Source organism: Pan troglodytes, chromosome 2, assembly GCF_028858775.2.
Source record: "Pan troglodytes isolate AG18354 chromosome 2, NHGRI_mPanTro3-v2.0_pri, whole genome shotgun sequence".
Taxonomy (NCBI): Eukaryota; Metazoa; Chordata; class Mammalia; order Primates; family Hominidae; genus Pan; species Pan troglodytes.
Genome location: NC_086015.1, coordinates 151,883,479 through 151,955,567, shown reverse-complemented (window position 1 = coordinate 151,955,567; position 72,089 = coordinate 151,883,479). Strand labels below are relative to the sequence as shown.

The 72,089-nt window shown below is 37.8% G+C and overlaps 1 protein-coding gene and 1 pseudogene across 4 annotated transcripts; one reads left to right on the top strand and one right to left on the bottom strand.

Annotated features, from left to right (window-relative positions):
• Positions 1-14,809: 14,809 nt before the first annotated feature.
• Positions 14,810-59,650, bottom strand: AGTR1 (angiotensin II receptor type 1). Of its 4 annotated transcripts, XM_009446608.4 has the most exons (5): positions 59,403-59,650; positions 49,514-49,597; positions 27,247-27,304; positions 26,975-27,146; positions 14,810-16,828 (listed from the first exon to the last, which is right to left on the bottom strand). In XM_009446608.4, exons 4-5 carry the CDS (start codon positions 26,976-26,978, stop codon positions 15,702-15,704), a joined length of 1,131 nt encoding a protein of 376 aa, XP_009444883.1. In that variant the 5' UTR covers positions 26,979-27,146; positions 27,247-27,304; positions 49,514-49,597; positions 59,403-59,650; the 3' UTR covers positions 14,810-15,701. The 4 variants fall into 4 exon arrangements, with proteins under 4 accessions (XP_009444883.1, XP_054536259.1, XP_009444885.1 ...); XM_054680284.2 differs by having other exon boundaries at positions 26,975-27,304; NM_001071793.2 differs by lacking the exons at positions 26,975-27,146; positions 27,247-27,304 and having other exon boundaries at positions 14,814-16,828; positions 59,403-59,628.
• A 1,678-nt stretch (positions 59,651-61,328) lies between these two features.
• On the top strand, positions 61,329-61,556 carry LOC100610139 (large ribosomal subunit protein eL38-like; annotated as a pseudogene).
• Positions 61,557-72,089: the final 10,533 nt, after the last annotated feature.

Here is a 72,089-nt window from a genome sequence, read left to right as displayed (position 1 = left end):
GCAAGGACAGAGCTAAAGATGCTTTGGAGATGTTTGATGACTCAGAGTGATCTTACAGAAACCCTAGCACCAGTGTTGAAATAGGCATAGTAGCTTGGTTTGTGGTTTGGAAGTGCTTTCTTGTTTGAACACTTTTAGTGTTTTGAATTTCTGTTATTGTTCTCAAGCAGTCTAAATGATATTTCAAAAATAATCACCATACCAAAATAATAAAAGTCATGTTTTGAGCAAAATCTCCCCAAGTTTTATTCTGGTATAACTCTCACATATAGGAAATACTTCTGAGGTGAGAGCACGTGGTTTACATGCCTAGGAGTGGGAGATTTGAGTTTAAACTCTGGCTGAACTCTGACCTCATGTACTGGATCCTTACTACTTTAAGTGTGGCCCACGGGTCAGCAACAAGAGAATCTCCTGGCAGCTTGTAAGAAATACACACTCTTAGGCTCTGTCCTAGACCTACTAACGGAATCAGCAGCCTCACAAGATTCCCAGGTGAAGTGTATTGAATGCTTTTAGAGTTTGGGAAGCACTGCGGCAGAAGCAGACTGGATTCCTCGCTGCCACAGGCCCTTTGCTTTGCTCAGTGTCTCTCTAGCTGGAAGGTGTAACCCCTGGGGGCAAGTAGGCATTGTCACTGTGAAGAATTAAATAGGACAAGCTGCTATTGAGCTGGGATGGCTTATTACAGCGGCTTCTGCATGAACCTTTAAGCCTCTCCTTCCTAATTACTTGCAAATCTACCTTCCCCTTTTCCCCTTTTTCAGATCCCCTGGGTGGGGGTGATTTGTCATTTCTTTTAATTGCCTTTTTCTATTCTCAGGGCTGGCCTAAGGTGTGATTTTAAGAGCCCTAGAAATATCTTCTGCTCCAAAGTTCTCTCCTCTCTGTCTGATATTTAAGAGTTGGGATTCTATTTCTAAAGGTCTGTTGCTCTTAAAGCGTTGTCCTGTGTTAAAGCAGAAAACCTTCCTCTATGCCTGGGTTCACCTACTGGGGACTTGGTGTCTTATTGGACTTATTTTACTTCATCTGTAAAATAAGGGGGTTGGAGAAGACCTTACCCAGGACTTTTCTTTTCCTAAAATTTATAACATATGAAGGTTTATTTGAGCATTTTGACATAACTGAAATCTGACTTGATAAGAGACGGGGGGAAGATTTATGAAATTAAGTTTTATGGTAAGTAAGAGACGGGGGGGAAGATTTATGAAATTAAGTTTTGTGGTAAGTAAGAGATTAGCCAAGAGTTACCTCTTTGGTTAGTGAAGAGATGTGGGGAAAGAGGCCACAGGAAGGAAGGCCAGGAGCCCAATGCAGAGGCAGGCAGTAGGCTGACACCAACAGCAACTGTCATGACTTTCCCATTGTGTCCAGAATGCACTCTCATCATTATCATTTTTTAACTTGCCCTTTCCTTCTTGGTAACAAATGTGTTTTGGAGAGCTCGTTTGTTATTTTTTGGTTGCCCAGCAGCTGAACATGGAATTGGTGCTGCAAACAAGCCAGCAGGTTTTGGGGAAAATTCTGGGGCTGTCACCATAAACCCATCCTCAGGTCTCTCGGTCCAGCAGTGTCAGTGAGGGCAGGGGATGAGGGAAGAACTCAGTGTTGAGTGCCAACAGTCTGGGTGGCACTTGAGTCAACCATTGATGGCAGGAGTGTCTTCACCAGGCTGTTTAGTCAGGGAGGGTTTAAGCTACATACCTTTTCTTCCTTCCTTAGTGTTGGTACTCACCTACATCAGGTAAGCAGGAGACAGAAGAGGTACAAAACAAGGGGAGATGTGAGTGGGCTGAATGTTGGCAGAAATCCAGAATAGTGTAGTATCCATGAAGGCTAGGGAGGAGAGAGTTTTAAGAGAGCCAGTTGTGTCAATACAGAAGACAGATAGATGGATCTTCCTTTTGTTCAGGTTTGTACATAGAAAGTTAAAATGAATGATCTGAGTATGTATTTAGGTCAGGATAACTTCATGACAAGTTTGGTCATGAAACAATACTGATTGTGTGCTTATGTTTTCATGACTTGACAATTTTTCACAATAGGAAAAAAGAATTGCTTGGGGCCTCAAAAATATTTGGATTATGATTATTTGAAGCCCCCTGTCTCTTTTTTCAATCTATAGGAAACAGGAAAATCACTCCAGCACTTTAAATTTCAAGTGTTTTCTATGAAAGGTGAATTCTTTTATAGGCAAGTCTTGTGTTCTTTTTCTTGTGGGCTATGTAGGTTTTCAGGATTTGGGAAAAAAATCTGGGGAAAGCCAACTCATTTTTTCACCTTGCTTAAGAAGAAATTTGGAGATTCTTCCAGCATCCAGAATGGAGAGGAGGAACAGAAAGGAGGGGAAGAGTATGATGCTAGGGAAACGAGAGAGGGCTCCACGCTCCAGGATGCGGCACACCTTCCTCCCCTTTTGAGGAGATTGAATGAAACACAAAAGTACTTGATGTGAGTGGGTTTCTTAGGCACAGTGAAGAAAGAGCTGTGTTTTGCCCCAGGGCAATGTGGTGTAGAATGGAAGCAGTTTGTGCTAAAGGAGGAGCCCATGGGGGAGCAGGAGAAGAAAGGAGAAAGGCAAAAAGAGGAGGTGGCGGAGGAGCTAAGGGCTCCTCCAGGCTGTGGGGTGGACACCACAGGGCTCTGCCCAGATCCTTTTTTCAGTGCTGAGACACTCATCTCTCAGGGGCTGGGAGGATTTGTGGCCCACAGCTGAGAGCCCTGTTTCCTTATCAGGACAGTTGTCCTCTGCTGGAGAGAGCTATCTTGGTGGAATGCGTTCCTGAGGGCAGACCACATCCACAGACTGGTCAATGTGGGGGTAGAAAGATCAGCTCTATTATAAAGGTATAGTGGTTACACCCCAACCTGGTGTAACTGTGCACGGCCATTCCGCCCCAGAACTCCCTGCGGGATTGTCTGAGACCTGCGTTGAGATCATCTCCTCGCAGCCCAACGTCATCCTCTTCCCAGTCTCGTTTCCTTTATTCTCCCCCAGATGTTGATCCTGGGAGCATCAAGGGGAACTCCATCTGTGAAACCTGGAGGTCCCCTCAGGATTTGCAGAGATCTAGGGGAAAAGACCCAGACTTTTTTTTTTTTTTTTTTTTGAGACGGAGTCTCACTCTGTCGCCCAGGCTGGAGTGCAGTGGTGCGATCTCGGCTCACTGCAAGCTCCGCCTCCTGGGTTCACGCCATTCTCCTGCCTCAGCCTCCCCAGTAGCTGGGACTACAGGCGCCTGCCACCACGCCCGGCTAATTTTTTTGTATTTCTTTAGTAGATACGGGGTTTCACCGTGTTAGCCAGGATGGTCTCGATATCCTGACCTCATGATCCACCCGCCTCGGCCTCCCAAAGTGCTGGGATTACAGGCGTGAGCCACTGCGCCCGGCCAGACCTTTATGGATTTTAGGGTTGATGAGGTGGAGTCACAGCAGTTTTACCTGGATCTAATGAGAGTGGCAGAAGACTCCAGGTGTTAGTTATTTACATAATTCTAACCTGGTGTTTTTCTCCAGGCAACCTTTGGAATGAGCCCCAAATGCGTGTAGGCAGTGTATCCTATACTTACTCCTGAATTTGCTTAGAGCAATATTTCAGAATCCTTCCCAATATAGTCACCAGATCATGGTGCTGGGTTCAGGTAAAAAAAAAAAAAAAAAAAAAAAAAAAAAAAAATTACAGATCTCTTTTCTTGAAGTAGAACACCTTGGGTTTATATCTTGAATAAGAAAATAACAAGGACTTTTTGGAAAAAGGATTCAGAGAATAATTTCAAATTTAATTTGGAGTCATAACTTTTCTGGAAGGCATTGAATACGGAGAGGGAAAATAAGGGGGAGCAATACTGGGTTCTCTCATCTAAAGAGCGGGTTCTGGGCTCTCATCAGAGAAAAATATACTTTTTGATGCAAGTTTTTGATATTCTTAAGTAAAAAAAAATCTAGATAAGCACAGGGTGTGGATTGCATCCTTTACATTATTGCTTCTAACAACATCTGGATATGGCTGTTACTATTAGAAGTTATAAAAATAACATATACGTTAAATATGAATTCTGAATTTCTCTTCAAAGAATTAATATGTCAGTATGTTCAATTCTTTGCCTTCTACTTTTAAACTTAACTTCCTCGTAAAGTAACCTTTTTCTATTACCTACTCCACCCTGATTCATTCCGATTACCTACTCCACCCTGACTCATTCCAGTCACCTGCTCCACCCAGACTCATTCCAATCACCTGCTCCACCCTGACTCATTATTCTCCACCCTGCATAACCATTTTTTTCCTGCCAAAGCACTCACCCCATCACTCTCTTTAAATTAGCTAATCGGAATTAGTTTAGCCTGTGCAGTCTAACCCTAGCCAACAGGGGAACAACACAGCAGCAGGGGCCATGTGCATCAGGGATAAGAATCCCTTTTCCTCCCTTGTCCAGATGTGCGCTCACCATTGCTCCATCTGTAAGGGCTCACCCTTCTATAGAAGTAACTTGCCTTGCTGAGAATTAAAAAGAAAATTTTATATTCAAGTGCTATTTCTTTGGTGGCACCGAAATTTTATATATAACATATAGTTCAAAGGAACAAAAGTTAATTTTTAATATCTGTAAAATTAGTCACCTACCCCCAGTAGTTTTAAAAAATGCGTGGTTATATGAATAACATTGACAATTTTTACGCCTGTATGTGTAAATAGAGAAAGTGGTTATTTAGAATGTGTAATTACATGTATTAAGCACATAATGATTTACATTTTACAATGAAGATATTGTTTTAAATTTTACCAAAAACTGTGGATATGAAAACATAAAAACTAAGTCCAGTGATGTGTTAATTGAATTTGATAAGAAAAAAGTTGAGAAGGTTGTTGGACTTAAAAACATCCATTGGATGAGCCCCATGAGCATGCCTTCAGGGTGAATGCTCACACAGGGCACAGGGGCCCTGCCACACGTGAACCATTGGGTAGTCCCTGTCAAATAGAAACAGCAGGAGGTGATGCATCAGATAGGCAGGAAAACATGGGGTTTGATGGAACAAGGATTCTGAATAAATCAAAATATGAAGACACTTCATTCCTTGAGGAATTTTTTGCTTCCCACCATTAGCACTGGGTACTACTATTTGAGAACCATTGGATTGATAGTGACGAGGTGAAGAATTCATTATCTGCATAGTGTGGCCTGGAATTTCTCTAAGAAAATATCCTGAAAGTCTGTTTGTGGGAGAAGATGAAACTTTGCAGGAAAGAAAGGATGTCTGACATTCAGAAGGGAGTAGTTAATGAGACGAATGGCTAGGGTGCTAGGGGTGAGGAAATACAAAGTGGATTTACTTCTTCAAGGGAGTTGGTGATAAAAAAGGAAAGGATGCAGAGAAGGAAGGGAATGATCTGTGAGATGGAGTGAAGTCTGGGACTGCATGGAGTCCAGAGGAGAAATGTTCCAAGGGACAAAGGACTTTTTGAATCAAAGGTAATCCCTAATGACATAGCATGTTAGTGTGCTGTTGAGTGTGTGTGTGTGTGTGTGTGTAATTGGAGCTGTTTCACATGGAATATGGCATCTTACAGCCATGGAATAATATGGCATCTTACAGTGTGGAGTAGTGAGATCATAATCTCTAAACTGAACTGGAAAAGCAGATGGCAAAAACTAAAGGAGACCACGAACACATAAGCTCCTCAGGCTTCTGTGGAAATTTCTGGAGATCTTGCACTGTTTCAGGGAGTCTAAGCCTATCTTATCTAAGGTTTCAGTGGACCCAGAGGTCCCCATTGACATCATAAGGACATTGCTGTGCCTGTCAAGTACACCATTGGGTGACTCTTATCTCACAGTGCTGGATACCCTTACATCACCAAGCTTCATTGAATTGGTGTCATGCTCTTGGGTTTTAAGAAGAACATTCCGAGAACAACCAACTAAGAATCAGGCTGAAATAAAAAATGATGCTTAAAAACGATCCCTCTGTGACTCTATGTCTCTATCCACAGTCCAACGTGAGAAATTTCCTTAGGAATTCAGTGTCGAAAAGACTGCTCCATATGGGGACCTGTTCTGCACTTGTTTTGATAAAAAGAACTGGAGTTTTAGTGATGCCTTTTCAACCTGGCTGCAAGAAGTTCTGAACCCAGTATTCTTATCTGTCACAACACCTTTTTGTCTGTACAGTCAATGGTTTTGCTTCTTCCTTTTTGTGATTCATCTGTCTGGTTTCTTTCATATTACCCTGTTTTAATGTGCTTTTCATTGAAAGCCACTCAAATCCCCTATGGAAATATTTAGAGTAAAAATAAAATACACCTTTGATTTTGTTCAATAAAAATTTTCATCAGACTCATATCAAATGCTAAGATACTGTAGAGTGTCCTGGTGGAGCAGCCAGCAGCACCACATGCTTACATGTTTTATTTCTGCACTTAGTGTCTTCTCTGAGGATTAGTTTCCACACCTTCATTTTGTCTCCCATGGAAGTGGGTTATAACCCTTTAGGTTTATCCCATGCTACCAGCTGCCTTTGTTCCTAACGTTAATGAGTGAATAAAGTTTTTTTTTTTTTTGCAGAAGCTTAATAGACTTGTCTACTTAGCCCCAGAAATGACACTGCCTGCCCCCCCAATTTTTTTAACACAATTTCCCCATGAATTAGGTCATTTGGATGAAGTTCACATGTAATGCAATCTGAGAAAGTGAGTGTGAGCACAGGAAAAAGAGAGAGGGAGAGACACTTTAGAGGTTATAAGAACTGGGAGACTGGCACTTCATTATTTAGCACAATTTACTGCAGCATTCACATGGTGCTCTTCCCTTCCTCATCTACCCCAGGGACCTCAGCCTTGGCACAATTGATATTTTGTACCAGATAGTTCTCTGTTGTGTGGGACTGTTCTGTGCATTGTAGGATGTTTGGCAGCATCCCTGGCCTCTACCCACTAAGTGCCAGTAGCACTCTCCTCTTTCAAGTTGCGACAACCAAAAGTGATTCCAGACCTGGCCAAATGTCCCCTGGAGATTTGGCCAATCACACTTGGTTGGTTTTCTGTTTTTGGGTTTTTTTTTTGTTTTTTTTTGAGACTGAGTCTTGGTCTGTCGCCCAGGCTGGAGTGCAGTGGCACAGTCTTGGCTAACTGCAACCTCCATCTAACAGGTTCAAGTGATTCTCCTGCCTCAGCCTCATGAGTAGCTGGGATTACAGGCGTGAGCCACCACTCCTGGCCCACACTTGGTTGGAAAACACTGATCTATGTCTATGCCCAGCTTTCCTATCATGATAGGCTACATAGCTACTTTCTGATTCATCTTGGCTGCTGGAACTTCCATTATGTTATGATCATTTCCTCAGCCTTTAGCCTAATTGCTTTTTTTTTTTTTTTTTTTAATGTTTTGGGTGTAATTGCTCCTTTCTACTTGTTCTGCAGCCAGAAGCAAAAGGTGAAGCAGTAAGCATATTTTATCTTTTCTGTTGCAACTCTCTCCTTACCTCTCAAGGTCTTAAATAGCATCCATTTTGAGGTAGTTTTCAGTGATGCTGCTACAACTGTCCTTAGGACTCATGGTATGATCATAACATCTTTATTCTCTGGGTCTCTGTGCACAGTTGAAATAAGTCATACTTTTAATTATTCCAGGTCTATTCTTCACCAAAATCTATTGCCAAACCTGAACTGCACACCTTAAAAGGAAATTTTTCTCAGAATATAATGTAGTTTCTTTAAAACATATATATTTTAAATAACATCACTCTGTTAGGCTGTAAGAAGTTAAAACTTTGATATGAAAATAAATTTAGGAATTTCCTTTCCCTTCCCATTTAGTAAGTGCTATCTAAATTCCTGGCTGCAGAAAGGACCAGAGCATTTAACTAATTACTATGACAGTTAACAGTTGTAGCCTGTTTATTTGCTATACCCAATATAAGCTCATCCAAAATCACATTACAATAAATGTAAAATCCAGTGTTATGCTTTTTAAGGTCAATTAGTGCTTTCCATTAGTGAGCCCAATTTTCAAGGACAAAGACTATTAAAATTCTATCTTGAAATCCAGTGAGATCGGTTTCAGACAAAGTAAAATATTACTGTATTGATTTTGAATAAATAGGCATGGATAATATATTGGAAAGTACCTACATGACTCATATTTTGTAATGCCATTTTTGGGGGGTCAGGGGAGAGGTGAGGAGCAGAGGAAAGCAACATAGCTTAGCAAATAAGAGCACAGATTCTGGAGTCAGAATGCCTGATTTCAAATGTCAACACCAACATTTACCAGTCATGTTACATTGGACTGATTATGTAAAATCTGTAAGTGTTTTTTTTTTTGTCTCATAGGATAATAACAGAAATAGCATGACTGGGTGTTGTGAGGATTAAATAATATAATGCATATAAGCAGAGAATTCTATGCCTGTCCTATAATCAGAACTCAATAAATGATAACTATAATAATTTTGCAGAAGATTAAATTCTCGTGGATAATTTTGACAGAAAACCCATCCCCAACTGCTTAAGATAGGGAGGTCTGGAGGACAGTGCAAATTTCTAGCACAAAAAGTCAACTCTCCAATGATGTCATAAGGACTTGATTCATTTCCATTCTTTGTCCAGTCTTTCACTATGTTGGCTCCATGCTTATGGTATAAGTACACACTGTGACAACTTCTGGAAACACCACCTCTCCTTTGGAGTGACAAATGGCTACAACAACTCCTCACATCCACTATAGAGTGGGAAAGAACAAGCTTTTTGTCTGATAGCTCCTGACAAAACCAGGAAATTCACCATAATTGTGTTCATTTAGGTTATGTGCCCAACTCATTGCAGCCAGAGGAATGTGATGGATTGATTTGCTGAAGTCTTCTCACATCCATGGTCCAAATCATATAGTTGGCAATAATGAGAGTTGAGCCCCTATACAAATTCTGCAGCAAGAGTGGGCATGCAAATTGTAATAGGGGACTATTTCTTGAAGAAGGTGGAAAAGATAGGGAGACTCAAGAAATAGCTATAAAGGTGATATCGTCAGTGGAAAGGTATTTTTTTTTTCCTCCTACCATCCACTTACTACAAGAATTACTGAGAATAATGATTGCTTATTTGAAGAATTGCCTATATAGCCTCTACTTAGTTTTGTGTGCATTGGGTACTGCTTAGAAACTTCTCTGTAACAGCAATGGCCAGAAGAAAGCCACCAGTCAGGACGAATCCGCATCTGTGGGTTCTTGTGTCACATGGCGCTGGCTGATTCTCAGCAGATCTGCTGTGGCATCTGCAGACATGATGCTCTCCTCTCTGTGGTGAGCTCTAGGAGGGCTTATCTCTGTTGAGTAACACCAGCTGCTTTCTATCTGCCATTTTGGAGAATTGAAGCTTATTTTTGGAAAATTATCATTTAGCAACTGTACATGTCCATATGGCACAGCAGAACTTCATCAAGCTTGGGAAAAAGTTCCATGAGATAAATCCCAACTCACTGGGAGGTTGAGCCAGGATCCCTATTTCTCATCTTGTTCAATTTTTCTAAAGAATCTTTATAGGACGTGGAATGAATCAAGAACTGAGCTCAGGGGCATATTTGGCTCATCATCATTTGGATACTTGAAGCAAAATAATCATAATAGCAAACTGGCTTTTAATAGTTTTAAAATTAACATCATTTTTTCATCAAATTTACATCTCTTGTGCATATAGATAAATATTTTCCTATTACACTGCTTGAAGGGTAAATCTCATGGTCTTTAAACTCTTAAAGGATTATTATACAAAGCTTCCTAGTATAGGAATGATTTAGAATTAAATATTACTAAAGCTAACTTCTCTTATTCTCAGCTTCTGGAAAAAAAAAAAAACAGTCTGATTTCTAATTCTGGCTCTTCCTGATTGTTGAAATGCATCTTTTCAACTTCAGTTTTATAATTTCTCACGTAAGTTGTGTTAGCTTGGTAAATGAAGGCCTTTTCCATTGGATTTGGGCAGGTTTGGATGCTGTGCTCACTGGCTCTATGATACCCAGAGAACTCCCAGGTCACTGTCAGGTAAAGAGAGCCCAGGCAACATGCAAGCCATGCATTTGGGCCCTCAAGTGGTGAGGAGTACTAATTTCCTCTCTCTGCTTATGATTTCATGGTCTAAATCATATTTTTTATAATTGCTCATGCAACAGAAGTGTATTTTACCCCTGTGCCATCTCAGGGAGAGACTTCAGTTTACAATAATTTGCAATAGTAGATAGTGTAGTAGCCTCAGCCCCCTCTCACTATTGGTACGTCTATATCTCCACACCTCTTCCCCCTTAACACACACTATTGAATGTCCTGGCTGTTACCATCTCATAAGGAGACATATGGAAGTGGGGTAGCACTTGTGACCCCTTATTAAGATAGGGACCAATAAGTTTTGGGATGTAGACGGTATCACTCCTGCTGGGTGGCCAATGGATGATGTGCTGGACACTACAAAAGGGAAATTCTTATTGATCATAAGCGGGAAGAAACACTTGCAGATCTTAGCTATAGATCACTGTATTCTGGTCCCTTGATTAGAGAGGAGTGGGCAGGGATATAGCTGGACATAAGACGCAGGTAGAATCAAGGACTCAAGCACCTTCAGGGCTCTCTTGCCTTTTCTGTTTACTTCACTCTGCTGCAGACTAGCTTCTTCCACGTGGTGAGAGACGTGGCTGGTGTTGAGCTTACATCTCAGAAATGCCAACACTGGGGCCAGCTCTTCATCAGCGCCTGTTTGAAAAATCCTCATGAAAAACTGTGATTGGTCCACTTCAAGCCTGGACCAATTAACTATGGCCTGGGGATGGAGTTAGGTAGGAAAATGGTTCATTCTGAGGTGGTGCTGTCCCTGAGTGGGGCAGAACCATTCCTGCGATGAGGGGAGAATGGACACTGTTCAGATGGTTCCATGAGTGTTCACTACACAAGTAGAGAAGACTGGATATAGTTACAGATGTCATTTGTTAACTGACTCAGTCAAGATTTTGAATTTGGAAAATTTGACTCTCTGATTAGCTCCAATATACAGTCATACAGCCTGAACTATATAAAATCCATACGGTTAAGGGCTTGCCCCATACCATTCTGTCTACTGTTTATGACTTGCTTCCCACCCTAATATTTGGGTTCCCTCTTCCTCTGGTTGGTCTGGGTCCAGTGGATCCAACATGGTCCTGGGGCCCTGACTGTATGTATCTCTCCTGTGAGGTCTGAACCCTGGCCTTGGGGGCAGTGTGTGACTGCTTCCAGCCTCCTGTCCACTCAGTCTCTCTGTATCTCTCTTACTCTTGATTTACTTTCTTTACCCTCAGATATCTCACTCTTCATACCAAGTATCCGAAATTCCTTGAAACTTGTTTTCTTCATTCACACTTTTGTGACCTGCTTCAATCTATTTTCTCTTCTTGGGCTTCCTAGATTGGCACATATTGTTGGGAAAAAATGCGCCAGTATACAGAGTTATGAAACTGAAAAACCTGTGGTATCAAAACTCTGAGAGCCTTTCTGTGATTTGCAATCAAGCTGCTTCTCACTTGGCTCTCCTTCACACTGCTCACAGCAGCTGAGCAACAAGTTTATCCTACATGCTAAGCTGCTATATGTTACACAGCACTTGTTACCCAGCACAGAGTAGGGAAACAATACAACACTTATTAAATCCATGAATGAGTGAATTATTAACTAAATAGAAGCCTTCACGCTGGGCGCGGTGGCTCACGCCTATAATCCCAGCACTTTGGGAGGCCGAGGCAGATGGATCACCTGAGGTCAGGAGTTCGAGACCAGCCTGGCCAATATGATGAAACCCTCTCTACTAAAAATACAAAAAGTTAGCTGGGTGTGGTGGCAGGCACCTGTAATCCCAGCTACATGGGAGGCTGAAGCAGGAGAATTGCTTGAACCCAGGAGGTGGAGGTTGCAGTGAGCCTAGATCATGCCATTGCACTCCAGCCTGGGCAACAAGAGTGAAACTCCATCTCAAAAATAAAATAAAATAAAATAAAATAAATAAATAAATAAATAAAATAAAATATAAAATATAAAAGCCTTCTTTCACCAAGCCAACTCACCGTACTTGAAAAATGATGTAACTGATGTCCAAAAAGATGAATTTCCACAATGAGAAAGAGCCAGCATTAGAAATCTGACTAGCCTTTTTTCCCCAAAAGCTTAGAATGAGGTAAATTTTAATATTGTGTATATTGAAATTTACACCTCAGAAATGGGTGTAAATGGGTGTATATTGAAATATATATTTCAATATAAATGTAGCTTTTGCATTCTGTTGGGCACCTAGATCTCTATGGTAAATATTCTTTTCTGTATGTATTTTTTAAATGTACCAAAAATAAGGAGTCTACCTAACCTGTAAATATTTTCATGAAGAATACATAATGGCATCCTATCCTAACATTTTGGTAAGTAGGGTCTCAACTCCAAGATTATGTTGATCTCACTGAAAAAGAAAGAATAATCATCAAGGTTAGTAACATCTATTTCACAAGTGAGATGGGGTAAAATCCCAATATAATTTGATGAATGGAACATGTTATTAATACCATTAATAAATACATGATATAGGGGATATCTAAATACAATTATCTATCAGAAATCTTGCCAACTATAACCTATGAAATAGTTCAGCAAGTTTAAAATGCTTACAATCACTTGGATTAAAATGACTATTGAGCAGGGCATGGTGGCTCACACCTGTCATCCCAGCATTTTGGGAGGCTGAGGCGGGCAGATCACCTGAAGTCAGGAGTTTAAGACCAGCCTGGCCAACCTAGTGAAAACCCATCTCTACTAAAAATACAAAAATTAGCCAGGCGTGGTGGTGCGTGCCTGTAATCCCAGTTACTTGGGAGGCTGAGGCAGGAAAATCGCTTGAACCTGGGAGGCGGAGGTTGCAGTGGACTGAGATCACACTACTGCACTCCAGCCTGGGCAACAGAACGAGACTCTGTCTCAAAAAACAAAACAAAACAAAACAAAACAAAACAGAACAGAACAAAACAACAACAAAAACAAACACATACAAAATATCCTCAACTATTGAAAAAAAAAAAAAAAAAACAGTTATAAAGCTGACCTGGAGGCCTGGAGGGATTTTCTATAGGACGTTTATGCTATCACTTGGGATAAGGTAAAATTTATTTTTTTGAGGTGATCCTTTGTGAAAATAGTAGAAGACCTTTGGGGTGAGTGGCTGGCATTACATTAATGAAATTAAAAATAATATAAAAATAATATAAATAAGGCATATGGAACCATATTTATTCACAAAAACTTTATATTTGGGAATGTGAAGGTAATATAGTCTGCTTTGTGGAAATTCTGCCCAATGGCCAAGGCCTCTCTCTGAGATGACACCCCCTTGCCCACAGCAACCATCAATTATTTTATGCATAACTCCAACCCTTTGGCCACAGTTTATTGGACCAGAATGAGCACTTCAGTCTGCCCTGTATGAACTTCAGAAGCACTGAAATCCTTTAAATAGAAGAATGAAGCAACTGTCCGATGGGAGCAGAAATGTTAAAGTACAATTTTCAGGCACAGTTGCATCCTGGCCCTTGCATGTGGCAGCTGGATCCTTACGGTAAATCTTTCTTTTCTGCTTAAATTTAGGCTGGGTGTGGTGGCTCATGCCTGTAATTCCAGCATTTTAGGAGGCCAAGGTGGGAAGAATACTTGAGGCCAGGAGTTTTGAGACCAGCTTAGGGAGTATAGTGAGACCTCCATCTCTGTAAAAAAGTAAAAAATAGTAGCCAAGAGTGGTGGAGCAGGCCTGTAGTCCCAGCTATTCAGGAGGCTGAGGTGGGAAGATTGCCTGAATCTAGCAGTGGGAGGTTGCAGTGAGCTGAGATCACACCACTGCACTCCAGCCTGGGGGACAGAGTGAGACCCTGTCTGAAAAAAAAAAAATTAAGTAAATACCCCATTCTGAGGTTATGGTGATATATATTCATACCTAGTTGGTGATATTGTAAATTGTTATGTTTTCTGGGAAATATTTGATAACAGGTAGTTAGACTATTAAAAAATGTTCATACGTGTATTTCAGTTGCACCACTTCTAGGAGTATGGGAAATTTCTCAGATTCACATACTTGAATGCTCATCTCAGTGTAATTTATAATACTAAAAAAATCAGAAAAAGCTCAATTTTCCAATTTGGTGACTAGTTAACTATATCAGGGTATGTCCATATTTTGTAGTATTATACAAATATTAAAATGTTTTAGAAAAATATTTAATTGGGTAGGAAACTACTATGCTATGACATTAAGTGAAAGATCTGTATACAAAGTACTATACACATCATGACTTCAGTATCAGGATTGACACATATATGTGTGTATAATGAATGAGAAAAGTAGAAAATAAAGTTCCCAAATGTTAAAATAATGATTTTTGACCAGGGAAGCTAAACACAACTTTTATTTTTATGTTATTCTATATCTTCTAACTTTCCTACGATAATGTATACAATTAGAAAAATTCTGTTATTAAATTACTTGTAAAATAATGTATTATTCTAGCATTATAGCAAGAGTTAATTTTTTTCTTTATTATGTGAAAAACTGAAAAATTCAAAATGATGTATTTATTCCACGTCATGCAGTAGAACAAAATGCTTTTTCTTTATCTTTTCAATGTCAGGATAAAAAATCTATAACCAATAGTATTAAACTATCAGTTGTATCAAAATTTAAATAAAAATATATTCATACTCATTCAAGGTAGTCTTATTTTAAAATAAATTAGCATCTATTTTAAGTAATGAAGATAAATACATTGCAATAAAATTATTTTATTTTAAAGTAAATATAACTTTGCCAGATTTTAATCAATTAACAGCAGTTTAGAGATATAGATATACATATACATATATGTGTAGAATATATACTTTTTTAAAACAGGAAGGCATACTTTATGATATATAATCTTTTTACCACAAACTATATACACTTCTCAGATATTAAATCAAACTAATATACTAGGAAGACACTACTACTTGGGACCAGCGCAGCACTTTTACAAGTAGTTTAACTTTTATATGTGACTTTAGTAACACCATTATACAAATAAGCCATCTTACGGGCATTGTTTTGGCAGTGTAAACCTATAAGACACAGGTTGAATTTCACAAAAAGATCTGCAACTTGACGACTCCTGCTTAGCAAATCTTTGTACAAAATGTGCAGTACCACGTGCAAGTGTGGCACAGTTGCTAATAGCTAAAAACAGGCACAAAAACTTTACTGCCCTTTGGAAACTGGACAGAACAATCTTGAACTCTCATCTCCTGTTGCTCCTCTAACAATTTAATATATTCTAAATACCTTTATGTGGAAATAAAAAATAACAGGACAAAAGCAGGCTAGGGAGATTGCATTTCTGTCAGTAAAATTTCTCAAATCAACACATTCATCGGGTTTCTGACATTGTTCTTCGAGCAGCCGTCATCTGTCTAATGCAAAATGTGGCTTTGCTTTGTCTTGTTGCAAAGGGAAGGAAAAGCTTTTGTTCAGAGCTTTAGAAAAGTCAGTTCAGTCCACATAATGCATTTTCTCCTTCAATTCTGAAAAGTAGCTAATGCTCATTTGGTAGTGAAGTGCTGCAGAGGAATGTTCTCTTGCTCCTTCTTTCACAAAATTACTTTATGGACAGGTTTCGAACATGTCACTCAACCTCAAAACACGGTGCAGGCTTCTTGGTGGATGAGCTTACATTATCTGAGGGGCGGTAGGAAAGCGTGCTCATTTTTGTTGAAAGGTTTGAGTGGGATTTGGCTTTTGGGGGAATATATTTTAGAAGCTGGAGAAAATATTTTTTAAATTTTTTCCCCAGAAAGCCATAAAAAAGAGGATTCAGGCAATTGTTAAAATAAGCTATACAAATGGTGATAGGCATGGCCGTGTCCACAATATCTGCAATTCTACAGTCACGTATGATGCCTAGTTGAATCAATACATCCAGAAAAGTGAATATTTGGTGGGGAATCCAGGAAAAGAAAAAGAAAAGCACAATTGCCATAATTATCTTAAAAATATCATCATTTCTTGGTTTGTTCTTCTGAATTTCATAAGCCTTCTTTAGGGCCTTCCAAATAAGAGTATAACTTGTAAGAATGATCAGAAAAGGAAACAGGAAACCCAGTATATTTTTGGTCAGGCCCAGCCCTATCGGGAGGGTTGAATTTTGGGACTCATAATGGAAAGCACAAACTGTAATATTGGTGTTCTCAATGAAAAATACATTTCGATGGATTATAGCTGGCAAACTGGCCAAGCCTGCCAGCAGCCAAATGATGATGCAGGTGACTTTCGCTACAAGCATTGTGCGTCGAAGGCGGGACTTCATTGGGTGAACAATAGCCAGGTATCGATCAATGCTGAGACACGTGAGTAGAAACACACTAGCGTACAGGTTGAAACTGACGCTGGCTGAAGCAATCTTACATAGGTAATTGCCAAAGGGCCAGCGGTATTCCATAGCTGTGTAGACAGCCCATAGTGGCAAAGTCAGTAAAAAGCATAAGTCAGCCAGTGCTAAATTCAAAAGAAAAACACTGGCCACAGTCTTCAGCTTCATATAAAAGTAAATGACTATCACCACCAAGCTGTTTCCAAATATTCCCACCACAAAGATGATACTGTATAAAGTAGGAATCATGACAAATATGTAATTATGCCTTCCAGCTTTGGGACAATCATCTTGGATTCTTTTAATACCATCTTCAGTAGAAGAGTTGAGAATCATTTTGATCACCTGGGCCGAATTTGTTGCAAACACTATATCAAATACACCTGGGGAAAATAAAAATAAAATGGTAAAGAAAAAATTCTTATTGTAAACAAACTAACAAACATTCATTTCTCAGTCATAAACGTAGTAACTCAACTTTAGTCTTAGGAAAAAATACTGGATCATATTTCTTAAGGAAACACTGTGAACTGATAAAGCCTAAGAAAGCACACTTAAATTTTAGAACATAATTGCTTTTGTAGAAAATGGTATCATCCAGAGAAGTGAAATTGGGATTCTATGTGAATAAACCTATCTAGGTCCTTTTCCTTTTTTTCTATAAGTAAATCTTGGTTTCCAAATTGATTAAAAACATAACCTAAATCTTAGAAAATACTACTGAATTAAATTAGTTTTTCAGAAAGACTTGAAAGTTTTTCCTGAGGTAAGCAGGACCAATTCATTTATCATTAACCTCAGAAGTGTGACACATTCATATTCTTTAAACCATTTCTTTCCTCTCACAATCTTTACTTAGGTATAAAGATTATAAGTATTCTCCCTTAAGTGGTCAGAATAGCTGCCTTTAGGTGACTGACAAATTGGTCACTGTGGCAATTGATTTAAGAGGCGTAGGAGGTAGGGCTCGACTTTGAGGAATAGGATTTTTTCCATGGTTTTCCAGGCCTCTGCAGTCAGTAACTACTTATTCTTTAACTTCCAATTCAGTCTAGCAAAAGTGCATGAATCTTCTAACCTTCATACCTGCCGGCCATTTCTGAAGTTAACTCTGTGGTTAACCATTTGTGTAACAAAGATGTCAAATGAATAGGTTTGGCTAGGATTATCAAGAAAGCATGTCTTTACTGAGGGCTTGAGAAAGCAGCAGGTTTTTTAGAATTCTGGGGAGAATCAGATGCTCAGGAATGGGCTGCACAAAGCCATGCAAATATTTGCTCTGATTTTCTACATAATCAACAGTCAAGCTATTCATTTATGTGATTTAGAAAATCAACACATTCTGCCCTGGATAACAGTCCATCAGGAAGTCCCAGGAAGGAGGCTGAAGGTTCAGTGAGAGTGACATCACAGAATGTGGTACAGCCACACTCTGAGGTGAAGGTCAGCATTGGGCACAGGCCAGGACAGCTAGGTGGGCAGTGGTGCTGGGCACACAGATCCTATTGCTCTACCAGGAGCAGGTCCCCAGATGAATATGGCTGAGCATTCTCTTGCAATGGCATGCCCTGGGGAAAAAGAGGATCAGAAATAAGACACCACTGCCATGCCAAGCATGGTTGTGCTTGGCATTCAGGAGAGCTGAACACATGTTCTTAGAGTAGTGTTCACTTTGGTGCAAAGGGATGCTGTACAAGGGATACAACTCCAGTAGTCAGCTTTTAAGACATAACACATGTGAAGGAGTTCTTAAGTGGTCTCTTTGCCTTCCCTGAGTAAGTAAAGTTGTTCTCCCTATGTAAGTTTTTGGTTGCATGTCCTCATTATTGTTCCTTTTTGCATCCAGCTTATATAATGTACATCCATTTCTTCTTTGACTCACCAGGACATTAGTATCCACAAACAGGTGTTATCTACCCTAAATGTGACATCTTTGGTGAAGCCTTCCCAACTTTTTTGAGCACTTTGACATTTTGGATGTAGGTTTGACACTTTTTTTTTTTTTTCTGAGACAGAGTGTCACTGTATTGCCCAGGCTGGAGTGCAGTGGTGCGATCTTGGCTCACTGCGATCTCTACCTCCCAGGTTCAAGTGATTCTCATGCCTCAGCTTCCCTAGTAGCTGGGACTACCAGTGTGTACCATCATGCCCAGCTAATTTTTTTATTTTTAGTAGAGATGGGGTTTTGCCATGTTGGCCAGGCTGCTCTTGAACTCCTGACTTCGGGTGATCCACCCGCCTTGGCCTCCCAAAATGCTGGAATTACAGGTGTGAGCCACCGCACCCGGCCTTGAAACTTTATTGTAATCATCTGTTGACATATCTGTCTTCTCCACTGGTCTGTCAGTTGCTTGTGGGGAGAGCCTGTTTAAAGTTTACTAGTGTTTACTTGTTTCCTTGTTTACTGGTGTAGGGCCTGGTATGTTCCAGGAGGCAGATGATAAATGTCGCGTGAATGAGTGACTGAATGGACAAATGAATGGGTGAGCAGCATAGAACTTACAGCCATGAATATAGTGTATCGAGACTAATTTCTGTGAAATCACATGTTGCTCCTTGCAGAGTTTCACAGAGAATACTCAGTGTCAACTTGGGCCTCACCTTGGACAAAAAAACAGAAACAAAAACAAAACAAAATAAACAGGTAGAAAATTCCTTGGTGCTTTTAGAAACTTGTGGTTTAGAAAACAGAAGATGAAAAGAAGAAATAATGTAACAGAAACTAGGGCTAGGCTTTTAGGGAGGTATGACTAGTTCTTCCTCACCCAGAGGATTTCCCTATACCTTGTAGATTTTCCAGTTCATCTTACTATTTTTTCTGAACTTATGCCAACTTAGAAGTATAAATTCATTTATATAAACACATATTCTTTATTAAAAATTAATTAGTCATTAAAGGGTTAGGGCTAGCAGTCATTTGTGCCTTAATGTGGATTAATTTACCTATTTACTATCCTTTTAACCATCTAGTAGAGATCAGCTGGATTTTGCTTAGAAAAAGAATTAGTAATGTAAAGGTTAAGGAACCTCGAAGGTTGAAAAGGGCCTGGGTGAACTCCATAACTGAAAATGAGGGCAGAGGTAAATATTTGGTTCAGCTTGGGAATAAGGGCAGTAAAAAATAGAAGGGAGTACACTTTACGCTCTAGAATCCCTTGGGTGCCCTGAGCTATGAGAACAGGGAGGAAATTTTCTTCTCCTTCTCTCTCCTCTTGACTCGACTTTGACAGCACACAACTCATGTGGGTTCCATTAATCCTATGTTTGGAGTGAGTAGAATTTTATTAACTAGTCTCAAACTATAACTAGCATTCATAATACAATTTCTGTGGGAAAAAGTCTGCCTTTGTGAGGATCAATTTATAAGCATAGTTTTGTACTCCAACTCCTTCACAAGCTATCAGCCTTTTTTTCAGTTACCATTGATTCATATTGACTGGTATTTAATATATAAAAGGTAGCTTTGAACAGCTAGGGGATCATCCCTGGAAACTTCGGTGAGGTATTATTACCTTAATGAGAATTCGCTTGAAAGAATCTGGACATAGCATGGAATATGCCAATTAGAAGAACATTTTACATAAATGTATAATGACCAGAACTCCCTGCCCAATAAGGAAACAAATTTTTTCCTACTCGAGGGTGGAGGAAAAAGGGAGAAGAATTTTAGGTGATAGAAACAGTGGAAGGAAGCACAAGGAAGTAGCAATGCAAATAGCACATTCAGTGGGTATTCACCAACTCATCACATATTCACTGAACACCTACCATGTGTGGGTGTCCAGGATGCAAGGGGAATAAAGTCACAGTTCTCCTCCTCTACACAGTTTAAGTCTAGCCAGGGGGACAGGAGCCTTAAAGGCAGTATTATCTTTAGTGTGTTGAATGTTACATCATATCAGAGGCATGTGGAATACTCTGTGTTTATCACTGACCCAGATTGGTGGGGAGTGTGGGGTTTGGGGGAAGGTTGGTGAGAGGGCAGTGTGGGTGGGGAGAGGGATCAGGAGATGGCACCTGGAAACCAGCCAGGTGGAGTAGAGATGGTGTCATCACTTGAACTTTGCCCTCCTTACTAATGCCTGCAGCATCATCTATGGGAAACAGCTCTCATAAATTAACAGATATTGCACAACGCTGTTGGGGGTGTGGGATCTGGATGTGCACTGGGCATTTCTAGATGGGAGGGTGATATAGGCCATTTCCCAGTCTGCACTTCTGCTACTGATAAGCTTCCCTAGAGAAATTTGTTTCTAAGGAAAGAAATAAAGATGGGACTTTTGTTATTGGCAGTTACTTTAGATTGATGATAAATGAGTGGGAAACAGTAGGGCTCTTTTTTCTTTGAAGCTGAATGGATGCTGGTTTGGTGAGAAGCCGAAGGAGAGAGAGATGTGATTGACTAGAAAAGCCAGATTTGTGAGATCTAGAAAGCAGCTATGTTTCAGTCACATCCTGCTTCTTTTCCCAGAAGAGTTATAGGTAGATAGAACCCTGATTAAAAACATAGGAGGATCCACCTCTTCCTACTTTTCCTATTTTTGGTCTTACTATTCCTTTTATCCAAGCTCTGTGGCTTATATGAATTCCATAGCACCATTTCCCCTTAGAGAAAGGAAGATGAATTTGGGGTTGAAAGACTTGAAATGGAATCCTCCTTTGCCACGTACAAATCTGTGTGGCTCTGGGTAAGTCATCCAATTTCTCTGAACATGACCCTCAGTTTTTTTTCATCTGTAGGAAACATGAACAGTGATATTTATTGCACATGATCTTTGTAGGAATAAAGTGAGATAATGTGAAAGCACTTGGTATATCTTTCCAATAGTGCTTAATGAATATGTTTTACTTGAATCTTTACTATTATTTTTTGAATGCAAGGCAAACATTGACTCAGAACAGCCATGGGTTAAGAAAGCGTGAGAGTAAAGAAAAATGTTTATCATAGGTAAGTTCCTTCCATTGCCATTAAAAGTCTAAAAATTCCAGGCTGTTGTTCTTTCGAAGTATGAGTAAAAAATAATCTTAAGCAGCTGAATAAATTTGCCATGAGTGAGGTGGGAACCTAAGTCTGTGGCAAACATAGGTGTTGGCTCATTGTGGCCAAACCACGTTTATTTTACAATTGCTTTTGTAAGAGTTACCTTATGTCCTTTGACAGCTTTCCTGGTTCTTAAAGCATAAGAAGGAAGATTTTCTTTCCTTTTTTTATTCTAAGAATGCTTTCCCAAGACTTTTGATTAGAATATTAATACCTTCTTAAGCTTTTAGGCAAGCCAAAACCAATCTAATTAAATTGTTCATTACAAGCTCTTTTTAAAACTAGTTTGCAATCTAAAGAAAAAAAAATTCCCCATAGTTTCCTATGATAATAAAGAGAGAACTAAAAGACCAAGTAATTATATTTTGGAATAATCTTCTATCAAAGTATCTCTCTCAAGCATCAAAAAGAGTAGGAAAATGTTTGTAAGCCATTTGCTTATAGTGCTGGACAGCTCAATAAACTGTTGTCTTTATTGTTCCTATTTTATAAGTCAGACTTAGAAAGGAACTGTTTCTGCTCCTATGTTGCTTCCCCCACCTCTCTCTGCCAAGTAAGGCCACAGGAAATAACTGTTAGCTATTCACTTGTGAAATCATTGACTCATAGAAATTGGCACTAATATTTTTAAGGCTTTTTACTCGTTTCTTTTTCAGATCTACTTGTTCTTATTTCTTAGCCCTCTGTTCCTATTTTACGAAGTCTACTTCTCTTTTATTTTCCTTAACATTTTGAATATCTGTCTGTTAAGAGCCCCTACCCAATTGCTTTACTATTTATAGTTCCTCAGGTATAAATTATATTTATTGCACCTGTGGACACTGTTTCTTGATAATGGACTTCTGCTTAGGTTTTGTAATCTTTGACTGTGTTCATTTTTGGTGGGAATTAACTTGCTTGGGAAGACTGAGTGCCTGGATGATGGTAGCCTATGAAACTTCAGCTTGGGGGTACAGCACTCCCTTGATCTGGAAAAGTTTTTAATGCTCATTTCTGAGCTTAGTTTTCAACCTTATATATATATTTGCAGATACTATATATTTGCAGTATTTAGTAGATTAGTAACTATACCACTCTCAAACTCTGTCTGGTCTTCAGAAGTTTTCTAGTCTTTCATCATGAATAGGTAGTGATTTTTCAGTCCCTGGCTTTAATCAGGAAACATAGCTTAAATTGCCTTCAGTACATGTACCTAGTGGTCCTGACTTTCACACTGCCAAAGTCACTGGAACTTTATCTCAGCTGTGTATCTAGTGTTAGTCCTGATCTGGCCCAATGTGGTCTTAACTTTTATTCAGAGCTGTGATCTGGCATTCTGTATTTAAGGCAGGAAGGGCAGTTTCCACGCCTGCTTCATCCATTTCATCTCTACTGAGGTTGCCCTACATGTTATTTGAAGGTGATAATTTCCAAATAAGTTGCTTAAACCTAAGAGCTTTGGATTATAGTCATGGCTTTTGATGAAGCGTTTGAGCCTTTACAGGTTGTATTTGCCTCTATACCGGGAATCCTGGCAGCCACGAAGAGGGAAGCATGGCAGACCACCTGGCACCATGGGGCAAGAGACAAGTATTGCTTTTAAGTCAGATACATGGGAGAATGCCACGCTCTTGGTTGGTAATCCTAGACTAACTTCATGTTAAATGATTTCTTTGGAGATGATTTTGTTCACCCCTGCTATTTCTGAGTGAATAGTTCTCTCAATGCAAAACATTTTATTAAAATTATTAATGTCATTCTAATTAAGTACTTAAGATCCAATCTCCTCAAACTTAATAAATGGCTCTCTGATATATGTACATGGTAAACAGTGGCTTCTGGCCATCTTCCCAAGTCAATATCATCCACTGTCATCTGACCTCACAAGAAATAAAAACAAGGCAAGCTGCTTTATTAATTCTGCATGTACCAATTGTGACTAACTGTGGTGACAGTGGTTAAATGTTCCATCATTTCCAACTAGCCCTCCCCTTGTTTCATCCAAAATAACTAAGAACCCAAAGAACCCAGTTTTATGAAAGGAAATTCAGAAACTTTATAATTTATATTAAAATTTATATTTAGGATATGAATTACAATGAAAGTAAAATGTTAATCCCACATTTTAGCTTCTTGGGAATTGTTTAAGACTGCTGTCTAATAATGAAACTCTAAACTACAATTAAACTTCTCTCAACTCTAAAAGTTCCTACTTACTATAAATTAAACAACTCAGTTGTGATGAATGTCCCAATCCCTCCCACCCACATCACTATCCAAAATTCTTAGCTGTTTTTGTAGTTTTTATTTTATTCCAAAAAGTAGAGAAACAGGTGCCAATGAAACGTATATGATCAAGTCTAATTCACATGCTTTAAACATCTTCCTTCAACATGTTAGTGTTAGTATTAAATACTCTTATGTTAAATATGAAAGGCCATGAATGACTTTCCAGGGTGTCTGGAGAGAGGAGACTCCAGAGACTAGGAGAAAAGGAAAATAAAACCTAACTTGGAAGAAGGCCTGTAAGTAAATGAACCCCTGTCCTCTTACACTTCTAAATTCTTCAAACTTATAGACTCATAGAATTTTCTCACAAGAATTATCGCCACATTTCAATGGATTAGTATCTCAGCCATCATGGGGAGGAAACATCATTTTTAATAATATGGCTCTTGGAGACTACTCACAAGCTTTTCTTTTCAACAGAGAAAAGGGCAGCGCCAATGTGGGCTTAGTCAATAACAATTGCTTCATCCAATTTGTGAACAAAACTACAGATTTTGTATATGAAGCCACCTCACTTTTATTTCTTTGAAACTTTAATTCAGCAGCAGCAACTGTTTATCTCATTTCAAATTCCATTTTAAGGGGTGTGAGGAAAGTTATTGGGCAGGAAAAGAGGTACTAATTAATTTGTACCCTTAAGAAATTATGATAATATTAGAGAATTTATATGCATTATGAGTATTATGTTAGAGTTATTGGCCACATGGCAATTCATTTTAGATTAAAGCTTTTAACATTATACAAGCCACATAACCATAAATTTTAAATGAAGCTAGAATATTCGATATACTGTACATGTTTTTCCAAATTGCTCAATGTTCTGATTGCAGAAGAAATATTCTTTAACGATAGCCTGCAAATTGGTGGAAAATGTGGGAGCAGACTGAGGTTCTAATTTTAGCTTTCCCACTCACTAGCTGGGTGACCTTGAAGCAGTCATTTAGCTTCCCTGGACCCCTGTATCCTCAGGGAGTTGGTTATACTCTTAAAAAAATTTTCCGAAGCATGAACTTTTATAATCCTTCCATTGAACAGGTATGCATCATTTGACGAGAAGGGCAAAATTGCTTGACAAGTAGAATAATAACAATTTCAAGAATTGTAACAAGGCAGTTGATTAATGCTATCACATATTGTTAAATCAGCTATCTAAATATTTTTAATCCCACACTAATTTAATAATATTCTATATTAAACACAAGAACTCTTTGTATTGAAACAACAAAGTGAAAAAAATTTACTGTTTACTCAAGATGAATAAAGAAACTCAACATAAGATTATCATAGTCACAGCTTTTTTTCTTTCTTTTAAAAAATTAACTATTACTCAAAGAAATATTTCCCAGGCACATTTGGATAGCTGGTTGTGGTTCTAGACTAACGAGGTCAATGTTATGAGTTTGAGCCCTATCTGGAATAGTTTGTTTCATTCCATTTATGGCCAAAGGCTGTAAGCCTGTCAGACATCCCTTATGTTATTTATTGACACTACCAGGTCAAAGAGTACAGTTTGGAACATGGTTGAAAATCAAAATTAAAAGCTTGCCATGAAGTTAGAGAGTCAAGATTACATGGTCCTGTGAAGAGGGGGGCGCAATGTGATACTGTTAAAATAACATAGAAAATCAACCCTATTCTCAGATTCTTTGTAAGAAAATACAACTTTTTAAAGTTTAGCAATTAGTTAATGTGGTCTGATTGCCCAGATAAAAACACAGAGGTGGGGGCAGAGTATTATAAGAGAACTTCAAGAGAAGGTTTCAACATTCTGAAGAGTTAAAGGGCCTCTGTTCTAAGAAAACTAAAGCTATAAGGGTCATATTTATTTGATTTTATCACATAGTTTCCTTTTCTTCCATCACAGTTTTGTATGCATTATAGTTCTTTACTTTTTATTTATTGATTGATTAACATAAAAATGCTGTAAAAATTGAGGAATAGCAGAACAGCCTGGAAGAGAAAGCACTGGACTGCTGTCCTGGCAGAGTCTGCTCTGCCAGTAACCGGCAACACAATCTTACATGGGCAATTTAATCTTTCACTTTGGTTTCCTTTAAATATTACAAGATATTTAGAATGAGAATACCAACACCTGTTCTCACCTCTATTTCATGGACTGCTAAAAATAAAAACTAAGTTCTTTGGAAGACATAAAAGCATTTTTAAAAATATAATTGTTCTATAATACAAGGGTAAGTAAAATGAATTAAATAAAGCTCAGACTTTCAAAATATTACTAAATTTTTTTATTCGGAAGTTCAGCAGAAATATTTTTCATTATTATAATAATGCTTTTAGTTTGAAGAATTATAACAAGGCACTTGATTAACCCTGAAAGAAAAGTAAAATAGTAGATATTGGATTGCTTCTACATTTACTACTTGTGGCAGCAAATGTTTGGGTACAAACTGACCCCTCAGGGCAAATCTGAACAACGTATATATTTTCTTTGGTCCTCAGAGTATTTACAGCTTTTGGGACTTGAATTTTCTGTAGTTCACTAATACACCCCTCTATTTTCTGGTTATTTAGTTCAGTGCTGTCCAAAAGAAATAGAAAGTGAGACACATATATAATTGTAATTTTTCTATTAAAAACATTTGACATGTAAAAAGGAACAGGTAAAATTAATTTTGATAAAATATTTAATCCAATATATCCAAACTATTGTCATTTCAACATGTAATCCATATAAAATTATTAAGATATTTTACATTTTTTGTACCATGTCTTCAAAACCCAGGGTATAATGTATGCTTCCAGGACACCTCAGTTACACTAGCCACATTTCAAGTGCTCATCACACTGGGGCTGGCTGCTGTACTGGAAGCACAGTGTAGGTGCTTTTACTCACAGACGTCCCCTAGTTGGCCCCTCTAGCAATGGTTCTGAAAGTGTGGTCCCTGAAACAACAGCATCAGCATCACCCAGAAATTTGTTAGAGATGCAAATCTCTGGCCGCACCACAGACCTACTGAATCAGAAACTCTGTGGGTGGGGTTCGGCAAGCTGTTTTTAATGAGCCCTCCAGGTAATTCTGATACACACTAATATTTGAAAAGCACTGCCCTGTAGGCAACTTAATTTGCAACTCTGGCTTAAATGCTGATAATCCTGATTAACAGGCAAAACCAATCCAACAAACAACAAAAGTACCCTCAGCTAAAATGTTTTCATTTAACATTTATGAAGCATCGAAAACTGAATATGAGAAACTTACTCATTAAACTGCAGATTTCTATTACACATTCAGGACTGGCGTAAAGTGTGCCCAGCAGGATGTCATCTAGTAAAATCCCCTTTGCAGCTGCTCACAGATATCTGAAATTCCTATAATTCAGGTAGGGTGGAATACCCACCTTCATACCTTCTCAGGAAGAACTAAGATCTACCTGAGAAGAAACACAATGGCTCAGGTGAGAACCAGAGTTAAGACAGTGGGAAGAGCATAGTGATGGGAGCCAAAAGTTCTGAATTAAGCACATGATTTACCTCCTCTGAGCTGTGGAGCCTTTGGACTGTCACTTGACTTGTGATTCATTTTCTTCATCTGGAAAATGATGATAATAATAATAATGTTCACGATGAGGATGATGAAGTAGCAAGCATGTGTCCAGTTTGGTGCAAAACATTGTTGGAAACACCGAATGAGATCATGGATCTGGAGGTGCTATGAGACCCTAGAGCTTTGGAACTTTTGTTGGTGTTATTAAGTTCACACTGTGGTGTAAATGGCTAATTTAATTTTTTTTTCCCTGCGAGCAAATTTGGGTAAGAGAAATTGGGAAACTGCACGTGGTGCTAGAAGTGGAAGAAACTAAAGTACCAGCAAGGGGTGGAAAGACTCAGAGAGGGGAGGCTGAAAGGCACTGCTGAGAGGCTGCTTGGACCAGACTGTTTCGCCAGCTCTGAGAATTCCTTTTGAGTATTACATAATTTTTAAACATAAATTACAGTGATATTACATCACTGTAATAAAAACATTTAGACCATTCTATCTACTATTATCTACCACTCCGTTTCTTTTCTATGTTAGGCTACTTGTGTTTTCTAATTAAATGTCCTGTGATAAGAGACACCGATGCCAGGCCAATAAAAGGTAAACAACACTTTGCCAACTGAAAAATAAGATGAGCTACTGGTGACTGCTGCTTCCTGTGAAAACTTCATTAGCAATAAATGAGTTACCAGATGTCACACATCAGATTGGAAATTAAAATATATTCCCAGTAGTTGTGTGCTGTCTGAGCAGAAGTTAAAAACGAACTCTTTCCAAGAGAATTGCAAAAAATAATGCACCAGTTTTTGCCTTCTGGTTGTTTGTTCCTCCTCTAAATGTAAAATAAAATGCACCTTCTGGGTTGTGAAGTGGAAATATAGCATTTCTGCATAGAAGGCTATGTAGGGAAGTGGCACATTACTCAAATAGCAGTAACTCCTTAAGGACAGGAGAATGTTTTTAACATCCTGTGCCACACCAAGACCATCATCTCCTCTTGTTTTTAACTTTGCCATCGCAAGTTCTCCTCTGCTCACCTTCACGTTCAGCACGTGACTTCTGCTTTTATTACCAGCAACAAAACTGTTCAAGTCAGAAACTGTCAACTTTGACTCCACTTGTCCTGAACTATAATAACCGTGTTAGTGCTTTTCTTTCTTCAGGAGATATTAAAACTCTCCTCTGGTTCTTCCAGCTAGCTAAGCTGAGGCTCTTCTTGTTCTCAAAGTTACAAGTCTCCAATCCAAAAGCAATTGTGGTTAGGGAAGGAACCCCGCAGTAGGAAATAGAAGAATACAATTTCATTTGAGCCAGCAGAAATTTCAAATAAGCCAATGTGATAGAAATATCTAACACTCTCTAGTTTTTATAAACAAATAATTTTGGCTGAACTTCTTCAGCCCAGTTGCTTTGCAGTTTCAACTGGTTCCAGCTGAAGATCACGGTCACTTGAAATCATTTATTTTTTTTCTCCTCAGTTAACTTTGGTTCTTATCTCCTGCCAGATAGGTGAAGCTTATAAATCAAATTCAGAGGGTAAAAGTGAATTATCATTCTCAATCCACCTCTCGGAGAAATATTTACATGGAACTTCTCTATACACAGAAATTCCCTGAAGCACCTAACAGTTTATTTCTGGATCATTAACTACTCATCAGATGCTGGGTATGTGGAAACTGCTGGCCTTTGGCTTTCACAAGGAAGATGGAGCATTTTTGAGATGATTTCTATAAATGGGGAAAATGTCAATTCAATCTTTTCAGCTTCATAACTTTAGCACAAAATGACATACAAGTGTTTAAGTTCATTTAATGTACCATTATTTTATACTTCTTTTTGTTTCTGCTGATTAGCAGAAAGGACTTATAATAGTGGCTTAATATTAGCAATAGTAACACTGATCACTTATTATTCATTGGATGCTTACTATGTGCCAAGTGTTGCATTAATTGCTTTCATTTCTACAAGAGACCTATGAGGGAAGGCATCATTATTCCCATTGCTCAGGTTAAGAAACAGGAATAGAGAGCAGGTCCTTACGTTTTTGACATTCTGTAAGTAATGTTTCAAGGCTCTATTATTATTATTTTTACTTTTTGGCATGGTCATCTCTTTATACTCCAGTCTAGTGCCTCTCAATTAGACTGATTTTGTACTCCAGGGATATTTGGCAATGTCTGGAGACATTTTTGATTTTCCCAATGTGGGAGAGGGAGGTGTGGGGGGTATTACTAGCATCTAGCAGGCAGACAAGTGATACTGCTAACCATTTTACAATGTGTGGGACAGTCTCCCACACCAAAAAATTATCTAATCCAAAATGTCAATAGAGTTGCTACTGAAAAACCCTGCTCTGCTTCCTACTTTTTGTTTTAACCTTTGATAATTTATATCTCTCACCTTTTATGAAATAAATTAACTGTATACTGAATTTTATTGGAGGCTTTTATTTCATGCATTATATCTTCCGGGGAAAACTACAGATCCCTCACAAAAGATAAAATCCTATTGGGTGACCAAAGTCTAAAGCTGTGTTGGGTGCTTAGTAGGAGCTCTCAAACAGGGAGTTTACTAAATATCTGCTGTGTTAGATCACTCTAGAAATTACCTTCTGTAAGCATTTTTCATAACTTCAGGATTCTGCACAGATAAGGCTGAAGAGGGAATTTGAGCTCAGATTCATCATTAGGGTTTCAAGAGATTGATGGCTGTTGTCGTGGCCCCAAGGTCTGCACTGAAGGGAGGAAGCCACCTAGTCCGGAAGTCAAACCCTGCCCTCTTGTGGTATCACTGCCATAGACACTTCGGGGAATCTGACAGGATCAGAGGGCATCGATCTGTATCCTTCCGGTCTGAACTGACTGCAATATTTAAGTGTAAATTCAGCTTGCATTCACATTAGGCCTTTTCTTCTTTGTGGAACAGTACATTAAATATAACATGTAATCAAGGCTTTCATTAGAAACCAAGTGGAGAGAAGAGAGAAAGAGAGAGGACAAAGATACCATACTTAGTTACAAATGTTACTTTCTGGAAGTTTGACAATTACAGAGTTTCACTTACTTAGCTTGATTCTCTGTTACTTGCCTTCTCTACAAAACTGCTTTTCTGACTAATAAAGGCATGGAGTAGTTTTTGTAGGCAAGGAGAAACAATTCTGGGAAAAAGCTTTGTAAGGAGCAATATTAATAGACATCTATGCCCCAAATTTGATTCCTGTGGTATTTTCCCTACAAATTTCTTATAGGCTAGTTCAAGGAGAAAAGCATCATAAAGTTTGAAAGACCAGCTAAATCAGTGGAAATTATACTCTCCCCTTTCCCATTAAGAACTCTATTCTCTTACTATGAAAACACCACTGTTCTTTCTTATCTCAGAGTGCAGCCTTTTCTGTATACTGATGCCAAATGGGTAACATTTTAGTGAGACATTTGAAGTTGCGATATGCAACTCGGTGGGGGACAAACAAGGTCATTTAAAAGGTCTCTTCATTGAGAACATCAGAGCTTTCAAAAGAGGCACACAGCCTTTCCCGCATAATTGGGGGTAAATGAAGAAAAAGCCCATAAAGTACAAAAATTAAAAAAACAGACGGAAACACTCAGAATTAAGAGTGAAAAGATATCATGAATGCTGATGCTGAATCTTAACACACAAAACCAAAGGCAATGAGTAAAAGAGCAATTTAACTTAAGAAGGTGATGAACATAAATCAGTTGACTGCAGGCCAGGCATGTTGGCTCACGCCTGTAATCCCAGCACTTTGGGAGGCCAAGGTGGGCGGATCACAAGGTCAGGAGCTCGAGACCAGCCTGGCCAGCATGGTGAAACCCCGTCTCTACTAAAAATACAAAAATTAGCCAGGCATGGTGGCATGCACCTGTAATCCCATCTACTCGGGAGGCTGATGTAGGAGAATCGCTTGAACCCAGGAGGTGGAAGTTGCAGTGAGCTGAGATCATGCCATTGCACTCCAGCCTGGGCAACAGAGCGAGACTCCGTCTAAAAAAAAAAAATCAGTTGACTGCAGGATTTAGCAAGGGAAAAAAGAAACTTAGAACTAGAATTGGGGGATTCTTCTTCGCTTCTCTAGAAATTGAGATCTTGGACAAATCATTAAACCTTCATTGAACTTTGATCTGACAAATGGAAATGATATTAATATTATGAAGCCTCTACCTTGCCCTTGGAAGAGTGTTTTAAGATTATGTGTACAAAATAACTTTTTCAAAAGACAGTATATTATACCCATTCAGTATGAATACACTAGATACAATAAAAAACAAGTTTACTAAATAGCTGAAGTGCGAAGCTAATTTATAGACCAAGAGGTATATATTCAGCACCTAGAATCTTAAAAAGGAACATTAATTTAATTAATGTTAGCAGAGTCTATTATCTGGCTGGACTCATAGGAAACACCACCTTTGCAGTCTCACAGGTCAGGGAGAACCTGTCTCCGGCCGGGTGTGGTGGCTCATGCATGTAATCCCAGCACTTTGGGAGGCTGAGGCGGGTGGATCATTTGAGGTCAAGAGTTTGAGACCAGCCTGGCCAACATGGTGAAACCCCGTCTCTAATAAAAATTAGCTGGGCATGGTGGCGGATGCCTGTAATCCCAGCTACTTGGGAGTCTGAGGCAGGAGAATCGCTTGAACCCGGGAGGAGGTGAAGGTTGCAGTGAGCCAAGATCGCGCCACTGCACTCCAGCCTGGGCAGCAGAATGAGACTTATACATATACTAAGTAAATTGCGACATAAAATTTTACTTTACAGATGTAATTTGTTGCATTATTATATATGGCCAATAAATTGATTATAATGAAGTTAGAAGCCCTAATAATACAATAATATATAATGATATAATTTGTTATTAATCCCATAAAGCAATTTAAAGAATTACTTTTGGGGAAGAAGTGAAAGAATAAACACATAAAGTACAAATGACTTTAAGTTAACTTTATGTTGGAGGAAGAAAATATATCACACTATAGACCTTTGGTTGGTGAATCAAACCTCAACTAATTAAATGACAGAAACTTCCTTCAAAATGCAGGATTCAGAGAAAAATTTTGTTGCCTACAGCTCCCCTAGTATTCATATAAGTCTCTTCTGTGAATTATCTAACTTAACATGTGGTAATTGTTGTTTTTTTAATAGAATTTCATGAGTTCACTTTCTAATAATTATACAACACTGTATTGTTTCTGGCAATAACATTTTTGGTATTACTTTATTACTATATAAAATAATGGAAAAACAAATTAGGCTAAATATTTTTTGTACTCAGAATAGAGCAGGCAGATTTGTGAAGTTCATTAGGACTTTGTGAGAATAACATAATATGCTAATAATTTTGGATATTTTGATATGAAAAAGATTCTAATTCAGAGAAAATATATTTTTGGAATCAGTCTATTCCAGTAGCTATAGTTGTGTAAATAAGTCAATGATCAGCTTAGAGTCATTCCCTAGATAAATTACATGGTTTCTTTATATCTTATCAGAAACTAGTATGTTCTCTTTACATAAAAAGTCATTCTGCAACTTATGGACTTTTGATTTAGGTTTGGAGGGTAGCTTTATCTCCTGTGAGTCAGGAAGTCACAAAAATGTCTGCTACAGAAAGAAATTCATGGGTCAAATTTATTGATTTTCTTCTTCAGAGAAATACAAGAATATACATGTATACCCTTTGTCCGGTAAACATACACAATTACTATATTATCAAAGATGTTTTGGTTGTCAGGTTATCCAAGTAAAGTCTATTTTAACCTAAAATGTGGTTGAACTACTATTCTCTACAGTCTTTTGTTTTCCTTGTAAGTCAGAGATTCATAAGAGAGTCCTTGTAAGTCAGAGATTCATAAGAGAGTCCTTGTAAGTCAGAGATTCATAGCATTCTATTGTTGTTATGGTCCCTAGACATTATGCATTCCAGGGTTCACATATTCAAATACATATATAGGCTGGGAGAAATAGGTGAAGTGGACATGGTGGTGAATGGAGGGCCCTCCCCCTTTCTTGGAGGGGGGCCACGGGGTCACTTCTCAGCTATAGTCAACTGTGCCAATTGTAATGAGGTGGGGGAAAACAGCTAACTTTAAAATATAAACTTAAAATTTCAAATTTCATGTGAAAGATCCTATTTTAAAATGTTTTCAACTAATATATATATATATATATTAAAACCCAACACTGTAGAACCTAACAGAACTCTTCTAGATTAGATTTAGTTAAAAAGGCTGCCAATTTGAAACTTAGGATCCAGGCCAACCATCTCATTTTAGAACTGAGACGAGACTCCAAGCCCCAGAAAGATGTTGCAGACCCTCATTCCAATGTTTTAACTAGACTGAAGACTCGAAGTATGTCTCTGTTTGTTAGACATTCCCCCTTCCATTCTACATTCAGCGATTCATGGCTGAATAGTTGGAGGTTACAGCAAAACACAGAGATGTGACGGGATGAGGCAACTGTCTACCCTTGATCTCACACAGCCAGCTTGCATAGTCTGCACTTCGTGAGATGTGCCTGACTCAGTCTGAGGAAGCTTTCAGAATGGCAGCCTGAACTTCACCCCTACCCCTCATTGTTCTTGCTAGCAACTTATTTTTCCCTTTTCGTTTTTCTATCCTGTAAAGCATACTGTTACATCTCTTAGAGCTGTTGCTGCTCTGAAGTGCTCCAAAGTGATGTCTCTATGTGAGTGAATACAGCACAGAATCCATGATTTGGGTATTCTTATTACTATTTTGACATTTACTAGACAAATATTATCTTGTGTTCAAAAGGTCATCAGTAGAGAAAGGGACTGAAGCTATTTCATAGAGCCACACTCAGTGGCCCTGGCTAGATGACTGGTGAGGAGTTTACATTTTAAAATATTTTAAATAAATACTGAAAATATTTATTTTTGAATAGTTCTTGTCAAGTGTTTCTGAAGTGAACTTTGCTACAAGTATGAAATTATCTGTACATTTATGTTTTAAGGCTACATTTGTACTTTTGATACTAATGTATTTCCTAAATACATTCACTGCAGATTTGGGAATACACACACATAAAAAAAGTGCAGGAAGAGAACACATTGCTACACTGACTGAGGGAGTTACACAGGATTAATCCTGGATGAATATGGAGTATTTCTGATTAATAGTAACACTTGGCTAACACATTCATTGTTTGAGATTCTATCCCTAATAAAACTTCCTGGACAAGCAAGTTGATTTTTCAGATTTATTGAAAGATAGTTTAATTCTCATGAGCATATTTCAAACTCTGTACAAGGACAACATGGACATGTATACTTTGGTTAATTGCTTGGTTGGCTGGAAGAACATAGTTCATGATTTCATACACAGCTCCTTGGATGTGAAGCGTTGGGAGATGCAAAAATGCTGACTTCCATATTAATTGTATTTCATGTGAAGAGATAATATTTCATGATTTTTAACTAGAGTTTTGGGGTAAGTCAGAAAACAGAGACGGAAAATGGTGGTCTGATGATGCAAACTCTTGTAACTGACTCAGAAGGTGCCATGTTGATGACTGCAGATGGCTTCATGGCTACCTCATGAAGAGGCTCAGTCTAGAGTGGAGTATCAGTGCATGAAGGGAGTGGAATCTGTTCCAGGCCAGCAGGGACCAGAGTGAGATGAGAAAGGGGCTACAGAGTGGCACCCTCCCGCCTCTTCTTAGAATGAAGGACTTTTTCTGAGAGTTCAGCATTAAGAAAGGATTAAGCATGAAGTATTCAGCTGCTGGGAGGAAACTCAGCGTCCAGGGAAGAATGTTGTGGGGATGTGAAACAAATGTAGTCTTAGCATCTGAAGTCTCAGTTTAAGTTTTCATCTCAGACATTGTAGTTTTCATCTCTAGAAGTTCAATTTCAGTCTTTTTTATATCTCCCATGTCTTTATTTAATATGTTCAAACTTCCATCAAGCATTTTGAACATATGAAATAGTCATAATAACCATTTAATGTAATAGTGTAATAATCCTATCATCTGTGTCATTACTGACTGGGTCTGTTTCTATTCATTTTTTTCTTTTTATGGGTTGTACTTTCCAGCTTCTTTGCATGCCTGGTGATTTTATAATGGATGCTAAACATTGTGAATTTTACTTTGTTGGATATTGGATGCTTTTGTATTCCTACAAAAATTCTCCAGTTGTTTTCTGAAAAGCAGTTGAGTTACTTGCAAATAATTTAATTCTTTTGAGTCTGACTTTTATGGTTTCTTAGGTGGTACCAGAGCAGCAATTAGTCTAGGGCTAAATTTTTCCCATTCCTGAGGCAAGAACCTACTGAGTATGCTACCTGATGCTCCATGAATTATGAGACTTTCCACTGTGGCTGGTGGAAATAGCAACTATTTTCTAGCTCTTGATAACCTCTGGGGCTTGTTCTCTCTAACACGTTTGGGTGATTATTTACCCACATGCACTGAAGCACAAGGGGTACCATTTGCTGATCTCTGGGTTCTCTGTGCAGCTCTCAACTCTCTGGTACTCTGAACTCTAGCCTCCTTGGCCTCTCTGGACTCCCAGCTCTGTGTCCTTAACTCAGAGAGGACCCTGAGTTCTGCCTGGGTGTACCATCCCTGTATCATGCCTGCAAACTCCCTCCAGGCAGTGGGCTGGGACAATCCCAGGTCATTTGTTTCCTATCCTCCAGGGATCACTGCCCTTTGTTATCTGATGTCCACTCTCTTGAAAACCACTGTTTCATATGTACGTCCAGTTTTAAAAATTGTTTTAGGTGGGGAGGTAAATCTAGTCCCTGTTATTCCATCTTGGCTGGAAGCAGAAGTCTCTGGGTTTGAGTTTTGCTCCTACATCTTACATGCTACTTGATTTTGGAAGAACTACTCAGCTTCATCCTCCTCTTTGCCCATTTATGAAGTGGGGATAATACTGCAATGATTAATCGATGGAGTCATATAGGGGAAAACATGTTATAGTCTACATGATTAGGCAAAGGAACACTCATACACTGAGAGTGGGCTTTTACCAAAAGGACTGGAGCTGAATGAACATTTTCTCTCCTGAGCAAGATCACCTGAGCTATTTTTTCTTGACCACACAGGGATAACTACCTTCTTTGTTGCCCTCTAGCCAATTAATGACCTTGCCCTTTTACCTTTCTGAACCTGCTGGTGAAGACCTTATAGGACAAACAGACAACTCACATCATCCCAGAACCCATGGGGCAAAAAACAAGCTTATCTGAAATGTTTTGCCAAAGCTATACCTACACAGGATTATAGCACCACCAACAAATTCTGTGTGATTTGTAGTAATAAAAATCTCATTTGTTATTATTTACACCTTAATTTAAAATAATCATTTTCACTAAACTGTGAAGTAGAATGAATAAAACTATTAATTGAGAACATCTGCCCACAATTATAAATATATGGAATTCACTTAGTTATAATCAGCACATTAACATTTGAAAAGAAAATGATTTTTTAATGCAAAGATATCTTTCTTCTGACATATTAAAATTCCAACATACTAAAGTAGTAACATGAGTAAAAAAAAATAAAATCCTATGGCTTTTTTATTGCATGTTTATTTAGGCCAAACCAGTATGAGGCAGCTAGATTAATTACTTTTATACTGTTAAGTACTGTACATAGTTAATTATTTCATCTAAGTTGTGTCTGAGCCAAACCTGTGAATTACTATTCATGCAGGGCAATGATGATAATTTATGTACTCCCTCTATGCTACAGCTTGTTAATATATTATTTTTGATTTGAAACTAGATGTTAAAAGTTTGCAAGAGGCTTTTAGACTACCCCATGACATAAGTTCTAAAATTATGGATTTGAAAAATAAGGTCGACAACATGCTATGATAGGAAGTTATTTAGATGATGGAATTTTAATAGATTTGGTATGAAAAAATACATCCTTCCATGTTTTCCTCTGATCTGTTGATACTTATGCTTTGAGCCTCTGTGTTTGTGTGTGTGTGTGTGTGTGTGTGTGTGTGTGTGTATTTCTGCTTGATTTTATGATGTGGTTGTTTTTTGGGTCCTTAGCTTCCTACACATCTACCACATGCACAAAACCTGTTTTCACCCACTCTCCCAATATGGCTAATCAGATATTTAATTGTAGCTACAAGTGCCCAATAGCTTCAAGCGGTTAGAGAGATGCTCACAACTACCATGAACTTTTCAAGATAAAGAAAGAGATGACACTGAATCTATTTTTAAAATGTGAGATCAACTTCTCAAAACTTCAATAACAGATTCCCAGAGATACTTGTACATAGTGAAGTGAAAGAGAACTTTAAATGTTTTACAGATCCAAATATTAAAAATTTAACAGATGTTATTAAAGTAAAAGAGCAAACAAAGAAGAAATGAGTAAAAACAAAATATGTAACTAAAAAATAAAGAGAGCTGTCATGGAACCGGCTTGCTGCTCCGGGTGGCCCTGGATGGGATGGGCAGCGTTAGCATCAACTGGGAGTTTACGAACAAGACAGCCTCAGGCCCCACCCCAGACCGAGACAGAATCTGCATTTTAAGCAGATTCCCCAGGTGACTTGGGTGTTCATTAGAGTTTGAGAAGCACTAGTCTAGAGGCACATGGAGTTTCCCTCTCATGTAGACTAAAGAGCCATCCAATCGCTGAGCTCACTGAAGTGTGGCTCCCCATGGACAGAACCTGTGAACAGCACAGGCAAGTTGAGGTGGCTGCAGATTCTGTTTTCATGGGGAGCCTCTGGAGTACAAAGGAAGCAAAGCCCCAGTGAGGCAAAACTGTGTACAAAAATATATGTTTCATATAATACAGAGATCTAGCAGCTCTGTTCACAAGATCTTTTAGAGAAAAATAATACAGATCCAGACTTCTTGCTGTGACTTTGGCCAGAGAGTTTTTGCTTATTTAGAGGAATTGAGGAACATCTAAAAGGATGAGAAGTGTGCCACCTTCCCTTGAAGCCCATTCTGGCTTTTTTTTTTTCCTATGAAATATGTGAATTTTATCATCTGAATAATTTTAACTAACTTTTCCCCTTAAAATGCAGGCACTTTCTGCACAATTTCCTTTTCTTGCAGAGGCTTTCAAACTGTTCAACCACTAGAGGTCTGTATTACCTATTTTAAAAAACCATTACTAGCTGGCTGAGACTTCCAGCTTTCAACTTCAATACCTAATTGCATGTTTTAAGATTTAAAATCTCAAGACATAACACCAGGGAATAAAAAAAATCACAACACTTTAAGAAATGAAGGAGAAAACCGAATAGGAGCCCCTCCATTTGGAACAAGACTGAGTCTCCCCTGTTATTTCTAGTAGACAGCTGAGCACACCTTCATAATCTTAAACACGGAAATCAATGGCCAATCACAAATCACGAGAACAAAATTTATTTTCTTCAAAATGCCTATGCAAAATAGTTTTTATCTCAATATCTTTAAAACCCATGTTTTAACTTCAAATTTTAAAGCATTTATTTTCCTATTGGAACAAAAGAAAAATTAAAGTGGTTGAATTCCCATTTGGTTTATTTAAAACACCAATTTTACTACTTTTATGAGGGCTTTAAAATAAAATTTCATTTAATTAGGTCATACTGTATAGGTTTAACAACTAATGTCCTTTCAGTCTTAGAAGGCTCTGTTGCAATTTTATAAACTAATGCATGAGACTGAGCTTGCCTGGTTAAAGTTATAATAGAGGTGACACTTGCTGGTGGCCTATACTGCAAGTTGGATACCCCAGGTTTTCACTGCGTTCCATGTTCACCTGGAGATTTTCACTAGAGTAGTCCATTTGGGTCTACCCTCTGCCAGTAGAAGCCCAGGCTCTGAGCCTTCCAGAAACCTGAACATGAGGCATCCCATTTACAGAGCCATCCTGATTAGACATGATGAAACCTTTCCCTAGCATATGCAGCAGGCCTCCTAAAGAACTCCACACTCATGTATTCACATATTTAAGTAGAATGGTTGAAAATATTACAGACATAAAAGCTGTAATTTACTGAGTATTGCATAGAGGTTTGGGATTCTGATGCTAGATTTTCATAGATTCTAATTATGCCTGCATTTCAGTAAGTGGCTACATTTGTTGCCAGGCAAGGTGTAATACTAGGAAGCTCACTTCTTTTAAAAGGCATTATTGCATAATGTTCCTGCCCTGTAAGCCCTCTAAAAGCATAAGGACGTCTAGTGTGGCTTCCCTCTCAGTCTGTCACTTTATTAAAACACAACAATTTCCAAGTGTTATTTGGCAGATCAGCTGGGTTCATTTCAAAGGCTAATATTTAACAGAGGGGAAAATAACTCATCCCAATCCTTTTAAAAATTGTTTTCTATGTATTTGCAGGCAAATTGCCTAGTGTTTTATATAGATCTCAAAGCTAGGATTCAATAATAATTTTAGTAATGTCTTACACTGCTTGTCTACATAATCAAAATGATCAGTTCTACAGCAGAAGGAAACTAATTCACGGCACAATAATTTGTACTACAGACCACTGTATTTAAAGTAGTTAAGTTTTTCTTCATTTCCTGTTACATTTCTGCCGATGGCTGGTGGCATATGAATTAACAATTTTCCTCACTGAAATGTGACATTAAAATATCTGCTTTATTCTATCCTGAACATTCCTCTCAGAGCTCCTGACTCTTCTACTATAATTCAAAATGGTGTTAGCTTATACTTGTACCCAGTATCAGTATAAACCTATAATTAAATACTAGCACAGTGCTCATTTATATTTTTTTAAAATGCTGCAATTGTAGCAGTTAATTAAACAGTAACAGTAAGATCTTAGACTCTGGTGAATTTGGTGGGTTATTTCTGGGAGAAAAATGGTTGGAACCAAGGTGTCGGAATTACTCCCAAATTTGAGTTGCTGGCCCTGGCATTGGTTAGCCATTTGGGAAATTTAGGCTCAGATTCTGTAAAGAAAATGGAGCCAATAAGATAATTTAGCCTATTTTTTTTTGTTGGATTAAATAAGAAAATACAGTGCCTGACACAGTGCATGACACAGTGCCTGACACCAGTAAGTGTCCAATTAATAGATGTTCACTATTATTTTGTCTGATCCTTTCTGTCTTCCTTTATAAAATGGCAACAATACAAAGGCAATAATTCCAGTTATGTCTAAGTGTTGTGAGCAATAGATAAGAAAAACCACGTGTGTGAAACAGTACTGGGCACCAGTTGCTCCCCCAACAGTTTCCCCAAAGTTTTTGCCCTTAAAACTAGATCACTTGGGAGAGTCTCAAAGATGATTCATTGTTGGACTTGAGATTTATTTTTATTTTTATTTTTTGAATAAGGAGACTGTGCCATTGAGATTAATTCATCTCTCTCTTTTATTTTTTCTGATCTGAATGACGGCTTAACTCTGTGACTCTACCAGACAAAATAACTGCATTGAAACAAGAGTCCACCAGGGACAGAAACCATTTTCAGAGCAGTTAAAAAACTAAGGTTAAGAAACTATTCAAATTCAGAGAACTCAAAGAAAAAACCATAATCTTGCTTAAAATGCAACTTTGATTATTCCACTCCTTGTGACTTAGAGATGTTTGTTTTCTCTAAAATGCTGTATAATATCTCTTTTCAGGAGAGAAATCAGTGGCAGAAGGATTTGAAGAAAGTTGTGATGAACTCGCTTTTTTTTAAAATTAGGAATGAAAACTTCTTGTTTAAGGTTATGTATTGCATATTCTCAAAATGTTCTAGTTCCTTACATGGCTGGTTTTATGGGATGTTAGTAATATAAAAGGTGCTGGGAAATAAATTCCTGTATAGTTATAAATAAATAACTGTATTTGCACTAGTTATAAATAAATAACTGTATTTGTACTATTAACCAGCCTTAGGACCTGAAATTTAACCAGGCTTAGGACCTGAAATTCTACTAGATCTTGTTCTCTTTGGATTATATTTCAGTTTAAAGAGCCACACATCTCTGTCAACTCAACACAACCCGATTTCTAGGAGCCTCCTTTTTAGTTCTGTGAGACCAGGGCTTCTATGAGACAAGTATGGTTCCGTTGTGGGATAGGGGAGACTAGGAAAGGGAGTATAGCTGAGGAGCTCTGCCCAGGAGGACAAGGGCACTGGTGGAGTGCTCTGAAAAGGGCCTTGCGGAGGACCACTTTACCCCTTCCCTAATGTTGCTTAGACCTGTGGATCTCTGAACACAATTCAGTTTAATTTGCTAAAAAGGCATTTCCATAGGATACGGTTTGGGGGTAAGTGCCACTGTTGCATAGCATTTAAGTATGCAGCTGTGATCTGGGTTAACAAAATTCTGGATTTCCATCAGGGTACTAGTTGTTTGAAAGTTATCCAAGTCACAAACTCTCTAACGGTCAGAGAAATATGAAGATTAAATTAAATTAATTAATATAGTCACAGGTTCTCACTAAATGATAACAATTTTTAGCACAAAGCACACGTATATACGAATACAAGGGTGAACTAACTTTCTTATGGTCCAATTTTTCTGATATTAAAATACTTTCTAATGATAGCATTTAATTACCAATTTACTTAGATTTAGAACAATTTGAAATATGCTTGCTAAAATCTTATTTGAGTAGAACAGTGACAATAAGCAAGAATAATGGCATTTATTTTTATCAGAGATTGCATTATTTTCAAAGCCCTTTAGGCCACAGCATCGAGCTACTATTGTTTTTCTCAGATAAAGGAAGCTGCATTTTTTTCTCATTCTACTCATGATTATTTCTTATTTCTTACTCTGGGGGATGTCTCTAATGGAGGCTGGTGAGGCAGCTACCCGTTTGGGGGAGACATGACATCACAGATGCTTGTCTTTTCCTTGGCTCCCATCTGTTGGAAATAGTAACTAAGTCCTCTGCCTAAGCTGGTAGGAGAGGAGCTGTAGAAAATCAAATTAACAGGAGAGAAACTATTAGTCTTCATTTTCTTGTTTTCAACCTGCGAACACAGATTGTTAAATATGCCTATTCCCTAATCCTCATTAGGAAATCTTAAAGAATGGCAGGACATGAAAAAAGCATGGGGATTATGAGAAAATGCTACCATTGAAAAATAACACAAAGTGAGGATAGTTTTCTCTCATTCAGATTATCTGTACATTTTTAGAGTTAGCCTATTTGAAATTTTCCATTAAATAATTTTATTCCTACTTATATGTGGATGGATGATACACACACAATCCCAAATATATAATTTTATTTAGAATTTTCTTATTAGACTTGAAGATAAAATAATTTAAATGGAATAACTAGTACATGACATTTTGCACTCAGTGGTATCCCTAGGACTTGTTTGAATACATTGCTGTATTTATCTAAAAGGGCAAAGCTTTCATTAAAAATAATCTAGTGGCAATGTTGCACAGCCCTAATTCTCTACTACATGAAAAGTTATATTTTCAGGCCCAGAGACACAGGATTACAGGTCAGTGATAGGCAATGCATATTTGAAGTATACCAAAAGCACCAAATAAGGTAGTTGAGTATCCAGAAGGAACTGACATAAAATGCAGGGGTCTAATTACTAGAGTCATTGCCACAGAACCAGTCATCGATGACTAAATGATGCACCTGGTTTCTTGGGAAAATCTGCAGTTTGGGGAACATTTCACTACACTTCAGAGCATTTTAAGTCTTTAAATCATTTAGCTTTTAAAATCCCACCCATTTCTCCTGTTCTGGCATCCATTCTAAATATGTCTCTAGTTCCTGTCAGTTCATACTCTTCAATACTTGATTCCACTTTTGTTATCCACTCTTCTCTGTGGTTTCTGAAGACCCTGGCATACTCGCTGTGCCTTGACTATGCCAGCACATTGCTGCCTCAAGGAATTTGCATTTGCTCTACCCTCTGCCTGGAGCGATCTTCTCCCAGATGTCCACATAGCTTCCTCCTTCTTCCTAAGGAGACCTTCCCTAAACACCCTTTTTAACCTGAAGCCTCCCTTCCACTTTATTTCCATTTTCCATGCCATCCAACGTATTATAAATTTTACTTGATTGTTCTCATCTTTATGCACTGGAATGTAAGTTTTATGAGGCCAAGCATTTTTGTCTACCTTGCTCACGACTTTGTGCTCAATGCTGAGAATAGTGTCTGGCATGTAGGTGTCCAAAAACACTGATTGACTGAAACACAATAGAATCTGCTGCAAACTGTAGCCCTAAGTAGGAATACCTAGTGCTTAATATCCTCTTTCAGTAGTATTCCTATCATCATGACATTTCTTTGATATTCTTATTCTAGAGGCAAAGGGAAGAAACTTTAAGTTACCTCGTAACTGTTCAATAACTAACTTCTAGGTCATGATAGTTGCAAACTGAAGTGCCATTGGGATTTGGGCAGTTAAATAACTGTGTGAAACACCCAGTATAAGGCATTAAAGAGTGCTAGAATCTGTGACAAATAAGAAAGTTTATATATTGCCCTATGTAAAACCATTCAGATTTGAAAGAGAAATTTAAAACATAGCCCTGTCTGAACAAAACCTGTCTACCTGTGGTTTCAAAGCCCTTTTTGGCTGCCAGTTGTGGCCAATAGGGCCACAAGGACATTTTCTAAGTCATACTGGGTTTTTTTCTACCTCTTTTCAAATATATTCTCAGGCTTGGGTATGTGACTGACTCCACATCAGGACAGGAATACTCAATTGATCAAATCTAATTACATTTGCTTCCCAACTAAATTGTGTATCACCTTCCCCTCTTGTGAGAGGAATGGTTCCTCTTGGGTCCTCGGCATCTGATTATTGCAAACCTAATTGATTTGCGACATTTCATTAATAAAGTTAACTAAAACTAATTATACATATTGAGTAAAAGTTTCCTGTGAAATGAATTTTTCTATTTAGCTTAAGGGTTCTTAATCGTTAGACTGAATTGTTGAGGAAGATTGCAGAATTACTTTCTCTTGGGAGACATACATATATATATATATATATCCCCCCCTTCCAACCAATATGGATTGATGGATGGTGATACCATAGAAACCAAAACAGAAAAAAAATGATTAAATATGAAAGTTAAAGATACTGAAGCATTGTCCTAAGAAAATAAAACTGCAAAATAGGTCACACAGATCTCTTTAAGATGTTAAATTAGGCCTGTTGTATTTGTCACATTATCTTAAGGGGTTTGAAATTCAAATTTTCACATGTATCCACATTTATTGTTTTATTCATAGTGTAGATTTTTCCTTCACTTCATTGGTGAATATTGTATTTCTCAGTCTTTCAGAGAGTATGTTTTGTCTAATTCATCCATCTATTTAAATCTAAATTCTAGCAGAAGTCCAGGGGGCGCCTCCTACTACCTCAGTTGCCCCAAACTCAGCTGATACATTGTGAGCCAGTATTTTCCACAGGCCCACTTCCAGTGCTCCTTCTTTGTTTAGTCATGTATAGATAAACATTCTGTAAGTGAAAGGAAGACTAGCATTCATTAATGGTTCAGTGTTGAATAAAATACGGCTGACCCATTACTGCTATACAATCATTTTGTATATCACGAGATGCTCTTATGATTAATAATCTGAATTTGCATTGCTTTCACTTTCCCAAAGCAGACTAGATTTCTTGCTTTGCATTGTTAAGGAAGATACTTAGCTGTTTTATCTTCCCACTCTGTTCACTGACCAGGCTGGAGGGACCAGGAGGCAGCAAACTGCCCATCTTATTTTTCCTTTTTGACCTGGGAGTATTACTGAGGAGCAAAGGTGCAAGCTCTAGATCAAAAGACAGCTCTTACCCCCTGACTGGTTTCATCTACAGTGGCTCTGTTTTTTTCTGGTGTCTATACTGTGTGCAGAACTATTTTGGCCTTGCCTAGAGGTGGGGAGGAAGAATGCTGCTTTGGATTGGATTTTGGACTTGCAATACCTTGTTCCTGTTGTCCCAGTTCTCTGGGTGAGTTGAACATTTGTTTAGATTCAGGAAAGGCACTGAGGCCCAGTTTCAGATAAATAATTATTTTCCACCGGGTCTGCACTGTATTATTACATTTATGAGATATACTAGATCTTTCTGGAATTTAAAAAATGACTCATACATTTAAATCTTCTTAAAAGTGTTAAAAGGAATGACTAATTGAAGGGAAAAGACAACAGCACTCTTGATTCCAGCTAAAAGCCTTTCCTGTCAGCAAAACAGGGCCTCTAAATTTAAAACCTATTTCTTTGAGCTCTTTCAATTGTTAAAAATATTAATATTGGTTGGGTGCAGTGGTTCATGCCTGTAATCTTAGCATTTTGGGAGGCTGAGTCAGGAGGATCACTTGAGGCTGGGGGTTCCTGAGCAACCTAGGCAATGTAGCAAGACGACATCTCTACAAAAAATTTAAAAAATAATTAGCTGGGCATAGTGCATGTGCCTGTAGTCCTAGATACTTGGGACTACAAGTATCTAGATGAGATAGGAGGATGGCTTAAGCCCAGGAGCTTAAGGCTGCAGTGAGCTATGATCATGCCACTACACTCTAGCCTAGAGGACAAAGTGAGACTTTGTCTCAAAACAAGCTGTCTATCTGTCTGTCTCTCTATCTATCTCTATTTAAATCTAATTTAAATTATTATTTTCTATAGAGTTATGTGCTAAGCACATCTGGCTGTATTATTTAAGCAAAGAAAGAATGTTACTGAGAATTGTGTGAATAGTAGGTTATTTGGAGTAAACATGTTTCCTAAAGCAAGCTTCATTTCTGTTTATTGAAAAAAAAACCCAGGCACAAATGACTAGCATTTATCTTGCTTTTGTTTTCTGTTAGTAAGATTCTGCGATTAATATTTAAAAATTCCAAACTGGTTCCAAACTTATTTTATTTATGCTTTCATTGAAAAATGATACTATTAAATGTGTAAAGGAAATATCAGCTGGATATTTATATCCCTTTTTCACAGCTAGTTATATAGCTATTTCAAACCCTTGATGCTTTGATGACTCAAAGACAAATTTGTTTTTAATTTTTTGCCTTATGTAACACATGATCATTAGTCCAGGAACTAAATGTAATTGAACTGCTAGGTATAAGTGACTGGAAAGTAACTGAGACTCAAATTTTATTAATGTTATCGTATTAGTGACAAATAGTGATTAAGAACTTTAAGAATACAGCAGGATCATTATATTGATGAAAAATGAAAAACTACTGTTATCCGTGACTGTGTTAGTCTATTCTTGTGTTGCTATAAAGGAATACCTGAAACTGGGTAATTTATAAAGAAAAGAGCTTTAACTGACTCCTGGTTCTGCAGGCTTACAAGGAAGCATGGTGTTAGCTTCTGCTTCTGGTGAGGCCACAGGATGCTTACAATCATGGCAGAAGGTGACAGGGAACCAGCATGTCACATGGCGAGGGCAGGAGCAAGAGAGAGAGGGGGGAGGTGTCACAGTTTCAGAGCAAGAACTCTTTCATTAACATGGGGAGGGCACCAAGCCATTCATGAGAGATCTGCCTGCAGGATCCAAACACCTCCCACCAGGCCCCACCTCCAACACAGGGGATCACATTTCAACATGAGATTTGGAGGGGCAAATATCCAAACCTTATCAGTGACATACAATTTAAATAAAAATAAAGGCTTCTAATATGTACATTTTTATTAAAAAATAAAATAAGAAGTATTCTACCCCTTATTTTGTTTGGCTTTCTAACTGCTTAAAAATCAATTAATTATGTCTATGCAATGGTGAAATGTTTATCATTATTGGAAAACTAAAGAAAATCTTACAGAATTTTACAGAAAGTAACGAGTAAGGAAGAAAATATTGGCCTTTAAAAATGATCCTACATCTTTTTTACTTTTGCTTACTTGGAGCTGTCTGCAATGTTGGTAACCAAGCCAACAGCCATATATTTTAGTTCTTAATATAACTGTGGGTACTTCTTTTCACAATTTTAAGAAATCAAGAACTGCAACTTTAGAAAAGCACATGAAACATTTAATCCTATATATTTTAATATGCAAACAAACAGGAAAAACAAAAAATGGTCTGTGAGAGCTGATATTAGATAATCTAACACTGAGGAAATCAGAATTTCAAAAGTATTAAAAACTTCCCAAATAAGTTTAAAAGAGCAGAAAACCTTCTTACCAAGTGGCCATGAAAGTCTGCTGCATTATTAATAAGTGTGTTTACAGCAGTACTGTCCAGTACTACTTCCTATGATAGAAATGTTCTAAATCTGTGTTGTCCACTAACCACATGTGTCTACTGAGCACTTGAGATGGGGGTAATGCAACAGAGGGGCTGAATTTTTAGTTTAATTTTAATAAATTTATATTTAAATGTAAATAGCCACATATAGTAAATGGCTACCATAATGGATGATGCAGGTCTATAAATTTTAAGCCATTGAATACGGTTCTTTATTTATTCATTTAAATGTGCTAATCAGGTTTTTCCCATTTGTCATGAGTAGATTTCAGCATAAAATTTTTGGTCCTGTAAAACAAGCTCTGAAGTGCTGTTTACATATCACTAGTTTAAATCAATAAGAGATCAGAGTTCTGTAGTTTTAAGTTGGTAAAAGTTTTAAAGGGAGATTGCAAAGTTCAGAAGGTCCTTTTGTGAACACTTTTTGTATTTCAGTATACTGCCCACAGATTGAGATAGGGCCTTGGAGATTATTTTACAGGAAAACCAGGGCAAAGTTGCTAATTAATATTAGAACTGGTATAACATCAGTTCTTTGACAAACAAAAAATAGCTTCTTAGAATTAAGTATGTTTTGCTTATTCATCTGAAACTTAAAGGTTTGAAAAAGTTTAAAATTTCACAGAATGTTTTCTTCCATGTTTTGTTATTCCTAAGCAAAACATCATAGTTATTTTGGAAGCTTTGCTACAAATGTGTGAATGTTAGAAACCAAAGACTTCCCAAATAGAGTAGAAGGAAGGCTGATTCCAAGAATCATTTCCAGCAGGAACCCCCTGGGTAAGTGTCCTGCTTTTCCTGCTAGTGGGCTGATGGGATATCATGGACGAAACTCCTTCTGTTCAATACTTTTAAGATGTAAAATAAAGTATACTGTCTTTGTGTCATCCTAGGATATGCATCTTAATACACTCTTTCCAGAGCTGGATTTTTGCAGAAAATCTGCACAGTCCAGATTCCCAAGCTTCGCTATACCTGAAAAAAACAAAATCAGAAAAAAAACCTCCCAAAACAAAACATCCCTAAAGATATCCATTGACAGAACTCTGTAAAGTGTTACTATTTTTATCTCCAAGATTAAAGGCATTCTAAATAGTTTTCTAACACCACCACTGTGGAGTACCTTCCAGAAAATGATTCCTACTTGCCAATCTATTACAGCAAAGAAGAAGCATCCCTCTAATATTTATCTACCCACCCAGCACCTACGTATCTATCCTCTACTTTGATAAAATGGGTGCACAACATATTCAGAATAGGACAAGCTACTCTTCATTTTCCCTGGAGGGGACTAGGAGACGCCCAGGGCTTGTTCTGTGAACTGAGTTTTTGTAAGGAGGGGCATGGGGAAATCTTATTAGTTAGGTAAATCCCGGACTCTTGTTATGAAAAATATCACATAGGCCCATGTAAGAAGAGTTAGATAGACAAAGCAGTCCTGGCTAACCCTGCTGAGCTCCACAACAGGTTGTGAGAGAGTTTAATGCCCTGCCATGTGACTCATGCCTGTAAAGAGGCTAAGAGGGCACCTCCATCTCCAATTTCACATTGTCTTTTTTCCTATATCTCATCATTGGAGGAAGGTGGAAGTTTGTGAGAATGAAACTCCGAGACATTTGGGTTTTCTGAAGGTGAGAAGGTCAACTGTTAAGGTTTATGGTCTTAACACTTCCGAAAGTGAGCACTGGGGTATCAAAGAACCCAAATCACCCAGGAAGTAGCCGACAAGAGAGTACAATCATTTCCCTTCTGGTCCTCTTAAGCCCTATACAGGAAGAACACTGCTCAAAGGAATCACCTGTGGCCATGTGGAGTCCTTGCCAAAGGACTTTCTCACATGATTCATTATCAGTACATGAATGGAAATAGCTTAGTAATTCTGATGTTATTTATGTTTAAAACCATATAAATACAAACGCTCTTAATCTGTATATTGGAGGGGATGTGGTAACACTGGGATTTCATTATTTTCTGCTTCCTCTACTTCTTTCACAAGATAATGGTGTGTGTGGGTTTTTGCGCTCTCCCCACCGCTGACACATTAGAGAAAACTGCTGACAGACCCACTGCTGTAGATGTAAGGCATTTACCTGGTGCCGACTTTCTGGGATGGCATCAGTGAGTTATTCAGATAAAAACCCAGCCATTTTAGATCAATTTGTCAAATATCAAACCTAAAAAGAAAAAAATGATTAACGCATTCCACTGAATATAGTCAGGTTTTTATTTTTTAATTTACAGAGTAAGCTTCCACACTGCATCTTAAGAGTGTTTTTGAAGGGAGTGAAACCATCTGGTTCACATCAAGAACATATTTTTCCTTATATAGAGCTAGACTGCATTAAGTGGTGGGCACAGGATCTCATCATCTTCCTGCCTGTGGTCAACATCTTCCCCAATGGCCTTGTAGATATACATTAGGCAAAGAGAAAAAGAACGTTTTAGGGTAAAATAGTGCAGTCTCATTCCTAGCCATTTCTTTCTATAGACATGGCTACTAAATGTAAGAATATGAAAATAGATTGGATTTTTACTTGTGAATCTACAGCTAAACTTAAATGATTCTATTACTTAGTATAAAGCTTATGCACATTTTATTTTACCATAATTTAAAAAATACCTTTTTAAAAGATTACCTTTTCTGTTTTTCTTTTTCCCAGAAGTAATGCTAACGTGTCGTATAAATGTCAAGTTACAGAAGGATGTAAAATAAAAGTAAACATATCCTTACCCTCTATTACTTTTCTCTGCATTTACTTCCCAGAGGTACTACTAATAGTTACCTATGTCTCCTTCTAGGACTTGCATACACATGCATATAAATATGTATATTCATAAAAAATGCATACAAATGCATATAAATATGTATATCTATAGTTTTTTCTTTTTGTACATCATAGTATTTTCTTTTGTTTCATTTATTTTACTTATGATGGCTAGCAGATTTCCTACATCAGCATATATAAATCTACCTCATTCATTTTGATGGCTGTACAATATTTCATTCATTGTACTCACACATAGTTTATTTAACCAGTCTGCTATTAATGAGCCTTAATCTTTTTTTTCAGTTTTCCTTTTGGCTGCTACAAAAATGTCCCAATAATAATATTTACATATATGCACTTTTGTACTTATATGAATGTATCTATATAATAAATTCTAACAGACTGTTGAACCAAATTGTTTGTATATGCTAAGTTTTTGATAGATATTCATAAAATGTCCTCCGTTAAGGTTATACCAATTTATAATACCAAGAATCTGGGTTTTATCAAATCATTTTTTCTTTATCTGATAAGTAAAAGGTATATCTTTGTTTTGACTTGCATTTCGTTAATTATGAATGAGGTTGAACTTCTTTTCATTTTCTTATTGTTTCCATAGTAATTCTTCTACGAGTTTGCTCAGCCATGGCTTTTGCTCATGTTTCAATTAGGTTGTTTATTGTCTCTCACATTAAAGAGCTCATGTTATGTTAAGGAAACTTGAATTTTACATGTAATGGCTGGCAAATAGCTTTCCCAGGTTTCTTGTTTAGATGATAACTTTGTTTATGGTACTTTTTACTGTATAAGCATTTATTTTTATGTAGTCAAATTCATCAGTATTTTTAATTATATATAGGAGGATTTTTTAAATAAGAAATTTATTTAAAGTTGAAGAGTTATTCAAGAAGATTGTATATAGGTTAATTTTTAAACCAACTTTAGCATACCAACTTTAGCATTGTTATACAGAATAATGTTAGCATTGGAAGGATCTATTAACAAAAGAAAGTTCCCATAAAATGATTTCTTCTATAAAATATCATGACCGTGTGAATTCTGTGAACTCTTTGTGAGACACTAGTGTACCATAGAAAAAAAAAATGACAGAAAGGGTCAGATTTATAGTACCATTCTCCAGAGAGTTAATAGTAGTTGTCTAGTACCTAAAATCTAGAGTGAATTATAAATAAAGTAATAGAAATTCCAAGACAAATAGAAAGTAAAAAATATAAAATCAATAGAGATCCATTATAGAAAATTTTGTAGGTACATACAAAAGAAAGAAAGAAAAAAAATCATCCTCAAAAGCTCTTAAGATTTGTTGTATATTGTTCCTAATTTTTCTTATTGGCTCCACAGATATGCATGCATTTAAAAAACATGTAAGTGATTTTACTAACAAATCAATCCTAACATAATTAAATGAATTTCATTAAGATGCCAATAACCCAAGACCTTAATGGCACCTTGACAAGCATCTACCAGGTATACACATACATGGGATCACACTTACGATTCATATGTTATACACTGATTTTTTCACTTACTATTATCTTTACTTGCCACTAAATATTTTAAAATATATAAATTATATATTACATTTTATATTTATACAAAATATATAACAACTGTAATGTTCTATCATATGGCTTAAGTTAATGGAAATTAAAAGGAATAGGAATAACTGTGTGTTCTCTCAAAAATCCATTCTGGTAACTCAGTAGATAATAGACCAGGACATACTCAAGAAATCATTACCCAAGAATCACATCTTTTTCATTCATGATAAAGTGGCAGCAATTAACTGTGTAACTGAGGGCTGGGAGACATCATGATAAAATGTGTTTTATATGAAGTGACATCATTTGAATGGGAAAGAGAGTTAGATTATTAAAGCTGGGTTAATGGAAAATTCTCATTCTAAGGGCAGGAGCATTTGAACTGATGGCAAGAAGAATTTGAGTCAAAAAGTAAAGTATATGTGTTGATGAAATTATAAGTGTGAAGAAAAATATATGTGCTGATAAAGTTGTTAAGTATATGAAATTTACTAGAAATAATGCTATGCTACGAGAATTTTTCCAACTGTTAAAAAGAAAAAAATGCTATGCTAATGAGATTTTTTCCAACTGTTAAAAAGAAAACCTTGTGCAGATTGCATTCAGCCACAGCCACAAATATTGGGGCTTAGTGAAACCAGGGGACTCTTAGGGGCTATAGAGGGTGATCATTGGTACTTTATTTTTTATTAGTACTAAGAAACTCTGCCTGCTATGTGTAAGATATCTTTTGGGTATTTCTCCTTCTTTCAAACTTCCACTACTTGTCATGATGGCAGCCCTGGATTGATTTTGCCCTAACCCATAACTTACAAATTAGATGTTGTAATGTCAGTGCTACCTGAATATCTACAGTTCTAGATTCAAGGAGCTGGTGAAATTTTATCTCCTATGAATTTTCTCAATACCATTGAAAAAGTGGCTGCTCAGTCCTGTTGGCACAGGTTTCCCCTCAAACATTATCCCAGGGAACCCATACACACCTGTCTTTTGACCAACATCAATAAGCCCCTGTCAAAACAGGAGATATTTGGACGGATCCAACTGATGGCTGTCAGAGAATCTACCTGCACTGGGTGAAATAGCTCAGGGACTGAATCATTTGGGGAGTCACTGGCTTGAGCATTGACTGGTTAGTAACTATATTTTACTACATTTTTGTAAACCATGCTTGTAGTAAATAAGCATTTATATTAAAAGCTGAAAAAGTAATATGTAATTTGAGTTGGAATGCCGAACAGTCTATGTGTATGTAGAAAACAGAAAATAACTTGTTCAATCCAAGGGAGAATTTACTTTATAGCATGAGAGCACCAAAAAGTAAACAGAAAATTTTGGATTTTTATGGGAAAAAATAGAGATATCAAAAGTTGTTATTATTATTATTATTATTATTCGAGACAGGGTCTTTCTCTGTTGCTCAGGCTGGAGTGCAGTGGTGTGATCATGGCTTACTGCAGCCTTCACCTCCCAGACTCAAGCAATCCTCCCAACTCAGTCTCCTGAGTAGTTGGGACTACAGGTCCCAACTACTACATGGTGTGCGCCACCATGCTCTGGTAATTTTTTATTTTTTGTAGAGATGGGGGTCTCAGTTTGTTGCCTCAGCTGGTCTCAAACTCCTGGCCTCAAGTGATCCTCCCTCCTTGGCCTCCCAAAGTGCTGGGATTACAGGTGTGAGCCACCATACCTGGGCTCAAAAGTTAATTTTTAAAAGTATGTCATCTACTATTTTTTTAAAAAGCTTTACTGAAGTATAATTGATATACAAAAAGCATGCATATAAAAATATATTTTAGTGGATTTGGACAGGCTGTCATAGTTTTGGTATTTTTTCAAACAGTTAAAGAAGGAATTTCTAGAATTTCCCATTATTGCACTTAAAGGTAAGGTGACAGGAAAACATTAGATCAAAATGGAATAGATCTTGTTTGCTTTTTTTAAAAAAAAATTTATGAGGGAAACAGATTTTGATCCCAAATTAAAACTTTAAATAAATTTTCAAATAATTAGTTGGCCTTAAAAAGTAGGTAGCCCAGTATAGAGCAGACACTGTAGGTAACAGCTAAGAGAACAGGCAATGAAATTAGAATTCTTATGTTTACATCTCGACTGTATCAGTTACAGCTTTTGGGTAAACTACTTATCTCATTATTACTTGGTATCCCAATCTATAAAATAAGGATAAAACAGCAACTATCTCACAGGGTTGTTGTGAGGATTAAATAAAAAAAATTTAAAGAAAGACTGAACGTTGTGTTTGGCACATTTATGTACTCAATAAATATTAGCTTTATTAAAAACGTTAGTTAAGAGCCAAGAAAACACCTCTTCATAATTATTCTAAACAAGCCACAGGTATGGTACACTGTGTTTCTTTTCCCTTAATGTGCATTTGAATCACCTGAGGATTTTGCTAAAATGCAGATTCTTATGCAATCAATGGGTCTGGACAGGGTCTGAGATTCTGCAGTTCCAACAAACTCTCAGGTGATACTCATGATGCTAATATGAGAACTGGGATACGTGAGATCATTTTAGATGGTTTCCTCCTAATTTGTAATACAATGTGTCTCAACAGGGGGAATGAGGACAGGGGGAGAAAAGAAGGTGTGGATGAAATGTACAGATTTCATATGCCCCCTGGGTGATTCCAGTATTCTTGTCTCACCTGCCTCTGTCATCTTAAGAACCACCGATTTAATATTTCAACCTTTTATTCTTTTTAATTTTTTCTTTCCTTACTCTTTTCTCCACTTTACCCTTGTCATTGCTGCTGTAGACTGAAAAACTGTATTCATGCTTAGCTCTTCAATTAGCAAGACAAAAGCATCAAATTTGTCATTGTGTGTAATAGGATAGTGTATCTAAATGAGATTAGAAAAATTATTTATTTCTTAACATTTCTTTTTTAAAATATAAAGGTCTGAAAATGTATTTAACATTTTCTGTAGTTTTAGCCAAAAACAAACAAATAAGCAACAAACAGGCAAGCAAGTGACTCCGTGGAACATTTAGTAAAAGAAAACAAGGATGCGTTAGGTGCCGTCCATACTGTCAAAGGAGTTATAATCTCACGAGGAGGGGAAAGGAGCAGTGGTTATTACAGAAGTGGCCAGAACCAAACAGTGTGACCACTTTAGACACTCCATCTGGTCTGAAAGGCAGGACAGAAGGAGGGGCCATTTTTAAATGGCTTCCCACCCTACTAGCATTAGACTATTAGAGACCCACGCCAAAATATGTGCTTAGCTTGACTACTATCTCTCTATGGCAAAGACCATTTTTATACTTTGGCTTGTGTCCTCAGGGCCTAATATCACTCAGATCCACAGTATTTCCTCTGTAAGTATCTGCAGCTGTTGTTGATATATTTTATAGACATAATTCTTCATTTTCCAAAGTAGATAAGAGGAGCTTTGACTAATATAGAATCAGAAAATATCTAAATAAACTTAGCAAATTAGCAACAACAAATTCTCTTTAAAAGTACAAAATCAGGCCAGGTGAGGTGGCTCATGTCTGTAATCCCAGCACTTTGGGAGGCCGAGGCAGGGAGATCACTTGAGGTCAGAAGTTTGAGACCAGCCTGGCCAACATGGCGAACCTCTTCTCTACTAAAAATACAAAAATTAGCTGGGCGTGGCGGCATGCACCTGTAATCCCAGCTACTAGGGAGGCTGAGGCAGGAAAATCATTTGAACCTGGGAGGCAGAGGTTGCAGTGAGCCGAGATCATGCCACTGCACGCCAGCCTGGGCAACAGAGCAAGACTCTGTCTCAAAAAAAAAAAAAAAAAGGTACACAATCATATGTGCATTTCTCAATATTCTTATTTTGTACTTAAGCATACAGAGTACTTAAATCCATTGAACTAAATAAAATTTCTACATTATTTGGTGAAGATGAAGGCATCTATGTGTGTATAAGTGGACAAGAAATCACATAAAAGTTGACTTAAACTGAAAGATTATTAATTCTATGATTTTAAGTTTTAAGGAAATCTAGAATTGGGACTTGAAATAGGAAGGCACATTGTAATAATAGGAAACAAGGCACACTCATTTTTTACCCATTTTCCAAACTTTTAAATGTTAAAAAAATTACATGTGAGATTAACAACACAATAAAAACATTCTTGGTAATAGGAAGGAGACTGATAATCACTGAGAGATTCTAGACATTTGTTTCTACTTAAGACAGTTAGAGAATGCACCTATCGAAGAAACAAACATAAACAAAGCAAAAACAAATTCAAACCCTTCTAAATTAACTATAAGAATAATGTAATCATACAGCATTTATACTACATAATGAATTTTTTGTTACTTAAATATTTTGGAAGACAATTTTGATTTTCATATGCAAGAAAGTTTTTCCTCATCTGAGCATCTGCTTTGATAAGAAGAAAAATCCCATAGCAAATATTTTAATGTTAATACAACCACAGCTAGCAGCAATAGTCACTAGTCCTTTTATGACTGTTCTAAACATATACTCTGTTTTCTATTTCCAGTTGTCTAATTTGTCACTAACGTAATAACTAGGGAAACATCTGGCAATTTATAGTTCTTTAAATTATAAGATTTTTTTTCTGTGATTGAAATATTGCATTTTAGAGCTTTAATAGGATAATGGTAGTCACTTGCCAATTTAGTTGAATATTACCTTAAGTCCCTATAGATATTCCTTGATTTAAGATGGCTTTATATATTAAGCTATTAAAAAGTTGATTTTTAGAAGCTAAAGTTCATATTATGAATAAAACAAAATGTAAAGTGATAGCTAAATTTAGGATACAAATCGATCGAATTTACTGTTGCTTATCAGAGATTGAGTATACTGCTTTAACAAGCAGCTACAGTGAAAAGAAACACAAACCACATAATCCAATGATCTTAGGCAATTTTGAAAAAGAAACATTAGGAGAATTTTGAAGGAAACTAATAGCATTTTCCAATCATCACGTGTTGGAAAGCTGATTTGTCAGTTTGCTAGATAACATGGGAGAAAAGTGTTCCTAAGCTGGGCTTGGACACTTGGTCACATTGTGTTGCTCTGGCTCCATATTTGTTTATTGACACAGCATATCTTCAAAACAACGTTTTAATCTTTACAACACTTGGACTGACTTCAAACTTCTAAACACAATTCTTAATTTGGTAGCCTACTTGGGAGACTCTTTGGCATTCTCCAGTCATGACTGACCAGAAAAAGGGCTAGGTAAACTAATAAGCATGCGGCTAGAGGGCAGGAGCTCGCATTAAGCAGCCAAAACACCTAAATGTGAGGGGTCACTATTTTTGTCCCTGTAACAAATTCGAAAGCAAAATACAGCAACTCTCAATTATCTGCTTGAAAGGACACTGTGGCAGCACAGATAAAATGACAGCAGACATGCATCATGCATTTAAACTATGAGTTTTAAATTCCTTCTCAGCTAAGCATTTTACCTGGGCTTTGGGTAAGTAGCAGAGTAAACTTTTCTTCCTTATTTTCCCTCTAGCATAGGGGAAAATTAGTCATTAGTATTAATTAGTCATAATTGAAATAATAACAGCAGTCGTAAGTAGCAGCAGGAACAAAAAACCAAAACAAAATTATATACACAAATACTCACACAACTCTGACCCCAAACTAGAAAGAAGAAAAGAAAAGTGAGAAACCTGAACAACCCACAAATCTGCCCTTTTCTGAATACTGACCCACGATAAGAGAGAGAAAGACTGAAGCTTAGAATGCTGTGGGACAGCAGCATTGCCACAGCACCTGTGACTGAAAGACATTTTGCAAATCGCAAGGAAGACAAGTCTTCCATTGGCATCAGTGGAACCGGTGGAAGAAAACCAATTTTCTTCTGAGTTGGATGATGGAAGAGTTGATTCAGTTTAAGGTCAAAGAAGAGCAGAACCAGAAATCAAGGCCTCAGGATGGGAACAAAGAACAATGAAGTCAGGGGAAAAAAAGGTGGCGGGGAGAGAGAGTGGGTAACAGACTTGAAACTAAGAATCACAAAACTTAAGCAAATGTTGAGACCTAGCAATTATGATGGGCAGTTTCTATAACCTAGCCTTAAGCTTAGACTTTTATTTTAAAGCAATAACCAAAACAAAAGAAATTAAGGAATTATATCACTGGAGGGAACCTTATGGGCAGAGACTTGAGGTTCAGAGTTGTGAAATAATGCTCTTACTATCACACAGCAAGTTAAGTGGGAGTCTCCATTTCCCTTCTCCCCATGCTTTCCTGCCCCTGCACTGTCAGGAAGGGTGGTGGAGAGGAAGGAGAAGGTACCAGGGCACCCGGGAATACATCACAGCCTGAGGACAGGTTATGCAGGTGGGGCCTTTATAGCTAGGGAAACACCAGAGAAGACAAGGGAAGTATGGCAGTTTCCTCCTTAGAGAAGACTTATAAGGGGGTTAAAGCATATGCTATGGGAAATAAACACCTGGAGATCCAAAACCCTCAGGTGGTAACTAATAATAAGAGAATCATGTTGGGATGCAGCATCTTCAGCGGGAAGCACAAGTTGCTCAACAAAGTAATAAAATAGATCAATAGGGTGCCAAATTTCTTGCCTCTTACTATTACTTTCTCTTCTCAGAATGACACAGGAAATAAATGTAGCCAAGTCCCAAATTTGATCCCAGTACCCAAACTTTCATTAAAAGAGGGCTCCTGAGTGGGGGGAGTAGGTTTTTAATACTTAACGAGGCTATCAGCAAACAAAGAGAAGAGGCCCAGGTGGGCTCAATAGCCAGGTCACAAACGGTTGCCCAAAAAAAAACGGTGCAGAAGGAGACGCTCTGGGGAAGAATTGCTGAGGTCTTCGGGAGACTATAGCAGGCTGGCACTATGGAGATGTTTACCTGGACATTTAAGAAAATTGGAGGATGGAGTTGGGTGTCGGGCAGTGGCCTGCCAGAGGCTCTGTTTAGTCCTGGAAGCAGAAGACCTTTTGCTAAAATTCTGTCTCAGTTACACACATGCATTGGCTAAGGCTGTAGGGATTGGGGTGTGGAGACATCTTGCTTCTCCTTCCTCAGTTTGATTATTCAAAGGACATCTGGGAACCCTGAGGGTGGGAGAGTTTGGCCCAGGCTGGAGCGATGTCCCGTGTCTAGGACCCACCGCTATGGTTTGCAGGGAGAGAGCTAAAGGGACGTGAGCAGTGCAGGGACATTGACTGGGAAGCAGAGGGCGTGGATGGAGACACTCTTAACTTCACCTCGAAAGTAGCACAACTTTTAAACGAACGCCTTGCAGAGTCATACCGGCTTCCCGCTCAGATGATGGCTAAAATACAAGAGTTAACTAAAAGCCTCAGGAAGAAAGTTTATTGAATTGCATCTTATTTCTGTAGATTTCTTCCTTGCACTCGGAAGAGTTTGGTTAAAATGGATTGAGAATTTCGAGGCACGTGGCAAACAAACCTACCTTGTTCCCTCCCATTCCAGAAGCCCCTCACCTGATTTGGGAAAGTGTGGCCAGCTCCAGGGGCAGGCGCTGACCAGAACTATGGTCGCTCTTTCCTTGGTCCCCGAGAGCTTCCCAGTATAGAGTCAGCAGTTAGGACACCGTGACATGAAACTTAGCACCCCACCCTTGAAGTCCCCCAAGCATGCCTGGCGGTCCGCGCGGACTCACCCGCGCCCCAGGCGCTGCGTCACGTCCCGCCGAGGGCCGGCTGCGCTGGTGCGGGTCTCCCGCCCGCCGCCTCGGCGTCCCGGCTGTGCGCCCTCACTCGCTGGGTCCGCTCCAGCCGCTCCCCATCGATCACCGCCGCGGCCCGGCAGAGCTGCTAGCGGCGCGCCGGTCCAGACGTCCTGTCACTCGCTGCTGCCTGGGGTCCTGGCTGTCAGGCGCTGGAATCATCGGCGAGGAGGCAGCTCCGAATTTATAGTGAGGGGCGTTGCTGCTTCTTGGGTTCCGGGGGACGAGGCTCTGTTTTGCATTCCCTCCTCCTCCGCCCCGCCCCGGGAGACCCTCCCGGCCCAACCTCCTCCCTCTCGGGATACTGACGGCAGCAAGGATGATGCCACAGTCGTCCCGTGTCAACTATCAGATCAGCGTTCACCTGGTCCCGAACCCCGCCTAGCGAGGGGTCGTGAGGGAGAGCGAGCTGGGGGTACAGGAGTATCATTTCCTGCGGAGATTCGTGTTCTTCAACATTTTTTTTTTTTCTGAACTTGGAAAACTTTTAAGGACGAATTAGAGAACTTCTTTCTCTTTCCTATGAGTAACTCGAACTTTGGTAATACAGTTGTGGATCATAGATTACATGGATTAATTCCAGGGTTATGAAATTCAAGGGTGGACACTCATTTGTTCCTATTGGACATGCTACCCAAGTTGCATTTTAAAAATGTATTTAAAAAACCCAATAAATATTTAAAGAAGAAATAATATCAATTCTTCACAAACTCTTCCAAAAAATAGAAGAGTAAGGATGATCTCCCAACTCATGCTATGAGGCCAGTATCACCCTGATAACAAAACCAGATAAAGACATCACGAGACTACAGATCAATATTTCTTAAGAGTATAGATAAAAATTCTCAACAAAATGTAGGCAAATTGAATCCAATCACATATGAAAGGGACTATACACCATGGTCAAGTGAGGTTGATGCCAGAAAGCAAGATTAGATTAGTTTACCAAAAATCAATTAATGTTTGATAGGTGAGTAGGGTGACTGTAGTTTACAGTAATCTATTGTATATTTCAGAGTAGCTAGGAGAAAATAATTTGAATGTTTTTAGCATGAAGAAAAGACAAATATTTAAGGTGATGGATATGCCAATTGCACTGATTTGATCTTTATATGAATGCATTAAATTATTGCATGTACCTAAAAAGTCCTGTCACTCGCTGCTGCCTGGGGTCCTGGCTGTCAGGCGCTGGAATCATCCGCGAGGAGGCAGCTCCGAATTTATAGTGAGGGGCATTAAATTATTGCATGTACCTAAAAAGTGTACATCTATTGTGTATCAATAAAAATAAAATTAAAGAAGTAAAAAATGGACAAAGCCTACATGATTGTCTAAAAAAAATTTTAAAAACTATTGGGCAAAATTCAACACTTTTTCATGCTAACACTCAACAAACTAGGAATAGAAACTTCCTCAAACTGTAAAGTTTATTTATGAAAAACTTAACTAATATCACACATAATAACGGAAGAGAACGTTTTTATGTCTAAGATCAGGAACAAGACAAAATGTCTAGTCTTCCCATTTCTATTTAACTTTGTACTAAAGGTTCTAGTGAGGGCAATTGGACAAGAAAAAAAGATAAATGGCATCCAGATTAGAAAGAAAGTAAAACAATTTCTATTTGTAGATGACATGATCTTGTATTAAAAAGCCCTAAGGAATCAATTAATTAACTATTAGAACTAAGAAACAAGTTGAGCAAGTTTTTAGAATACAAGATCAATATACAAAAATCAGTTGTATTTCTATACACTAGCAATAAACAATCAACAAATGGAATTAAGGAAACAATTCCACTGTTGGCTTCTCACCACTTGCAGTGTGGGTCTGTGTCCTCTCCCTGCCTCACATGCTGCCATGCCTCAAAAAGTTAAGGAGATCAAGGACTTTCTGCTTACAGCCAGGTGAAAAGATGCCAGATCTGTCAAGGTCAAGAGAAATAAGGATAATGTGAAGTTTAAAGTTTGATGCAGCAGATACCTTCATACATTAGTCATCATAGACAAAGAGAAGGCAGAGAAACTGAAGCAGTTCTGGCACCCTGGTTTGTTAGAGAAGGAGATGAAATCAGACACACTGATTTGAACTGTGTTAAAAATTTAAAAATTCAAAGATAAAAACAATTTTACTTACTATAGATCAAAAGAGTAAAAATACTAAGAAATGACCTGGTGTAGTGGCTCACTCCTGTAATCTCAGCACTTTGGGAGGCCGAGGTGGGTGAATCACAAGGTCAGGGATTCGAGACCAGGCTGGCCAACATCGTGAAACCCTGTCTCTACTAAAAATGCAAAAAAAAAAAAAAAAAAAAAGCCAGGCGTGGTGGTGCATGCCTGTAGTTCCAGCTACTCAGGAGGAGGAGGCTGAGGCAGAAGAATCGCTTGAACCCAGGAGGCAGAGGTTGCTGTGAGCTGAGATTGTGCCACTGCACTCCAGCCTGGGTGACAGAGTGAGACTCCATCTCAAAACAAACCAACCAACCAACAAAACAAAACAAAACAAAAAAAAACCCTAAGAAATAAATTTAACAAAAGGATCTAAAACTTGTAGTCTGAAAACAAACAAAAAGAATTGTTGAAATAAGGTAGACCTAAATAAATGGAATGACATTCCATGTTCTTGGATTGAAAGATTTAATATCGTTACAATGGCATTAATCTTCAAATGATCTACAGGTTAAACAAAATCTCTATCAAAACCCAGCAAGCTTTTATTGCAGAAATGAATGGAGTTATCCTAAAAACATGTAGCAGTGCGAGGGGCCCAGAATAGTCAAGACAATTCTGAAAAAGAACAAACTTACCAATTTCAAAATTTACTGCAAAATTACAATAAACAAGACAACGTGGTACTGGCATAGCAATAGATAGAAAGATCAATGGAACAGAATTGTGTCCACAAACTAAACCCTTACATTTATGAGCCACTAGATTTTGAAAAGGGTTGAAAAAATGCAGAATGAGTAATCTTTATTACAGATGGTACTGGAATAATTGGATATCTGCATGCAGAAGAATGAAGTTGGACTCCTTATAATACCACATGTAAAAATTAAGTCAAAATGGATCATAGACCCAAGCTTAAGAGAAAAATTATAAAACTCTAAATAGAAAACGTAGGAGTAAACCTTTGTTACCTTGGGTTATGCAAAGCCATCTTAGATACAACTCCAAAAGCATAAGAAATACAAGAAAAAGTAGGTAAATTAATTTGATTTCATCAATATTAACAGCATCTGTACTTCCAAGGGTATCAAGAAAGTGAAAAGAAAAAGCCAAGAATGTGCGAAGATATTTGCAAATTATATACCTGATAAGGACTCATGTACAGAACATATAAAGATAATAAAGCACACACAAAGATAATAAAAACACCATTAAAAATGGTCAAAGGATCTTAATATACATTTCTCTAAAGAAGGTAGACAAACACATAAAAAAACTCAATATTATTAGCCAGCAGGAAAATGCAACTCAAAGGAACATCTAGGTATGATTGTAGGCCTACTAGGATAGCTATAATCAAAAAGTCAGATAGTAACAAGTGTTGTCCAGAATGTGGAGAAATTGGATCCCTCATATATTGTTGGTGGGAATATAAAATAGTGCAGCCATTTTGGAAAACAGTGGCAATTCTTCAAAATGCTAAGCATAGATAGAGTTACCATATGGCTCAGCAATTCCATTCCTAGGTATATACTGATTAGAAATGAAAACATATGTCCACACGAAAATGTAGACGTGAAAATTCATAGCAGCATTATTCATAATAGCCCCAAAGCAGAAATAAGTCAAATATCTATCAACTGATGAATAGATAAAATGTGATATCTCCATACTATAGGATATTGTTTGGCAATACAAGGGAATAAAGTACATGTTACACATGGAAGTGCCTTGAAAACCTTGTGCTAATTGAAAGAAGCCAGTCACAGAAGAAGACATATTATATGATTTCATTTATATGAAATATTCAGGAGTGACATAACTGTAGAGAATTTTGATTGCCTAGGCTGAGAGTGGAGGGGTAGGAGGGAATGGTAGTGTCTGCTAATTGGACGATGATAAAAAATTGTACATTTGATTATGGTGATCATTACACAACTTTTGTATGTTTGAAAACATACAAAAAACATTGAACTGTACATCTTTGTTAAAAGACAAACCTAGTCAAATTAAATTTAACAGTGCTTAATTGAGCAAAGAATGATGTGCAAATCAGGCAGCCACTGAACTGCAATAGGTTCAGAGAGACTCCAGCACTGCCTCGTGGTTGAAAAAGATTTATGGGCAGAAAAAGGAAAGTGACGTACAGAAGACAAAAATGAGGTACAGAAATAGAATTGGTTATAATTTGGCATTTGCCTTATTTGAACACAGTTTGAACAACTGACCACCTTAGATATGCTGAAACTCTGTGATTGGCACAAGAGTAGGTTTCAGTCTTTTCAGCATCCAGTTAGGTTACAGTTCACTACATACTGAGAAACTTTTAGGCCAAATTTAAAATACGTAAGGAAGCAGCTTTAGGATAAACTTAATTTAATTCTTTAAATGGGTGAACTGTATAGTATGTAGAGTATATATAAGTAAAGCTATTTTAAAAAGGTAAAATATGAAATTTGTGTAGATGAGTAAAGACATGAATGTCTGACTTTTGTTTCTTGCTTCCAAGTTTCTGAAGAGAGAAGAGGGGCTCAGTTCCTATCTTTCATGCAATGGCTAACACCTCTGTGCTAGACCACATTGTGGATCAGGAAAGTAATATAAATTATTATTAATTAAAACCTATTTTTAAAATAAAGGTTTTTATTTAGCAACATACCATATGTTGAAATGACTTACATGTTTTGAATTTTCATTAAATTAAAAATGGCAAATTTACTTAAATATAATCAAGCATGTAGTAAGCATGGGTTTCTGCAGGAGAACTTTCTCAGAATGCAAACCTGAGGAAGACATGGTTCCTGAGTCCTGAGTATGGTGACCCAGGAGGGTTAGCATTCCCTTCTCCACTGGATTGTGCCTCTGTGACAGGGCTCTGTCTTATCAGTTCACTGTATTCCTGGGTTAAGAAGTTCTTTGAAACCAATGAGAACAAAGACACAACATAACAGAATCTCTGGGACACATTCAAAGCAGTGTGTAGAGGGAAATTTATAGCACTCAATGCCCACAAGAGAAAGCAGGAAAGATCCAAAATTGACACCTTAACATCACAATTAAAAGAACTAGAAAAGCAAGAGCAAACACATTCAAAAGCTAGCAGAAGGCAAGAAATAACTAAAATCAGAGCAGAACTGAAGGAAATAGAGAAACAAAAAACCCTTCAAAAAATTAATGAATCCAGGAGTTGCTTTTTGAAAGGATCAACAAAATTGATAGACCGCTAGCAAGACTAATAAAGAAGAAAAGAGAGAAGAATCAAATAGACGCAATAAAAAATGATAAAGGGGATATCACCACCGATCCTACAGAAATACAAACTACCATCAGAGAATACTACAAACACCTCTATGCAAATAAACTAGAAAATCTGGAAGAAATGTATAAATTCCTCGACACATACACCCTCCCAAGACTAAACCAGGAAGAAGTTGACTCTCTGAATAGACCAATAACAGGCTCTGAAATTGTGGCAATAATCAGTAGCTTACCAACAAAAAAGAGTCCAGGACCAGATGGATTCACAGCCGAATTCAACCAGAGGTACAAGGAGGAACTGGTACCATTCCTTCTGAAACTACTCCAATCAATAGAAAAAGAGGGAACCCTCCGTAACTCATTTTATGAGGCCAGCATCATCCTGATACCAAAGCCGGGCAGAGACTCAACCAAAAAAGAGAATTTTAGACCAATATCCTTGATGAGCATTGATGCAAAAATCCTCAATAAAATACTGGCAAACCGAATCCAGCAGCACATCAAAAAGCTTATCCACCATGATCAAGTGGGCTTCATCCCTGGGATGCAAGGCTGATTCAATATACACAAATCAAAAAACGTAGTCCAGCATATAAACAGAACCAAAGACAAAAACCACATGATTATCTCAATAGATGCAGAAAAGGCCTTCGACAAAATTCAACAACCCTTCATGCTAAAAACTGTCAATAAATTAGGTATTGATGGGACGTATCTCAAAATAATAAGAGCTATCTATGACAAACCCACAGCCAATATCATACTGAATGGGCAAAAACTGGAAGCATTCCCTTTGAAAAGTGGCACAAGACGGATGCCCTCTCTCACCACTCCTATTCAACATAGTGTTGGAAGTTCTGGCCGGGGCAATTAGGCAGGAGAAGGAAATAAAGGGTATTCAATTAGGAAAAGAGGAAGTCAAATTGTCCCTGTTTGCAGACGACATGATTGTATATCTAGAAAACCCCATTGTCTCAGCCCAAAATCTCCTTAAGCTGATAAGCAACTTCAGCAAAGTCTCAGGATACAAAATCAATGTACAAAAATCACAAGCATTCTTATACACCAATAACAGACAAACAGAGAGCCAAATCATGAGTGAACTCCCATTCACAATTGCTTCAAAGAGAATAAAATACCTAGGAATCCAACTTACAAGGGATGTGAAGGACCTCTTCAAGGAGAACTACAAACCACTGCTCAATGAAATGAAAGAGGATACAAACAAATGGAAGAACATTCCATGCTCATGGGTAGGAAGAATCAATATCATGAAAATGGCCATACTGCCCAAGGGAATTTATAGACTCAATGCCATCCCCATCAAGCTACCAATGACTTTCTTCACAGAATTGGAAAAAACTACTTTAAAGTTCATATGGAACCAAAAAGGAGCCCACATTGCCAAGTCAATTCTAAGCCAAAAGAACAAAGCTGGAGGCATCACGCTACCTGACTTCAAACTATACTACAAGGCTACAGTAACCAAAACAGCATGGTACTGGTACTAAAACAGAGATATAGATCAATGGAACAGAACAGAGCCCTCAGAAATAATGTTGCATATCTACAACTCTCTGATCTTTGACAAACCTGAGAAAAACAAGCAATGGGGAAAGGATTCCCTATTTAATAAATGGTGCTGGGAAAACTGGCTAGCCATATGTAGAAAGCTGAAACTGGATCCCTTCCTTATACCTTATACAAAAATCAATTCCAGATGGATTAAAGACTTACATGTTAGACCTAAAACCATAAAAACCCTAGAAGAAAACCTAGGCATTACCATTCAGGACATAGGCATGGGCAAGGACTTCACGTCTAAAACACCAAAAGCAATAAAGCAATGGCAACAAAAGCCAAAATTGACAAATGGGATCTAATTAAACTAAAGAGCTTCTGCACAGCAAAAGAAACTACCAACAGAATGAACAGGCAACCTACAAAATGGGAGAAAATTTTCGCAACCTACTCAGCTGACAAAGGGCTAATATCCAGAATCTATGATGAACTCAAACAAATTTACAAGAAAAAAACAACCCCATCAAAAAGTGGGCGAAGGACATGAACAGACACTTCTCAAAAGAAGACATTTATGCAGCCAAAAAACACATGAAAAAATGCTCACCATCACTGGCCATCAGAGAAATGCAAATCAAAACCACAATGAGATACCATCTCACACCAGTTAGAATGGCAATCATTAAAAAGTCAGGAAACAACAGGTGCTGGAGAGGATGTGGAGAAATAGGAACACTTTTACACTGTTGGTGGGACTGTAAACTAGTTCAACCCTTGTGGAAGTCAGTGTGGCGATTCCTCAGGGATCTAGAACTAGAAATACCGTTTGACCCAGCCATCTCATTACTGGGTATATACCCAAAGGACTATAAATCATGCTGCTATAAAGACACATGCACACGTATGTTTATTGCGGCACTATTCACAATAGCAAAGACTTGGAACCAACCCAAATGTCCAACAATGATAGACTGGATTAAGAAAATGTGGCACATATACACCACGGAATACTATGCAGCCATAAAAAATGATGAGTTCATGTCCTTTGTAGGGACATGGAGGAAACTGGAAATCATCATTCTCAGTAAACTATCGCAAAAACAAAAAACCAAACACCGCATATTCTCACTCATAGGTGGGAATTGAACAATGAGAACACATGGACACAGGAGGGGAACATCACACTCTGGGGACTGTTGTGGGGTGGGGGAAGGGGGAAGGGATAGCTTTAGGAGATATACCTAATGCTAAATGATGAGTTAATGGGTGCAGCACACCAGCATGGCACATGTATACATATGTAACTAACCTGCACAATGTGCACATGTACCCTAAAACTTAAAGTATAAAAAAATAAAATTAGGTAAGTACATTTTAGAACTGGGAGAGTAAGTTAAATAGGGTGTAAGAAAATAACTATTTATTTATGTACATACGTATATGATGGCTGTACAACTCTATAAATTTACTAAAAATCATTGGTTTGTACACATAAAATGAGTGACTTTTATGGCATGTGGAATATATTTCAATGAACCTGTTCTTTTTTTAAAGAAGAAGAAGAAAAAAAAGAATTCCCACAAATGCAAACAAATTGCTCCGATGTAAGACTGACTTTTAGTTCATATGTGAACTCTATCTTGGAGGAAATGTTGTTTGAAATGGGTCCTGAAGAATAAATAGCATTATTTGAACTAGGAACAAGGAAACAGCCATGTAAAAGTACCATGGCAACGAAGTGTCATTTGTGTGGGAACAGATTGTTACTGAATTTTTCTGGAGTACATAATTAATAATGAGTTATTATTTACTGGATGCTTGCTATATACATCAGGCATCTTATTAAGCCCTTCATATCTATTAACCTAATTAATCATTATAGCAAATCTGTATAAAAAAGTTACAGATTTTACAGATGAGGAAGGTAAGGTACAGAAATTAAGCAAGTTACCCAAGGTTACATGACTTGTAAGAGGCAGAGACAAGAGTCCAGGTTCTCTGGCATAAAAGGCCATATATTTGCTATAAGAGGGAGTGGTAGAAAGAGCTAGAAAGATGGATTGTCATGAATGTGGACCTCAGAAGTTTGTAGAGAGGTTTGAACTGAATTTGGTTCTTGAGGAATGGCTGAGGCTTATGAATGAGGAGAGGCGTGATGTGTAAGGTGCATTAGAGTGTGGAGATGTTAGAAATAGGGATAACAGTGGACTAGGCTAGGGTTAACACACACACAAAAACCCACACCAGTGAAATTAGGATGAGAGACAGTGTCAAGACAGAATACAGAGAACTTACAAAAATAACTGGGGATTTGGGGTGGGGGTTCATCGAGCTTTTAAGAGGCAGCTGATCGGCTTCATCTACTGAAGAACCTTACACAGATGTCACACTAGCCATTATAATTGGAAGAGAGATGGGTCTCCTTTGGAGAGCTTCAAGGTATTTACTTTGTTGTTGATTTTTTTCTTGGTGAGAATGCTTGGTTTTTAGTTTAAATGGCTAGAAAAGATATACACAGGTTTTGATGGCTTTTAAAGATTTGCATTTATATTCAAGACCAGGGTAACCAGGAATTAGATGTGAAAGTCTCCTGATAAGGGAAAGAGCACTGGAATCAGGAGATGAGTGGCGTGGTAGGGAACTGACAAGGAGGCAGGGGTGGCTGCAGGAATGAACCTTCCAAGAAGCTTGACAGTGAAGAGAGGGCATGATGGAATCAGGAAATAGAGAAAGGATGAAGCTACAGCCAGATTTTATGAACTTTTTATAGGATTCTGGGCATTTTTCTCACCTTTCAGCATTGATGTCCAAGCCTTGGAGTATTCCATTTTAAATAGACAACACTTTCTTGGATGTGACATCCCCCTTCGTAACATGCCTGCTAGCAGTCAAGAACCCACAGTGTTACTGTTTCTTTTTGTTTTATGTAACATCTTCCTGTGTATAAAGTTTTCAGTTTTCTCTCCTGGGTTATTTACTTAGCAGATGTTTACTGATCTTCTCTGTACTTCATGCTATGCTAAATGATGAGGGAACGGAGATAAAAGTCACTGCTGGTCTGCACTGAGAGGAGACTCAGAACATCCAACTCTCCTACATGGTGTAAAGCTTGTCCTAGGCATTCATTTATTTCTCTGATCAGTTTTGAAATTGGACTCTTTGTGAGACTTACCTCATACCGTCACAGATATTTGGAGCCATTTATCACAAGTCCTTTGTAGAAAAGCCAGAAGTGAGTGACAAACAAAATCTAGAATCTGTGATTGAAAATAGAAAACGCTCCTCTGAGTATTAAGATTCAGGGGATCTTCATATTTTTGAATCTATTTACTGCTGAAAATCACTAACCATAGTCACTTCTGTACTAAATTCCAGCTTGGTTTTAGAAATAACCATAGTAGGCCAGGCATGGTGCCTCATGCCTGTGATCCCAGCACTTTGGGAGGCTGAGGCAGGCGGATCATGAGGTGAGGAGATCAAGACCATCTTGACCAACATGGTGAAACTCTGTCTCTACTAAAATACAAAAAAAATTAGCTGGGCGTGGTGGCACACACCTGTAGTCTCAGCTACTCAGGAGGCTGAGGCAGGAGAATCACTTGAACCTGAGAGGCAGAGGTTGCAGTGAGCCGAAATCGTGCCACTGCACTCCAGCCTGGGCGACAGAGTGAGATTGCATCTCAACTCATTAAAAAAAAAAAAAAAATTACCACAGTATAGTTTTTAAGACTGCAAATTTCTTAGAGAGTCAACTGTGTTGGTAAAACTTCTTGAAAGGGTGGGGTTTGATCTCAGAGATATTATATCATCAGAAACAAGCAGATGAGAAGAAAATGATGGTATCATTACTATTGTAATGAATTGGCTGAGTAATGGTATGTTTTAAACCCTGGGGTTTTCTACTGTGGTTACACGTTGGTCCTACACAAAGGGTGTGCCTTAGAATTGTGACTAGAGGCAGGGATTTGAGGTTCAACTTTGCTATTGTTCACCCAGTACACTTAGACAAGTTACCCCTCTGATATGGATTTTAATATAAAGGGCAATAATGTTCCCTAAACATTTGTCAAGGCTAAGGAAAAGAGTATATGTGAAAGCTTCAAACACTGTCTGGCACATAGTGAGTGCTTAATGGATACTAGCCAGTTTCATTGAGAAGCAGGCAATTTTGCAGCCAGAAGAGGAATATACTGGCTTTTTGATACTTTTTAAAAAGGGATAAAACATCTTGATATCTTTCTGATTAATTTGTTTCTAGTATCAAAATTTTGAAATTTTGATATAATTGCAGTCCTGATGGTATGGACTCAATTACAGCCTTTCTCTTTCTCTCTCTCCTCTCTTTATGTGCCACGTAAGGCAGGATTGGGTGGTGCTGTCACCGTGTAGCTGGAAGTGTGAACACACAGCTCAAGGGAAGCCAGGCTGTTGAAATGCTAGATGAGCAAAGACAGTACCCCAGAACCCCACTTCTGCTGAGGCCAGGGCTTGGCTGGTATCAGATTCTAGATCACCTACCAAAGGCCCAACTCAAAATATCATTCTGGAGAAAAAACTCGACAGGACATGCAAAAGAAATGCAGTGTATAATAAACATGAAAAAAGTTTACTCTTTTTAATAATGAAAACGTAATTTAAAGTAACAAGGTACAATTATGCATCTATAAAATTGACAAAGATTAAAAAAAAAAGATGATCATAGCAGAATTCAGTTTTTGCTGAATGTGGAGAATGTGGGGAAGTTTGTACTCTCATGCACACACATACACACACACATATATATATGTATATACATGTGTGTATATATACACAGGTATACCCCCACACACATATATGTGTGTGTGTATTTGTAGGATTGTTGCATATCCTCATCAACCAGGAACTTATTCTAAATAGTAATAATGGATATGAGCAAAGATTTATATACAAGGATGTTATTTACATTGCTATGTATAATAGCACATAACTGGAAACGAACTTAATATCTCTCAAGTAGAGGGTTGGTTATGATACATCTAGAATAGAACTTAAACATTAAAAGTAATGCAACGGATATTTCATTATATGGGAAGTGTTCATGATCTGATCATTAGTGAAAAATCAGTTTATAGAACAATATGTAAACTGTTATCTAAATTATGTAAAACATCACAAACACACATACACATAGAAAAAGATTGGATATATATTTCCTAAAATCCTTACAGTGGTTACTTCTGAATATAGGGATTATAGGTAATTTGAAATTACATTTTCTTTTTCTGCTTGGTTATATTGTCTAAATTTTATCTAACAGTTACATCACTATAAAAAATAAGCAGAATGAACAAGAGGGCAGGGAACTTAAGACAGGATCTGTTTGGAAAGCAAGGGCCTTTGAGGGGAATTTTCGTTGACAGCTTTTGCTGACACTAAACTTGAAGGCCCAATGGCTTTAACCTTGTAAGTGTGCCTGTATCTGTATTTTAGGGCATTCCTCTGGTTTTGAGTATGCAACTGGTTCTCCCAAATTTTATGTCATTTCATAAAATTTCAGCTAGTGTTTAACGTGAGAAAGGGTGTTATATACATATGTAAATATTCATCATGTTCAGGTTTCTTTCTAAGTGGAGTCCATCATAGTCAAGAGATGCTGAGAGAATTGAGCCAGGCTTTTGAGATGGATACTGTGGCA